At 39.5% G+C, this 56,183-nt stretch overlaps 1 protein-coding gene across 1 annotated transcript; it reads right to left on the reverse strand.

Moving 5' to 3' along the window:
* Positions 1 to 15,045: 15,045 nt before the first annotated feature.
* On the reverse strand, positions 15,046 to 19,527 carry kcna3a (potassium voltage-gated channel, shaker-related subfamily, member 3a). The gene has a single exon (XM_082189628.1). It carries the CDS (start codon positions 19,320 to 19,322, stop codon positions 17,775 to 17,777), a length of 1,548 nt encoding a protein of 515 aa, XP_082045754.1. The 5' UTR covers positions 19,323 to 19,527; the 3' UTR covers positions 15,046 to 17,774.
* Between the last annotated feature and the right edge of the window lie 36,656 nt (positions 19,528 to 56,183).

The following is a 56,183-nucleotide window of genomic DNA, read 5'->3' on the forward strand; positions in this document are numbered from 1 at the left end:
TATGGCCCTAGTAAGGCTTTCTAACAACAACAAAAAAAGCTTTTCAACTTGCAATTAAACAAATATTTTAAGGTACACTTTGGAAAAAGTTGTAAAGACATACTGGAGTATGTTTACAAGAAAATACTATTCAGTTTAATTTGCTTAAAGTCCACCTGTGGTCAATAATTTTATCCCTTAAAACTCATCTTTGATCATCAAAATGACATATTTAAATGTTTTTTTCCTTGAAAAAATAATTCTTCATGCCTTAAAGCCAACGATTTCAAATCTTTTGAGACTGTCTTTGGTTCACTGCAATTTTAAGGAGAAAATACTCTGCAATTGGGTTGACTTATGCATTTGCACATGGTTTGTCTTAAAGCATATTAAAAACACCATGTAGTTATAAAACAACATTAAAAACTTGATTTTCACCACAGGGGAACTTTAAAAGATTTGATTTGAATGTGATAACAGTAATAGTAGCCAATCATCTGAGCAAACTACTAAGTCAGTAACTTGTCAGTTCACACAACTGAGGAAAAATGAAAGATTGCTTTGTTGTACATTTTTTGAAAGATGCTTATGATGCTAAAACACTTTACTTAAGTCTCTGCTTAAAGGGATTGTTCACCCGAAAATGAAAATTCTGTCATCATTTACTCACCCTCAAGTCGTTCAAAACCTGTATGAGTTTATGTCTTCTTCTGAACACAAAAGACGATATTTTGAAGAAGATTGGTAACCAAACAGTTGATGGACCCCATTGACTTCCATAGTATTTTTTTTCTTCTATACTATGGAAGTCAATGGGGTCCATCAACTGTTTGGTTATCCATATTCTTCAAAATATCTTCTTAAGTGTTCAGCAGAAGAAAAGAAATGCATACAGGTTTGAAACAACTTGAGGGTGAGTAAATGATGACAGAATAAAATTTTTTTGGTGAACTATCACTTTAAGTGGATTTGTACAGTGTTTTTTTAATGAATCAATTCAATGACACGTATTATGTAAACTCTGACAACTCTGACAAATGAAAGACTACCTGCTAACGTAAAGGTCTTTAATCTGTAGAAATGGTCCCTGAATCAATGCACAAATCTGAACAATCTTTTGGTAAATTGATTCAAAAGACTCGAGTCACTAGGGTGACACAGCAGGTTTCTTTGTGTTTGTTGCCAAAACAAAAAAATATTCCAGCATGCACATTTAACTTGAGTTTTATAATGAATCATTTCATAAATCTTAAGAGTCTGAGTGATTCTTCTTTGTTTTTCAGCACTGCTTGAGTTTGAGCCAGGAGGTTGCAGATAGTGGCAGGAATCCAGAACCCAGAATCAGCTCAAGGTCACTTTCTCACTGCAGCAGATCCATCCCAACCTGCAGCGACACACCCCCATACAGATACGGACAATGACATTACAACTTGTTTAACTGCGTATAATGGAGAAAACAAACAAATCTTGCATAATTAATAGTTGTTTGTCTTGATCCCATATTACAAACACGATAATATAAAACTATGTGCAGTCACCTTAAAATCACATTAATATTATCAAGACACAATTTTGTGAATAAAACTAGATTATGAAAGCCGACGTATACAGATACAGTCTCATTCTGCCATCATTGGATGGTGGTCCTCTTGTTACTATGGCGACAGGCACCTAGAGCCCCTCCACAGACAGATTGGAGGGGATGAGAGCTGTGATGACATCACACAGACTGAGGAATCACTGGCTTTGGGCCACAGATGTGATATCACGCTTGCAGGGTTTTCTAAGTGATCCACAACTGAGGCGGAAATAAAGAGCCATGACTCAGTATTTTAATGGACATCCTCATGCAGGAAGATGATTGCATTTAAAGGGATAGTTCACCCAGAAATTAAAATTCTGTTATTTATTTCTCACCGCATGTTGTTCCAAACCCGTAAGACTTTTGTTCATCAAATCTTTTTGATGAAATCTGAGAGCTTTCTGTCCCTCCATTGACAGCTACGCAACTACCACTTTGACGCCTTAAAAAGTTCATTAAGAGATCGTAGAACTAATCCATATGAATTGAGTGGTTAAGTCCACATTTTCTGAAGAGACTCGATAGCTTTATATAATGAACAGATTGAATTTAGACTTTTATTCACATTTAAACATTGATCAGCGAACAGAAGCTCAACCGAACCTGCTTGACACACGAGAACAAACCTCATTGGTTCTTGCTGAAGCTCAATCGTGCTGCATAACACGAGAATGAACCTCATTGGTTCTCGCTGAAGCTCTATCGTGCTGCATAACACGAGAATGAACCTCATTGGTTCTTGCTGAAGCTCTATCGTGCTGCATAACACGAGAATGAACCTCATTGGTTCTTGCTGAAGCTCAAACGTGCTGCATAACACGAGAATTAACCTCATTGGTTCTCGCTGAAGCTCTATTGTGCTGCATAACACGAGAATGAACCTCATTGGTTCTTGCTGAAGCTCTATCGTGCTGCATAACAGGAGAATGAACCTCATTGGTTCTTGCTGAAGCTCAATCGTGCTGCATAACACGAGAATTAACCTCATTGGTTCTCGCTGAAGCTCTATTGTGCTGCATAACACGAGAATGAACCTCATTGGTTCTTGCTGAAGCTCTATCGTGCTGCATAACACGAGAATGAACCTCATTGGTTCTTGCTGAAGCTCAATCGTGCTGCATAACATGAGAATGAACCTCATTGGTTCTCGCTGAAGCTCTATCGTGCTGCATAACACGAGAATGAACCTCATTGGTTCTTGCTGAAGCTCAATCGTGCTGCATAACACGAGAATGAACCTCATTGGTTCTCGCTGAAGCTCTATTGTGCTGCATAACACGAGAATGAACCTCATTGGTTCTGGCTGAAGCTCAAACGTGCTGCATAACACGAGAATGAACCTCATTGGTTCTTGCTGAAGCTCAATCGTGCTGCATAACACGAGAATGAACCTCATTGGTTCTTGCTGAAGCTCTATCGTGCTGCATAACACGAGAATGAACCTCATTGGTTCTCGCTGAAGCTCTATCGTGCTGCATAACACGAGAATGAACCTCATTGGTTCTTGCTGAAGCTCTATCGTGCTGCATAACACGAGAATGAACCTCATTGGTTCTTGCTGAAGCTCAAACGTGCTGCATAACACGAGAATGAACCTCATTGGTTCTTGCTGAAGCTCTATCGTGCTGCATAACACGAGAATGAACCTCATTGGTTCTTGCTGAAGCTCAAACGTGCTGCATAACACGAGAATGAACCTCATTGGTTCTTGCTGAAGCTCTATCGTGCTGCATAACAGGAGAATGAACCTCATTGGTTCTTGCTGAAGCTCAATCGTGCTGCATAACACGAGAATGAACCTCATTGGTTCTCGCTGAAGCTCTATCGTGCTGCATAACAGGAGAATGAACCTCATTGGTTCTTGCTGAAGCTCAAACGTGCTGCATAACACGAGAATGAACCTCATTGGTTCTTGCTGAAGCTCTATCGTGCTGCATAACAGGAGAATGAACCTCATTGTTTCTTGCTGAAGCTCAATCGTGCTGCATAACACGAGAATGAACCTCATTGGTTCTTGCTGAAGCTCAAACGTGCTGCATAACACGAGAATGAACCTCATTGGTTCTTGCTGAAGCTCTATCGTGCTGCATAACAGGAGAATGAACCTCATTGGTTCTTGCTGAAGCTCAATCGTGCTGCATAACACGAGAATGAACCTCATTGGTTCTCGCTGAAGCTCTATCGTGCTGCATAACAGGAGAATGAACCTCATTGGTTCTTGCTGAAGCTCAAACGTGCTGCATAACACGAGAATGAACCTCATTGGTTCTTGCTGAAGCTCAAACGTGCTGCATAACACGAGAATGAACCTCATTGGTTCTTGCTGAAGCTCTATCGTGCTGCGTAACACGAGAATGAACCTCATTGGTTCTTGCTGAAGCTCAATCGTGCTGCATAACACGAGAATGAACCTCATTGGTTCTTGCTGAAGCTCAAACGTGCTGCATAACACGAGAATGAACCTCATTGGTTCTTGCTGAAGCTCAAACGTGCTGCATAACACGAGAATGAACCTCATTGGTTCTTGCTGAAGCTCTATCGTGCTGCATAACAGGAGAATGAACCTCATTGGTTCTTGCTGAAGCTCAATCGTGCTGCATAACACGAGAATGAACCTCATTGGTTCTTGCTGAAGCTCTATCGTGCTGCATAACAGGAGAATGAACCTCATTGGTTCTTGCTGAAGCTCTATCGTGCTGCATAACACGAGAATGAACCTCATTGGTTCTTGCTGAAGCTCAAACGTGCTGCATAACACGAGAATGAACCTCATTGGTTCTTGCTGAAGCTCAATCGTGCTGCATAACACGAGAATGAACCTCATTGGTTCTTGCTGAAGCTCTATCGTGCTGCATAACACGAGAATGAACCTCATTGGTTCTTGCTGAAGCTCAATCGTGCTGCATAACACGAGAATGAACCTCATTGGTTCTTGCTGAAGCTCAATCGTGCTGCATAACACGAGAATGAACCTCATTGGTTCTTGCTGAAGCTCTATCGTGCTGCATAACACGAGAATGAACCTCATTGGTTTTCGCACATCAAGCAAACATGCTTGAGCTTCCGTTTACCACAACTGATGTGTGAGTTGATAGTTTATATATGAATAAAATCTGTTCATCATATAAAGCGATCAAGTCTCTTCAGAAGATTTGGACTAAACTGCTCAATTCATATTGATTAGTTCTACGATCTCTTAATGAACTTTTTGAAGCGTCAGTGGTAGTTGCGTAAAGTGTCAATGGAGGGACAGAAAGCTCTCAGATTTCATCAAAAAGATCTTCATTTGTGTTCTGAAGATGAACGAAAGTCTTACGGGTTTGGAACGACATGAGGGTGAGTAATTAATGAGAGAATTTTCATTTTTGGGTGAACTATCCATTTAATAACCAATTATTTACCCTGTTTTCTCATTCTTATGGTTAGTGATTTGAACAAACTTCTAAATCTAAGTGTTAAGCATTGGCATGCAATCTTTTTTTTTTGCTATGGACGTGAATAATACCTCAAATCATCCAATAATAATACCTTGTCCAAGCATTCAGATTGACTTTACCTTATTTTTGCTTGCAAGATAATAAAACAATTGAAGGGTAGACCCGAGCCGCATCTACAGACCATGACATCAGAGACCTGGAGGTGGTAGGTGCCAGTAAGCAACTGCCCAATCAGAAGACTGAACCAGAGCACAAAACTGTTCACTTCTAAAAGACAGGAGTGAGTAAAGGCTCCCTATTAAACCATTTTGAAGAGTTTCCTTTAACTGACCTTTACTTTTCTCATCTTATAAGCTATTTCCCCCTTTATCTGTTATTGTATTGGTCAGTATTGACCTTCTGTTCCTGTGGTATATTATAGGACCACAAACCTTTATTTCAAGTCAAGTTTTTTTTTTTTTTTTAACTTCGGACCTCATGGATTATAAAGTCTTTGCTCTGTTCTCTAAGTGTACAGTATCCTCAAGGGCAGACCTCTAATGTGCTCCTGGAGTCTCCCTTTAATTTCACACTCCATTTCTTGTTCAGCCCACAGCCATAAATACCACTGTCTGTGACACTGTGGAAAATCCAATTCCATGTTAACAATTTTTATTTTATTTTTGATGTAGAGCCATTATAAGGAACTGCCCTTAAAGTTTGTATTAACTTGCAACTGAAAGTCCAATCGCCAGACCAAGATTAGTAGAGGGAATCATTTTAAACCGGGTCATATGTCACCCAAAAATCAATAGAATAAATAGGACAATAGGAAAATTATTATTTTTATTTTTTTTGTGGTTGCATTGACATTATTTTTTCATTATGATTATGCAAATTTTTTCCCCAAATTCTCATTACTGTAATGAAAAATAAAAAAATAAAAAAATAAAAATCGAATTTATGTAATAAGAAATTCATCATTAAACTGCGTTTAAAATTCAATCCACTGCCTTAAATTTATGATGATAAAATCATTGTGTGAATCACCTTTAAAAATAGTGGGAAATACAAAAAACAACAACAACAAAAAAAAAACATGAGAAATTGGGTGGAAAATTTGTCATGAATCATGATATACTTTAATGATCCTTGAAATATTTGTAATGTTAAATGTCTTCAATAATGTGGTGAAATGTGAAGAGACTGTGAAGATTAACCACTATGCTACTTATGAACCATAGCTTAAAGATAACAAAGTGGCATAAAATTAGATAACAGATCAGATTGCTCTTTAGACCAAATGTGATAAGCACAAAACTTTTTTATAAAGTTGAGGGGGTTTAACATCTCCAAGCACTTTTACACTTAAAGTGGTTATCGTACAGTCCAATCTCCACTGGTTTAATAGCCTGTCAGAGGGAGTTACTGCTGAGCTAGAATGACACACTTCTGGGATTGTGCATGGCAGAGCGGGGCAGAGAGAGAGGGGGAAGACCCCAGCCTTTTGCAGGAGAGCTTTAGGAGGACACATATGCTTGTGTGAACAAACACACACATAACATGCATCAGCTGGCCCCCCCGGTGAGATGTGCCGTGGCTCAGCTGTTTCGTTCCAGCAGTGAATGAGTATCTTATTATCACACATCCACAGGCTGAGGCCTCTACACTCATCAAGATCCTCATGTTGCACAGAAATACTTTCTGCTTCCCTAAAGCTATTTTTACTATAGGGTATTGCTAATGCTAAGTTGTTGCTAAATGGTTGCTAGTTTCTGGGGGGTCACTAGGGTATTACTAGGTGTTTGCTAAGGTGTTCTGGGTGAACACTAAGGTGTTGGTAGGGTGTTTTGGGTGGCCATTAGGGTGTTGCTAGGTGGTTGTTTTAAGGGATAGTTCACTTTGAAATTAAATTTTGGTATGTTTTAGCTTACCTCAAGGGCATCCAAGATGTAGGTGTCTTTTTTTCCGCAGTAGTTTCAATTTTGATATTTTTAGGTCAAACCGTTCTTGTCTGTCAGTCATATAATGCAGGTCGATGGTCACTTGTCTCAAACAGCATGCACAGAGTCCAAATTAAAACAATTCCCCATCGTCCAAATTAAACAATTCCCCATCGTAAGTACACATTGATGGCCTAAGACACGAAACGAGCGGTTTGTGTGAGAAAACGAACAGTTTTTATATCGTTTTTACCTCTTGTACACAGCCACGTCCAAGTGATCTGAGAGCGCGGGCGGGTATAGATATATACAATAGATGTCGCCTTGGCTACGGTTTCGCAGTAGCCAAGGCGACATCTATTCTGATTTTGTTCGAAATTACATCACACCAGTTTGTTTTTTTATTTCGCTTTAAAGGGTTAGTTCACCCAAAAATTGAAATTCTGTCAGTAATTACTCACCCTCATGTTGTTCCAACCCCGTAAGACCTTCGTTCATCTTCGGAACACAAATTAAGATATTTTTGATTAAATCTGAGAGCTGTCTCACTCTTCCATAGGCTTCTAAGACACTATAACTTGCTGGCCCAGAAAATGCTTGCAACTTGCAGCACAGAAGCGCTACGCAGTTACACTACGTGAACTAACTCGAGGCCCAGAGAGAAGGAAATGAATAGTGGAATAAAGTCGTTATTTTATTATTTTTTCGCACAAAAAGTATTCTCGTCGCTTTATAAACTTAAGATTGAGCCACTGTAGTCACTTGGACTATATTAACGATGTCTTTAATGCATTTTCTGGGCCAGCAAGTTATAGTGTCTTAGAAGCCTATGGAGGAGTGAGACAGCTCTCAGATTTAATCAAAAATATCTTAATTTGTGTTCCGAAGATGAACGAAGGTCTTACGGGGTTGGAACAACATGAGGGTGAGTAATTACTGACAGAATTTCAATTTTTGGGTGAACTAACCCTTTAAGTATATCAGGACCTTTAGGGTGTTGCTTTGGTATGTGATAGCCAGGGTGTTTTGGGTGGTCACAATAGGGTGTTACTAGGTGATGGCTGGTATGTGTTTGCCTGCATGCTCTGGGTGGTTGCTAGGGTGTTTTTTTTTTACCTTATCAAGTACAAGTAGGAAGTTCAGTTTAGTTGAAGACATCAAATTAATTTACAACATGATGCTGCATAAAGTGATGAGAAATTGTAATGTCGTGTACAAAAATATGTGCTTTCATGTAAAATCCAGAGAGATCATGCAGCTCTGAGGCTCTGTGGGTTGTTCTGGCCAAATCCCAACCATATGGGACCGCTGTAGGTCTGAAACTAGCAGACTAACTCAGTGACTCTTCAGCGGCCAAACACTACTCTGTTGCACTCTAGTATTTCAGAAAAGAAGTATTTAGGGTTCCACATTTCTTATTCTTCTTTTTGAGCTCAGTTGTTCAAATATTGTTTCAGAGGGATGTGGAAAGATGGTTTGCTGTCTGTAATGGAAGACAATGGAAATGGCTTTTGTGACTTTTAAAGTTCAGCTTTGTTGTAAGGATTTGCTGCGCCACCTACGACCTACAGGGCCTGGATCATTATAACTTCAGGTTTGTGATTAATACAAATATATTATTAATGTTTTATGTTTAAAGTTTAAACATAACTTGTTTTCATCTACTTCATCTTTGAGACAGAGCCTGAGTGAAATTGATTCCATTCTTCGGCGTCTCATTTCCCAGAGAGAAAGGAGTGTTTTAGGTTTTGAATACAAAAAGTATTTGGAGACTTAAATCACACTTAAAAAGACTGAATGTCATTGCATTAGATAATAAAACACAAACCTAGAGTCGTCTGCACTCAAATGCAGAATTATCTTCACTTTTCTGAACCTGTCTTTTAATCAACTGTTGCTTTGGTAATTTTTAGTGGATGTATGAAATCAGTTCTCCTAAAGTTCACACGGGTGTCCTGGCAGAGTAACCACAGGAGTAGATCATCACATTTAGGCCTGCTATGAACATGAGGTGAACATGATTTCACCAAGTACAACATGTTCCTGGATCAAAGTCTTTGTTGATCCTGGTACAACATTCCTATCAACCAATCATATTTAAGGGACAAGTTTACAGTTTACTGTATGTCAAGTTAAGGCTTATATACAACCAAGGTTAGATGCTTCTACATCAGTGTCATTCACCTGTCATTTCCCCCTGATTTTAGGGATAACTTATGGGTAGGGTTAGGGATAGAACTACATTTTTCGGACAGTAAACCACGGTGACCATGGTGATACACTAACTTTGATTACCAGAAAGTGTCTAAGACTTTGTCAAGAGCAGGGCAAATTAGAGTCTGGATTAAGACATGCTTTTTTTGTGTGTGCGGTAAATGTTGCAAAAAAACAGTAAATTGACTAGTGCAAACCTTAGTAAACCACCTTGCATGATTCAATTAAATCATCTCCTCCTAAAAATTTTGCGTCTGAAAAGGAAACTCCTGCAAATAAAATTGTTACCGCCAAAAGAGCTGTTAGTAAATCTGGCCCTTTGTCTTTTTGAACAATTCATCAAGTATTTTATCATCTAAAACCTACTAAACATCTTTTTTTGTTAAATGTTTTGCATAAAGTGTGCACGGTTTGATATTTTGTCATCTAATGCAGAGAACTTCACACATTTATGATTTTTAAGTGTGGCTTTTCTAAAGCATTGTATATGGAAGTACTTAAGCATGAAGAATTCATCATATCATTTATGCAATATATGACCAAAAATAAATCAGTCTGACTATTTATATGGTCAAAGAGCAAGAAAGATTTAGTTTTCACACAGTTCTCACATCTGGCACAACAACAGCTAAACTGTAAATACATGATGGACACCATAAAACAGCTTGATTAATATCTGCCAGATAGCAGAGGGCAGTAGTTTCAGATTATCAGCTCATGTCCAACAGTTCAACAGTTCAGTTCTCTTCATATTGCTTTCTCCTTATTAAATGGGAACCTGCAGAATTTACCCCCAAAAAGGCCACTTCTAGAGAGTTGCGGCTCACTGTGATCCAGCCAGATGTAAATGGAAAGTGGCAGCAGAGATATGCGAGCATCTTCCGTGTTGTCTGAAGGTGAGTTCACTTCTGTTTTGGTAGCAGAAAGGTTAACGGTCTCCGTTTCTATTGGTCATTGGTCCTAGGCACTGCGTGGATCTCCCCCGAAGCCTGCAGAAACAACACGCAACGCATTACACACACAAAAGTATAACGCTACTGGAATGTGACAGATGAAATGAGGCAGTTTATTCACACGCTCAAGTGAGAGGGAAACACATCTTTCAGGCTGAGAGACTTTTATTATACCGCCTACTTGAGCACAGCTCTGTATTCTAATGTCTCTCTCTCTGTCAGGATTCTCTCACTCTCTCTTTTAGTCAACCTCTGTCTCTGGCTAATTAATGAACTGAAGCAGACGCGACAATGATAGAACAGTTATATCACTCAAGAGCAAATGCGAAATGACTAGAGGAGATTATTTACATATTGTGAGCGCGAACACATGCACCTAAAATGAATACAGCGACAAATTGCTCCAGTAACCCAACAACGCCATAAGCTTTAAGAATCAAGGCAGAATTACAAGCATTAGTGAAAAGAATCTGCTCTATTTAATAGAACCTTCAGGATTAAGTAAACAAAAACTTTTGTGTACTCGTAAATTATCTGTAAAAGGGTATCAATTTATATTTGTTTTCATATTATAACAGGAAAAATGTCTTGAAATCAAATCATACACCCGAAGGGCGCAATTTGTGCCGGAACAGGTCAGATATGGATCAAGCATCTCTGCTATTTGATCCTCCACTTAATCAGGTCAATTCCTCACAAAGGCATTTATGCTATGACTCATGATTCATGAAAGCTTTAAATAATAATGTTTGCTGTCAATAACTTGCAATAATTATGTATAATTTGTTAATTATGTATAAGCTTACACAAGCACACACGCTTGCAGGCTGAGTTTGATGCACCACGACTCTCCACTGGAGTCTGTTTACTTTTAATTGCTAGCAAAATGAACTTATTAAAACACTAATTTACTCTAATGCAAGATATTGAAGACATCACTGTAGTAATGTTATTTTAATGCACCTGCCATGCTCAACCTAAACTACAAATGAGTATGTGCATCGCAACATCCAGTAACAACATCAGAGCAATTAAACGTATTTGTTATTACTTATATGTAGTACACTGCCAGTCAAAAATGTGGGGTCGGTAAGATTTTTAAAATATTTTTTTGAAAGAAGTCTCTTATGCTCACCAAGGCTGCATTTATTCTATCAAAAAATACAGTAAAAACAGTAGTATTGCTTTGTTTTATTTTTAATTTCAATGACCGTATATTAACCTAATTTTATATTAACCTAATTTATTTTGCTCTGCAGGGAAAAGGGCATTCAATCTGCAAATCAATACCACACATGGTACATTCCATTCACCACAAAACAATCTCATGCCAAATAATCCATTTGTTGTCTTCCAGAACAAAAATCATATGCCCTATAATCAGTTTGCATGTGCTTTATTAGTTCAGTGACCATAGATAAACTAAAACTTTTACTCAGTAAGAATGCATTAAATTGATCAAAAGTGACAGTAAAGACATTTATAAAAGATTTATATTTCAAATAGGCTAAATGCTGTTCTTTTGATCTTTCTATTCAAAAAAAAAAAAAAAAACTGTTTTTAACATTGTTAATAATAATCAGAAATGTTTTTTGAACAGCGAATCAGCATATTAGAATGATTTCTGAAGGCGTAAGTAGTAATAATGCTGAAAATTCTGCTTTGACATCACAGGAATAAACTACATTTAAAAATATATTAAAAAAGAAAACAGTTTTAAATTTTTAATTGTGATAATACTTTCACAATATTACAGTTTTTAAACTGTATTTCTGATCAATAATAAAGAGACTTTCAAAAACCAGAAAAAAATCTGACCCCAATCTTTTGAATAGTGTACATTAAGTGATATAGATGCATTAAATTCTACTGTTTCTGTTTCGCATATTTGAACAATTAGGGTTACACAATTATACTAAGAATCAACTGCATTTTCACGAGTTCACACTTACGTTTAATCAGACAGAATAATGAATATGCATATTTGGCATGCTGTCCGTGAGAAAGGGCTCCGAGCTCGGAATTTGGCCCGAACCCAGAGTAGTCTACTCCAGCCATATCCCTGGGTGGGATAGGAACAATCGAGAGGAAAGAGTTGGGGTGGTGGAGTGATGCTGAAAAACTGTCGTAGGATAGATGTAAAGTCGACTATAAAGGCCTCCTCTCATGCTGATTATGTATATGATCTGAACGTGCTCCTCCTGAACTTTGTTAATAAAACACTGAACACCCAAATAATATTGGACAGCAAAAAATACCAGAATAAAATGCAATCGCTTTACCTTCTGAATCCTGTTGCCTTCATTGTTTTGGAGTACGTCACAAGAGTGTTTCACCCTTTAATATCCGTCATCTGCAAACACTTGAATTCCACTGGACATTCTTCCATGTTGATTCCTTGAGAAAAAAAAACACACACAAGAAGGAAGTTAACTTTATCGAAGAAGGATTAAACATTGTTATCAGCACCTTTTAGGAACGAGTTAATGGACTTCTGAGTCTCAGTGTGAGTTTTGAGAGGTGTAATGCAAGCCACAACACCTCAGACAGCAAGCTTCCATGTTAACGCCTCGAGAATAACAGCTCGCAAATGTGAGAGTCAGTGCAGGCACCAAACTAACACACATACTCTATAATAAGAAATCATCATAGACAAGCCCTTCCATGACACAGGGATGCTTGAAGGTTTCAGAGAGACAGAGGACCGAGTATGGAGGGAACATTAAATCGGGCATGATTTATTTTTGTCATTTTGTCCTCATGCTTGACAGATAAAAGCTTGTGGTGAGGAAAACAAACAAAAAAGTTGCATTCCAAACAGCAAAGTTGCCGGATATTCAATTTTATGTTAAATTCATGTATGTTTTTAATTTATGTCCATGGTCTAGCTGGCAAATTTAAAGTGTTTTTGAAGGTTTGCACATCTGAGCAGTGGTTGTTCTGTTGCATGGACACGTCACTTGATGGCAGCACTAAGCAACAAGTCAGCAAGGACCTATTTGATAGTACCAGTAAAAAAAAAAACATATCAGGTGTTAAAGGGTTAGTTCCCCCCAAAATTTTAATGATCCCATAATTTACTCACTCCATCCTAGGTGTATATGACTTTCTTCTTTCAGCCAAACACAAAGGAGTTATATTAAAAAATATCCTGGCTCTTCCAGCTTTATAATGGGAGTGAATGGTACCTTAGATTTTGAAGCCCAAAAAAGCGCATCCATCCCTCATAAAAGTAATCCATACGACTCCAGGGGGTTAATAAAGGCCTTCTGAAGTGAAACGATGCGGTTTTGTACGAAAACATATCTAATTTTATTATTTTATAAACTATAATCACTGGCTTCGGGTAACGGCCGTACACAAGTCGAGTTCCGGCGTAAGACTGACCTCTGACTCGACGCATGACGCATGATGTAGGAGATGAGAGTAGACGCCTCTCACGGTTCAAACAAATAGGACTCGGCAACAAACTCCCACATTTCTCTTCAAAAATTCTTCTAATTTGTGACGGGTGTTTTGTTTTTCTTGCATTCGTCAATACGCCATACGTCGGGTCAGAGGTCACTCTTCTGCCGGAACTCGACTTGCGTACGGCCGTTACCGGAAGCCAGTGATTAGTGTTTAAAGTTATAAATATTGATATTTTTCTAACAAAAACGCAAAAGGCCATTAATCCATTAACCCCCTGGAGTCGTATGGATTGCTTTTATGATGGATGGATGCGCTTTTTTGGGCATCAAAATCTAAGGTACCATTCATTCCCATTATAAAGCTGGGTGGAGCCAGGATATTTTTTAATATAACTCTGATTGTGTTTGGCTGAAAGAAGACAGTCGTATAAACCTTGGATGGATTGAGAGCGAGTAAATTATGGGATAATTTGACTTTTTGAGTGAACTTACCCTTTAAGAATCATTAAAAATAAATTGAGCAATAAACTAGATGTTTTCTTTATGAATGAGGTTAATAACAGTCATGCTTGTCTTCTGTTTCTGCTCTAATTCTAGGTAGTGTGAAATGACGACTGTGACAGAAGAGCACAGGTTGAGAGTGATTGTCTGTGACTGAGCGTTTGGAACGTGTCTGGCGGACTGTCGTGCGTCCTCTTACACCCGTCAACGGGAGTGTCAGCGTGAAACCTCCGGTAATCAGCTCACGCTGCACCTTGCGTTCTGTTTTCTCCACAGGAGAACGAAATAGGGAACGCCTGAGTGAGTCCATAACCTGAACAATCACGCTTTAACAGCTACAAAGCGAAAGCACCCGAGCCACGGGCGATAACAACAATCCACCACAACCTACTTCGCGCTCTGGAGTCATGCAGGCAATTTGCATGCACAACATTTCGTGCTTTTCTGTCTGTCTGTCTGTCTGTCGGTCCGTTTCGCCAATATCAATCGTTTTCCACATGCAAAAACATTCAGTCATTTGTTAAAGATAAAAAAATGGAAAAATGTGGGAGTGCATCAGCTCTCGATGGTTTGCAAACCCAAGGATATTCAAATTATTTGCAGAATCTGTTTTACATTATTGTATAAAGGATTCAGATAGATCCTTTTCTGATCAGAATTCTCGCTCTCTATTTTGCCAGTCAGGCTTTGTGAACCATCTGGAGCGTTGCTCTGACAACGGGGGAGGATGTCATGGTAACATTAACGGGGGTTACCCAGGAAACCGTAGTCGCCATGGAGACTGCATCACAAGGCGGACTCAAGGCGTGATCTCTCTCAGTCTTTCAGTCTCCGTTCTCGTTGTCTGCCATTCCATTGAGTCCAACAGCTTTTTTTCACCAAACATCCAAACCATCTTTTCAGCTGCTTCTTTTTTTTTCATAATTCAAAACCACTGTGATGTCTCACTTTGAGGGGAAAGCGCCAACACACTATTTTTAGGCTAGATGAGATTTGAATTTTACATAATCTGGAGATGACTATATCTTCTATATATAGATGACTATATAAAATAAAGATCTATTTCCTTTATCAATCAGTACAAACCAATTTCATTTGGTACAGGCAAGTCAAATTCAATAGACACACATAGCTTTGATTACATTATTAATAAAACGTATAGTTTTTTTCACATTCATTGAGTCTGCACTGGGTGATTCTTCAATTAGGGGAACTTTTTGACTATACTTTTTGAAAACTTTTTAATCTATGTTAATCTATGCTATCTATCATGTAATAAAGCTCAGGTGGCCTTGATAACCTTGAGAAAAAGTTAGTCAGTTATGAGCCAATTAACCTAATTTAAAAATACATAATAAATGGATTGTTTCAGAATTAAAACAATATTTACACCTAATAGAAATCCCCTCTAAGGTCATGATTTCTTTAACTCTAAATTCTAACTCTAAAAATGTATGATATTCTGTCACATATTATCATAACCAAGTAGAAACATTTTCTTGGAAAGACTAAAAGAAATTCTGTAGTGACAGCAGTATTGGGGACAGCAATTCTTTGTTATAAAAAAATTCTAATTTTACACATAAATAGCAAATTAATAAAAAATATGGTTTATTTTAAGTTACATTCAATATAGATTTATGGTAGAAGAGAAGTTAAAAAGTTATGGTAGGAGACAATTCTGGCAAATTAAATGAGGAGATCAACAGTGCCCGCCCCCTTTTTCAGCAGCGCTGGTTCCGGAAGTATTTTTTCCATTCATTTTTCCCATAGGAATTTTTAAAAAGACTTTGCTACAGCATTATAAGCCACGAAACAAGCCAATTAGCTACGAGGTGAATCACAACACTACAAACTTTAATTTGAAGCCAAAAAGTTTTTGAAAATCTGACAAAAATACAGAAGTTCAAGACTGTGTACTTAACGGCTTTAGTGATGGAAAGAACTACAATCCCATGAAGCATTGCGAACAGCATAATCACATATTCAGCATAAAAACAATGGAAAAATATAAAACTACACATTTACAAATGTTAATATATCTATATCTATGATTATTTTTCTTTTTTTGTGCAAAGTTTATTGCAAAATATACTTGTACATACAAACATTTAAGTATTTTGAGAGCTTAGAGAGACTGATTCGATTACGTCATTCGCAGTGTTCATGGGAGTGGGCGGAGCTAAAGAGCTATTTTGGTTCATGTTACTTTTTTCGACTCACTGATTGGTGTAATTTTCTGTACAGCATTATGGGTAATGTAGTTTTTCACCAGGAATTCCAGAATTAAACTCGGTTATTTTAAAAGCTGAAATAATGTGGGCTGGCAGTTTCAGCAGAAGCTGAAATGAGTGGATTAACAACCTCGTAGCTCACAGTAGATCAGTCAGTTTCTTGTTCAAAATAAATTTCCATATGGAGAAAATGAATGGGGTTTTTACCTCTGAAACCTGACTGTTTCACCCTATTAAAGAGATCTATTCTTTAAAACAAGGATAGGATTTTTGGTTTGTTGATTTTTTTTTTATATATAAAAGCGTTTTTCTTTAAAATCATCCTAAATTACAGAAAAGTTCCCCTAATTGAATCACCCATATATTCAACAAAATACATATGATCAACACAGCATTATCTTCAGTTTGTTCACATTAATAGCGACACATATTCGGTTGTTTCACTTTGCCACAAAACGTAAGATATTGCGAATACTAATGTATTATGATGACTATATGTTAACACTGATAACAAACGCAGACTTACGAGCACAATATATGCAGTGTGAGTGGTGCTTCTTTTTACTCCCTGACCTGAACCTTACCCTTTGTGCTGTAAACAAATGCAACACGTGAGTCGGAGTTTGGCACCATTCTACCCAAAAAGCGCCCTGATTTACCTCAGTCTAATATGCTGGCTTGTCTAAAACATGTAGGGTACAACGGATCTAAAGGCCATCGGGGGTAAAAGGCCCTTTGATTTACTTACTCCCAAAACTCTGAAAAGCAACAAAAACTACCACAGTACTTTCCTAAACACCTGTTGATCTTAAGTTTTGCTGAAGCTGATTTAATCTATAGTTTTTCAGTACCTGTTGAATAAGTGTAACTTAACCAAAAAAACTCTGTTACAGAAGGTTGATGATGCTACCTGTAGTCCAACCAACTGTGCTCTGTAATTGGGAGGTAATAGTTTTAATTTTGTGAAAAGAGGGCTAATATTACTGTAACTGGTTCAGTCACAATGTGAAATATCACTGTGCTTACATTGTAGCTCCATGAAATGCCAAAAGTGAGTAAATAAACTAAAAAAAGCTACATGGTTCGCTGAAGGGATCATTTTGGAACAAGTATGTACTTAAATGTACACTAAAATAGTGCTGTCAAATCAATACATCTTGATTAATAGCATCTAACATAAAAGTTAGATGCTTTTATGTTCGATTCGATTAATCACGATTAATGGCGATTAATCGATTTGGCAACACTACTCTAAAAATCTCTTGCTATATCAAAAGTATTTGCATATGGTGACAAATTCTTCCCTCTAGTTGCCTTTTAAATCAAAACATACTAATTGTTGCATTGACTTTATACAAATTAAGTTTCTCCAATATTCAGTAAAAAATTATAATAATAATCTTTTCACCTGTCATATACTTTGGGACCAGAACAAAAAAAGGGGGTCTTTTAGTCCCGTCGTACCCTAATAACACGGCACCTTACATTTTCAGTGGTGCCATCATGATGATTGTTGTAAGACTGTCTGGCACTGCACATGATTTACACGTCTGTGAAAATCTTTTTAATATTCACACAGTTTTGATTGTTCTGGTTGGAGTAGTTTGTCTGTTTGAAAGCACTATTTATTCCTTCCTCTACGACCATATATTCCGATTTACTGAGTGAGGATGTGCTCTGTGTCCGTTTCAGATCTTCTGTGGAGTTGAGATGCTGACAGCTGCCGACGTGGAGGTATTGTGCGTGCTCTTCCCCATCGGTTTCCCGGTGATAAAAGTAATTGAAATTGGACACAATGACAGGGACGGGCAGCGCAATGGTCAATACGCCAGCGATGGCGCACAAAGAACCCACAATTTTGCCTCCTATGGTTACTGGATGCATGTCTCCATAGCCGACAGTGGTCATGGTAACCACAGCCCACCAAAAAGCATCAGGGATGCTGCTGAAACTCGAGGAAGGGTCGTCAGCCTCCGCGAAGTAGACGGCGCTGGAAAACAAGATGACCCCGATGAAGAGAAAGAAGATGAGGAGTCCCAGCTCCCTCATGCTGGCTTTTAGGGTCTGGCCGAGAATTTGGAGGCCTTTGGAGTGGCGCGAGAGCTTGAAGATGCGAAAGACCCTCACCAGACGGATCACGCGGAGGATGGCGAGAGACATGGCTTGCTGACCGTTGGCCTGGCTCTCGGCTAACTCCGTCCCCAAAGTGATGAAGTAAGGAATAATAGCCACAATATCAATAATATTCATGATGTTTTTGGAAAAAGTAGCCTTGCTGGGACACGCAAAGAATCGCACGAGCAGTTCGAAAGAGAACCAGATGATGCAAAGGGTCTCGATCACAAAGAAAGGGTCTGTGAAAGTGCTGGACACAAAAGGACCAGTGCCATTTACAATAGGCGAGACAGGAATTGGGTCCTTGTCATCCCTAAACTCGGGCAGGGTCTCCAAACAGAAAATAACAATGGAAATCAAAATGACCAAAACAGACACAATAGCAATGCCCCTCGCAGGACCAGAGCTCTCTGGGTACTCAAACAAAAGCCAAACCTGTCTCTGGAATTCGTGGTCTGGCAAAGGTCGCTCTTCTTCTTTGATAAATCCCTCATCCTCGCGAAATTTCTCCATGGCTTCCTCGCCAAGTTGATAAAAGCGAATTTCCTCCGAGAAGATGTCAATGGGAACATTCACGGGTCTCCGAATACGCCCCCCTGATTGATAGTAGTACAGGATGGCATCGAAGCTCGGTCGGTTCCTGTCAAAGAAATACTCGTTTCTGAGCGGGTCAAAGTAGCGCATCCTCTTTTTCGGGTCCCCGAGCAACGTGTCCGGGAACTGGTTGAAAGTTTTCAGCTGGGTCTCGAAGCGCAGTCCCGAGATGTTGATGACCACTCGCTCGCAGCACTCGTGGTCGGGCTCGTATCGATCCAGCGACAGGTGACTGGGCAGCGCCGCGCTTTCCTCCAACATGTTATCGCACGCGACCACTGTCATGATGTCCTTCTCCGTCTCCGCGTACCCGTGGTTGTCGGCGTTGTTCCCTCTGTGGCTGGCTGAGGGTGAGTCAATGAGGTTGTAGTGGTCATCCATACAGGTGAGGAGACGGAGCGGCAGAGGGCGACCCGCCTCCCCTACCTAACATCGGGTGAATTGAGGGTTTCTCTGTCGCGCGCTCTCTTTTGCTTCTTAACACACTGTCACCGCCCCACGGAGCTTTATAAACACATGTCTACTCCCGCCCACGGCAAACATATGCCTGACACATTTCCAACACTCGCCCAATCGGAGCGCAACAAGAAAAGATAGTCGATTCTCGGCGCGCGCGCGCCACTGTGTTTTGCCTTGCGCGCATTACGCAAATCATTCACATAAAGTATACAAAACACGACTCAAGTTTAAATAATTGACCAATACCAAAGACGTGCTCTCCCACACAGTGTGTGAATTATACAAAGACTTTTTAAAGCAAGGAATGTTCTTTTTTGTTCTAAGGTTCTTTTCTTGCAACCAAAATCTTTTACGCATTTAGGAGTCGACATGTAACAGTCACCTATCTTTACAAAACTAGCCTATAACGTTTTTTGGTGATTATCCTATATAGTGATAAATCTCGTTTTCCCATTCGATATACGTAACTGTTGCAATGTACACTTCCTCAGGCGAGCGCGATTTCCGAGTTTATTTAGTTTGATATGATAGTTTTAACTTCTTATGAGAGTGCAGACCGACAAATCTGTCATTATCACTTGCAAATGACAAATACAATAAATAAAAATGTAAAAAATCTAGAAACTAATTGTCTTAGAATCTCAAATTGGTTTAAAAACAGATCCCGACTTCGTAGGATTCTCATAGCGCAACAAACGTTATGTACGTTGTCACGATAAAATGCCATTTGATGTATTGTTTACAAAAGGAAGAGTGTGTCAAAATGATGTCAAATGATGTCATAATAGGCTGTTTGATTAAACGACGCAGGTGTGCTTGTTTTATCATTTTTGCAAAAATAGCTTAGTGTAAACAATTACTTCCGTTTTACATTATGATGGTTATGACTTAACGCATGAATTATTGTCTTGTGGCTGAACGTTCCAATGAAGACAACGGAGCTCTCCATGGTGCTGAAGATGTGCGCGCGCTTCAGCGAGCACGCGAGGGAGGAAAACATGTAGAGACTGACCTGTATCTGCTGAAGAAAATAGCATCTTCGCAATTAGACGTCTATATCTCGATGTTTTGTCAAATTATCAAGGCGAAAAGAGTCTGGCAATTTTTTTTTTTTTTAATAGAGTAGTTGGTAACACTTTATTTTACAGTGACCCTTACACATTTTACATGTAGTTACTATAGTAATAACAGTCAATTATGCATTACATGCAAGTAAACCGAACCTAACCCTAACCCTACAGTAATTGTATAGGAAGTACATGTAGTTCATTACTATTACTTAGTACTTAATTGTATAATTACACTGTAACAAGGACACACACGCGGGCACGCGGGCACGCACGCACGCACACACACACACACACACACACACACACACACACACACACACACACACACACACACACACACACACACACACACACACACACACACACACACACACACACACACACACACACACACACACACACACACACACGTTGTGTTCTACATTTTCAAAAAACATAATTTAGTCTGATTTATAAGCCGTTTTCCTCATGGGGACAAAAAAATGAGAGAGAAAAAAACTTTCCCACAAATGCTCTTTATTTCTGCTTATATGCTTTTGGTAGTGTTCAGTAAAACAACCTTCGCCAATGCAAAGTCAATAAAAGCACATTTATACAGAAAAATCTTTTTGCAAGGACAGATAAATCCTCTAAACAGCATTGAATTTTCTTTTTCTTCAGATGAAGAATGATGTTATGAGCCTTGATGTGTCCCTTGCACTCAATCTTATCTTCAATGAGTGGTTCGACACGCAGGGAGGAGAGGGTGAGTAATACAGATACTCTCTTCATATTCAGCCTTCACCATCGTCATCACAGAGCTGTTAAGATGGCAGCTCTCTACATTTCACCCTCTCTCTTCATCTCATTCAAGCACATACTGGTCCTCAACTCAAGAGGGAACTTGTTTCCGTGATTATGTTTCTGTCTGTGTGTCCTTGTTCCTGAGCTCGTGTTAAGCAATCCCCATTTCTGATAATGGAATCCGTCTGTCATGATTGCACAAGCAGGGATTGGCTAGCCATTGATTAAACTGGCTATTTGCACAGCATGAGCCATCAAGAGAGCACAGGGGTGATTCATCTTTGTAAAAAAAGAGCTCAGAGTAATTAAATATTTATGAGCATTTTTGGTTTTGCCCTTTGTATGAGCCTGCAAATAGTTATGCATTATTAATCGGAATTTAAAGTGAAACTATTCTTTAAATGACTGGTCGGGTGGCTTTAGAGATGAATTCTTGCAAAGCAAGTGCAGTAGAAAATACCACAGGAGGAGGGAAATAAAATACAGATTAAGTACTATGAGACATTGTGTCTAGACTGTCCAGCAAATATTAGCTTGGTGAAATGTAAGGCCTCTGTGCCACTAATTTGCAACTCGCTGGTGAGCAAAAGCAGAGATCGATGGGGGGTTGGAGTCACTGATCAGGAAGCTAAGCTGGAGATCATTACATGTTCACATTGGTCAAGGTCAGTGCAGGATATAGAAATATTTTCAGGATTGCCAGCAGTCAGAGACAGGCCTAATCACAAAATGATGGCAAAAGCTCTGTGTGGATATCTGTTGAATGTATTTTTTCTTTTCTTTTTAACTATTATGGCTACGATCCTCAAAGGCTGGTCAGTTATCATCTACACTATTAAAAATATAGGTTCCAAAAGTGGGTTTTCGCAGCAATGCCTTGGAAGAAAAGTTTTGGGTTCCCCAATTTAACCTTTCAGTGAGCAGTTCTTAAAATAACCATTTTTCTTTCTGTGAAGAACATTTTAATGATCTAAAGAACCGTTTTTTCCACTATTTTGTGTAATGGAAAGGTTCCATGGATGTTTAAGGATCTTCATGGAACCATTGGTGCCAATAAAGGACCTTTATTTTTAAGAGTATAGGATACTTTGTGCGGTATGGAAATTAAAAAAAGAATGGCATATTGTCTGGAATGATTGTTTTTTATGTATTATTTTTTGGTCAAAGACTTGCCTTTTGGTTAAGTAATGTTTGTGGACCACCAAAAATACTGCATTTATATTGATGAGTCTCACAAAACACAAGTTCACATTTTACCCCAAAATCAAAAGAAAAAATCTAAGAAATTATATTTTGCAGATGAAAGAAAATGTAGCCTATTTTACGGTCATTAATATTATTTTTGCATAGAAACCATATTTGAATGGCAATTAAGCACCCCCCCCCCCCCCCCCCCCACCAATTCTCATTACTGTAATTATTCTCAATTATTCTTATTTAATGAAAAAATATCCTTTTGCAATACAATGAGTTCTTAAATTTAAATCAATTAATTCAATGGCAGAACAGCATGATATTTGAACACTTTAAATAATATATTATGTTTTATTTAAATTGCAGTGTTAAGATTGGGAGTTAGATTTAATGAAAATGTCACAATGCCAATGAAAAGTCTTAATTATCTTAATTATTTCATTTTCTTTTAGCAGATATGATTATTTTTCTCTGATTTTTGCTGGAAATTATTTTGTGAGTCAAACCTAACTCATTTCAAACTCATCTTCTCTTTTTATAAAGAATAAAGCCTCATGTTTTGGCAATATTATTGAATGCATCTTCTTTTCTCACCCCTGCTAATTAGGCAGTGCTACCAATCAGAACATCTGCTGCCATGGTAATTAGAAAAACAAACACACATCAATGACTTGGACACCTATTTCCATGGGAGTATCGCTGACACCTCCTCAACCCTGCCAACCATTTTAACCATAGGGAAATATAACATACACACAGGTATGCTCCCATATAGGTACGTACATGCACACACAAACTTACAGTTGCTTTGAAAACAATGTAACATCTCACGCAGAAAAATTGCAATTAGAAGAGAATGAGCAAGCAAAATGATGCACATTGTTCTTTGTAATAATGGCATTCATTTGTATGTGTTATTCTTGTTAAATGAGAAAAGCAAAACAAATAATTTTACACATCAGCAGTCCGGCATTGATTTGGATAAGCACTTCTAAACCACTTGCACTTGAGTGTGCATGGCCAATTGTGGGGCTTGTTGTAATATATGGGGTAAGTTGTCATAATAGGATCATGAAAATTTAGATAAAGTGTAACATTTTAGCCTACGTAAACATTTAAAAGATATGTGACAACTTGCCTTCCTTATGTATTTCTTAAACATGAACAGGCTTAGAGAGAGAGGATGGAAAATGGTCATAAAAACTGGTCAGTTTTTTTATTTTTTATTACAATTGGTCTTCAGAGGGGGAATTTATTTTATATTGTATTAATATACACTACACTGTGCAGTAAGAATTTTCTTTTTGAAAGAAGTTATTAAAAAAGGATCCATTAAATAAATCAAACGTGACAGTAAAGACATTTATTATGTTACCAAAGATTTCAGTTTCAAATAAATGTTGTTTTGAACTTCCTGTTCATCCTGAATTTTTTTTTATTATAATCATCACAGTTTTCACATATAAAGCAGCACAACTGTTTTCAACATTGATAATAATAAGAAATGTTTCTTCATGTGACACTGAAGACTGCTGAAAATTCAGCTTTGCAATCACAGGAATACATAACATTTTAGAATGTATTAAAATAGAAAACATTTATTTTAATATTTCACAATATTACAGTTTTTACTGTATTTTTGAACAAATAAATGCAGCCTTGGTGAGCATAAGAGACTTCTTTCAAAAACATGAATATAAGAGAGATATGAAGGGTGAAGGTCAAAGGGAAGGAGAAGCCGTGGAGATGAGTGGCCGTAACTCGTCTCTCTTTATTTCTCTCCACACCTCTCCTCTTTAGGGCTCTGTCAGTGTAAAAAATAGACTGAGAATAGACTGGTTAATCTCAACATGCCCTTGGGGGGGCCATGTGTGAATGCACCTCCTGTAACGTTATCCTGACAGCGGGTCTGTTTGAAACACACTCCACAGATTGTCTGCATGTGTCTTTCATCCATTCTTCCACAACGTCAGCGAGAGTTCTCTACATGCTTCTGTTGCCAGAGGACATCGACTGTTTCAGTTCATCCGCTGCAGATGTCTGAAGAATGCTTGATGTGGAGTTCACATCAGTCAACACACACTGAACAAGCAGGGCAGCGGATGAGATTCATTTGAACGTCTGGCATTAGGCATGTCAATGAAAATCATTCTGCGGTTAGTAGTATGAAAACCAACAGAAGGATGACATTTCCTTTATTCTGTGGCTCAAATAAATACTAGTTTCGCTGCTATTTTCTAGAGAGATGTTTTGTGGTGACTCATCATGACTGACACTTATTTTCACTTCCAACAATAAACCTAAGATTCAGTTGAGTAATGTTTTGACTGCTGTGTGATAAACATGCCAATATATAAATTAGAGTAGAACCAAATAAACGCTTTCCATGTTTTTGGCATATTAAACAAATATGTTGCAATGACTCTTGCATACACAATAGAGTTGGAGTAGATGCTGTATTTGGAGGTTAGTGTATTGAACGTGTTATAGTGTTGTGTAGCTGGGTGTTGTTCGTTCAGCCAATTAAATATTGAAAGTATCAATGTCTTTTTACATATTTTCAGTGCACAGTGTTTTTTTTTATAGAAGATTTTACAGATGCTTTTATTCACTGTAGCTTACAATTCATTTTAGATTTGCTCTCTCATACAATGCCATTCAAAAGTTTGGGGTTGGTATGATTTCTCTTATGCTTAACAAAGCTGTATTTATTTGATTAAAAATACAGTAAAAACAGTACAAATATTTTTTAAATGTATTCTTTAATTAAATAAATTAATTCATTCATTATTGTGATGGAAAAACAGATTTTTCAACATTATTACTCGGTTTTCAGAAATCATTCTAATATGCAGATTTGCTGCTCAAGAAATATTAATTAATTTATTATTATCAATGTTGAAAACAGTTGTGCTGCTTAATATTTTTTGTGCAAACCTTTATGCGTTTCAGAAACTACAAAAAAAACCTAAAATCAAAATATTTTATAACAATATAAATGTCTTTAATGTTAACTTTTGAACAACTTAATGTCTTTGCTGAATAAAATTTTAATTTCTTTCAACAACAACAACAAAAAATCTTACTAATCCCAAACTTTTGAAGGATAGTGTAATGGGGACTGAGGCCATCAATCTTTAAAAATGTCCATTATGAAAGTGAGTAAAAGACATGTAAAGATACCTTAAAAGTCAGTGTACTTGTGTGTATTGTCATTGACATCAAACCTAATGCGGAAGGTAGAATTTTTAGAGAAAAAGCTATCCAATGGCTTCAGAATGTTTGCAATACAGTGCACAAGTTGCATTTATCTTGTATCCTTAAAGAGTACTCTGGACATTCTGTAAAATATCTTCTATGTTCCACTGAAGAAAGAAAATCATGCATGTTTGGAACGACACGAGGGTGAGTAAATGATGACAGAATTTCCATTTTTGAATAAGTTATCCCTTTAAAACTGTATTATATGATATAAACAGCCATATAAAGTATATATAAAGCCAACAAGCAAACCTGTTCACTGGTGTAAAACACCTAAAACACTTTAATAAATGTGCAAAGTGCTTCAAAACAACTGGATCGCTGCGCCCCTCCCCCAATACTCCTAATGCTTCCTATAGGAGCTGTCAGACGGGCAAGCCTAGACACACATGCAATCTGCTCTACAGGGGGAAAAAGGTTCCCCTACCCCCGTGTCTCATTTATCACACCAGGTGTTCAATAAACACACACACACATAGACACACAGGTAGACAACTTGCCCTCCATACACTGCAAAACCAATGGAAAAACAAACACTCATGGTGGTTTGCAGTTGGCATACATACATACTACAACATCTAAAGCCATGCACACACACACACACACACACACACACACACACACACACACACACACACACACACACACACATGCACGCTCCTGCATAATACATGCGCGCACGCTCGCACACTTATAACCCATAATCCACCCACACAGAAATTGAGAAGGGTTTTCCCCTGGTGCAGAATTAAAGAGCTCACGCGTTCCCAGCCCCCTCTTCCTCTTACCTCTCCCTTCCTGCACCTCGGAGCTGGGAAACACTGGCAGCTGAGCTCCTCACAGAGCGTATTCATTATGTAGAGTGAGATTACCCTGGACACGCTCTACAGGCTTCCATAACATAACAAATACATGCCCTGTGTTTATATGCGGATGGGTGAGGTTATTGCCAACGTTTTAATACCATAAAAAGAACACATGCCCTACACAACAATTATGGTATAGCACAGTGAATTATGCAAAAAGAGCAGGGCTGGTTTATCATAAAGGAAGCTAAGTGGCAAGCTGAGGAGACCCGATAAGAAAGAGAGTGAAAAAACCATGAAATATTTCCTTATACAAAGCATAATTTTTTTTTTTTTTTTTTCTGAAGGAAATGTGCCGGTTTGCACGTACAAACGTCAGCACCAGGATGCTAGTCTGCTGTTGGTGGGTGCCAGGGCTTTTATTTAATTTTTTTCATTTATTTTAGGCTTTTTACAGTTCAGAATCCTTATGATACATACAACATGGCGTGATCACACCTAAACTGTATGCTAAAAGTGTGTCTGCGTGGGTCTATTGTAATACCCTGCACTAATGAAACCAGAGTGCTCACAGCTGGCATCAGGTAATGTGTTAATATTGGTAATTGAGGTGAGCTGTGTGAAATGTTATCAGAATGGACTTTCTCCATAAAGAACTGATTGCAAGGAAGACATCAGGACTCCCACTGGCTCCAGTTCCTGAACTAACGCACTTAAAAAACAATCTCAAATCACTCTTCAGGTTTCTGGTTATTATAATGACACATTGGAGATATGTTGTGCAACTTGGATTGATCTGTGGATTATTACTGTAGCATATTGAACTGCATTGACTAACAGAGATTCTACTGCATGTTCATAACAGCTGTGTGCACTGTACTATTATATTGATCAAATGTCTTTTTGCATCTCCGTCATCTCGTGTATATATGAATTTCAATGTGATGTTTAAGAGAGAGCGTTAAACTAGCATGCTGTTATCACTGGCTCAGGTAAAAGTAGACTCACCTGATTTTATTTGAAGTGTTTCAGATTACACTGAAGTCAATCAGTATGTGATATTAATAGCAGTGGGAGGAACCAAATTGCCTCTGAAAGGAAGGTAAGGATTGCCATTTAAATGATCCAAGCTTTCATATCCTAACTAGGTCAGGCAGATTACATCAAATGTTCACCACTTCTGTTTGTGTCTGAGGGTGACATGTATCGATGCTCATGCTGTGGTGTTTTCGTGAGCCAGTTGCAAAATGCCATTATGTTAAGACTGTGTCTAAAGAACTAGTATGACCAGCTAGCAGTCAGGCCGCATTTACATTACTCAACCCAATTCCGATTTGTTCCTCCCATGTGGCACAGATCGGATATGACCCACGAACGTGAAACGTGCATTTGCGTATGCCATGTTAGTGGACAGTTCGGAAGTGGACAGCAGCGAACACTGCTACATTCACTCAGGCTTCAACAAGGGCTCTCCTTTTTCCCCCTCTGCCTTAAGAGAACAATGTCTTGCTGACCGTTAAAGATTGTGCAGAAAGCAAAAGCTTGTATTATCATTTCGTCTGCGTCCATTACAAATGGCGCCGTTCTTACTTGCTTTTCGGCCTAAGCTTTTCCGGGTCAGTGCGTCTACCTTGGGTTGTTTCACCAAATGTAAATGCAGATATGGGATATGGGTCACTTTAACAAAAAAGAAGTAAGCTGTTCGTCAAAAAAGAAAAGAAAAACAAGGATATAGTCAAGTATTGGAATTGGGCATCTGGACCTGCAGTGTAAATGTGGCCTTAGTTAGGGGTAATCAGTCTTACTTTTTGGTATTACATTTTTATGTAACTGACTTCAAAAAGTTATGAACAGTATAATGAAAAAAATATGATGACTAACTTGAAAGAATATTCTGAGCAGTTTATGCAACCGGCCCCTGATTAAATGCATAAAAGCCCATTGTGGGAGACCTGTAATCTAGATGCTGTGAAATGTCAAACCTTTCTTTTTTTTCTCTAATAATTAGAGAAAAAAAAAGATAAATATATTTTCACCAATGAAGTTTTTCTCTAATATAAATACACTACAATTAAAAAGTTTGGAGTAGAAACGAGTTTCAAAAGTTTTTGAAAACAATAGCTTATAAATAACATATGTTATTGTCCCGTCACCCGTGGTGTAAACTACAAAAACGAGTCATGCGCATGTACAGTAGGCCTACAGTATGTTATGTGTTCAGTATAGTGTTTCTTTACAAAGTGACATCGCCAACTACTGGCCTGGCAGCATAATACAACATTGTTTAGTCGTTTTCACGGATCCGTGTGAACGGGGATCATTTTGACAGGTGTTGTCTGGACGCGGAAAATGCCGTTTTTAGTACATCGTTGTGGGTTAAACGTACCCTTAGACTTGGTGAGCATAAGAAACTTCTTTCAAAAACATTGCAAAATGTCACCAACTTTTGAAGGGTAAGCCACGGTTTGTGTGTATATTCGCCTGTGTTCCTTCTCTAGTTAAAGGCACAATATGTATTTTTTTTTATTTAAAAATATAAAAAATCACTATATCTATGTTATATATTTTTTAAAGTTGTGTATTTACATTATCCCGACAGTTCCAATTAACTTCTAAATCCAGAGAAATTAATATTTTAATTCGAAGACACGGACCGTGTCTTTATTTCCGTTTTGTCGCCGTCAATGCCGTCATATCCGTGTTGTCTCTGGTTTCCGCTCGTGCTGCCATGGCAACCAGAGCCCTCTGATAGTAACCAAACTGACGTGGACAACTGTGTAGTTCGCAATGTCTATTTGCACGCTGTTGTTGTTTCGTTCAAACATTATGGACCATGGCAAGCAGACTTTGGATAAAAAAGGAGAACTAAACCGAGAATCAATATCAGCGCGGTGTTTTCGAGATGTCGAGAGCTCCCATGGACACTATATAAACGAGAGCTCCACGTCCGAGACTTCGACAACTCCTACATGTTCTTTATTAAACAGGTGAGCACATTTACATAAAACTAATCAAGGTTATATAGTTCAACAATGATAAAATGTTAGAATATGATCTGTATGTTATTCTAATGTTGATCTAGCTAGCTTACTGCTAGTCTCATACAGACAAACTAACGTTAACACATACATTTCAACACATTCAAATGCAGTTTAGAGTGATAGTGTAATGTTAGACCGAGTGAAACAGCGTTGCGTTACCTCTCAAGTTTAATTTGTCTAATAAACTGACCTGTGAGTAGTAATTCTGCGTGTAGTTCGGTAGAATGAAATGTCCATATTCCTTTTATATCCGCGGGACTCGCATCGCGTTTGGAGCTGATAGCTGTCTCTTAGCAATCCCGAACTGCTTCATATCACAGTCATGATAAAAGCATCGATGTATTCAGTCATCCATATACATTATTAGATCGGTCGGCTTGACGTTGACGACAAAATCCATAATTCATAGCAAATGTTGCGTCATCAATCTACGCCTTTGTTATTGTAAATAGGTTAGCGACCCCTAGTGGAGAAAAAATCCCATATTGTGCCTTTAATTTTAAGTGGTTCTGCGGTGTGACCATGTGACCAACTATTTCCAGTAACCTCAATTAGTATAAGGTCATAAAAGCTCCATGTATATTAATAATTATAGAAGAATTTTTTTAAGAACAGCTTTAGTGAATTCTTGCATGTCACACCACAGGATAGGCTACTACAGAAACTGCTTGATTTAACATCAACTATAAAGGAGGCTTTTTGGATTTGGTGGTTTAAGGGCATGAAGAATGAGACAATTAAAATGATATGAGAGATTATGTTGTGTCATTGTCCAACCCATAAAAGCCCTTAGATAATTATTTGAATTGACTGTAGTAAAATGTATAATCCTCCACAAAAAAAGGAATACAAATCCTTGTAAGAAAGGCACAAAGCACCACAAATGATTTTGATTCCATCTTTTTTAATTTGGTTCACATCGGGATCTCTCTCAAGTGGAGGGAAAAGTGGGTTAGATCTCAAGAGTCGACTCCGTGTTCTAGAAGCAACATGGATATTTTTCTCGCACGTGAGTCTTGCGAGATGTTTATCTTCCGGTGAAAATAAAACCGTGATTTAATGAAGTTCTACACTAAAAATAATGAAACCGACATGAAGCATTTGAAGCTACACGCAATTTAAGTAATTCCAGCTTTGTTATTTTATTTGCAATGGAAATGTATCAGTATAATGCATCAAGAAATGTTGTCATGCACACTGAGACCCAGACTCAAGACATAGCAGCAGAAAATCTATACAGAATGAAGCATTCCCTCCAATGTGAGGTGCATTATAAATAGTTTGCAACAAAGGGTTTTATAAACCCACAGCACGATAAGGATCTATGTCACATTACAAATGCATGCGTTATGTCATCAAAATATAACTTAAATAGAAAGTAGTACCAGAATACATGCTTTGTCTTTTCCATTCTAAAGATAAAAACACCTTAATATTTTTATATAAACATGTTTAATTTCTTATTACTGTGGAACAGTGAGATTACTTCAGTGTCCTTAAAACACCAAACAAATACAGCAATTGCATCTGAAGATTAAACAAAAATTCAAAGCAGAAAGGAACTGAAAAATTGAATAACAGTAAGTGACAGCTCGGGCACAGTGACACAAATGCTTGGTTTGTTGCTTTTGAGGTCAGTGCATTTTACCGTAAACCCAAAACATTGAAGTGAACATGAGTTTGGGGAAAGTTGGAAGATCAGATTCTCCATTCGAGTCACAGAAGCCACAGGCCGCTTGGTAATTATTGCAGTCGTCTCACTTTCCACCCATGCTTGAGTTACAGCTAAAGGGTGAACAAACTAACTATAGAGGCCAGTGGGCTTTGGGTTGGATGAGGACGCCTCATTTTTGGGCTGTGTTCAATTCTGTTTCTGCACCCATTAGGCAGCATATGAGGATTTGTTAAATGTTAGAGTAGAGCCATCATCTGACCCCTGGAGTCATCAGGCAACGAAAGGTCACTTCCCTCCGTCTGTTAAATGCCACGGAAATGTCATTAACATAAAAATGGACAGGAAGTAACTGAACGGGTTCTAGAATGCCATTCAGAAATGGACAGTTCAGAATCCTCAAGAAAGGAATCATAAAACCATTTTAAAAGTCTGTTCTTTGGATGGAAATATAACTCCCTCTTCCTCTAGTCTACAGCATTCTCTCTTTGACATCCAATGCACAGTTTTTAATTCTTAAAAGTAAATACATGTAGCTGGCAGTCAACAAAGTGATCTTAGTTTTTTGTGTACGAATCTTCTGATTTATAAAAAAACATGACAAAATTAAATTAATGCACGTCTTAAATGAACACACCTTAAATTTCGATATTAAAATTCATTATGATATTATTCCTTTTTATGAATTTTAATGTAATGAAGAAAAACATCTCATTAAAAGTTTGAAATAATTTTTTTTAAGTTATTTGGTCAAATATTGTATTATTTCTTGAGAATACAAAGTAGTCAAATGGTACTCCCAAAAAATTTTTTAATGAATATTTTTATGAATGAATGAGTAAATAAATATTTTTGCAATGGAAAGTACATTGATAAAATAATGATTAATGCAATTAATTTGTACTCAGTGGTTACCTAGCTTTACATTTATGGCATCAAAACATTTTAAGGTAAGGCTTTCAAAAGCTGATCAAAATTTCCTCAATGGCCCAATAAGATATTTGCTTCTGATACTTTGCTTGTTTTTCTGTATTTCAGGTGCTGATTGGTTTTGAGGAACTGTAATGTTGATCTGCTAGATTTGAGGGTCTGGAATTGCATTGTTAATCTCAAAGGGCTAGAGTGATGAATGGAGGAGAGGAAGGTAGGAAAGCCCAGTCAGGGAATCCTAATGACTTTATTGATTGTGACACAGACATGTATAAGAGCCTGACATCACAGAACGAGTTCATCTCCAAAACAGAGAGGAAAAAATTGCCCACAAATCTCATCTAAACGACCCTGACAAATGATTCTTTACATACAAGTAGGAAGGAGCTCACAGCATGCTACAAGATGCAGTTATCCAAATTACTGAAGGAGACATTAACAATGGGGGCATAAATTACAAGATTAAAAATGTAGTCTGTTCAGTCTGCTCAGTAAACCAAATCTGCAGAACATTCTGGTAGCTGTGAGACGAAACATCAGAGCGCTGCAAATCTGGGATGTTTATAAATGCACATTGGCTAAATGTGTCAAAGCCTAAATTTCCCAGCATGTTAAGATTTGAGAAACGAGTGTCCCCATTTCCGCTCCATCCCCCCATACGATCCCCCTCCCAGCTGTAAAATCCCATTCCAGTGTGCCTGTGTGCAATTGCCTCAACCCAGTGATTTATGAAAAGGAGGAAAAATCTCTGTGCAGATGGGACTGAGAGGTTAGAAAGAGGTATAAATATTCCTGATCACGAGCGGGGACGTATTTAGCTCCCCCCGAGGTCCCTCCGTAATAGACGCTATGTCTTCTACTGCCATTAACTCATAAGAACAGACGTGGCTGCATGGCACAGGGACAAGGAGAGCAAATTAAGTGGAACCGTTCGCGATCACACCTGTGTACTATTCTCTAGCATAACCTGGGTGTCGTTATTGTCACCTTCACTGTTAGAATATTGACACTGGGATTGTTTTCTGAAAGAAAAGCGCTAGTTGAAAGCACAGCTGGCCCTTTGTAGTGCGAATCGAGTCTTTGTTAGTGATTCTGTTTGATGATTTCTAATTGAAAAGAACATATCACAGTGTTTTTTCATTGTGTATGAAAAGTTCATGCTATAAAAATCAATAAAAACAACATGCACGTCCTTTGAAATCCTTCGCGTCCAAATAATAACCGATTTAAATCTAAATCATCTTTGTATTTTTAAACCTAGTGAGCTGGTTTGCTGTCTACTGTCTATAACATCTGCATTTATAGGCATTTTAAAGGGGTGGTTGAATATGATTTCACTTTTCTAACTTTAGTTAGTGTGTAATGTTGCTGTTTGAGAATAAACAACATCTGCAAAGTTACAACGCTCAAAGTTCAAAGCAAAGGGAGATTTTTTTTTTTAAGAAATCGCTTTTTAAGGACTACAACAAACGGCTGGTAGGGACTACACAACATTCCTCCTGGGTTAGTGACATTACTAACCCTAAAATTTACATAAACCCCACCCCCGGAACACGATTTATAGATTATCAAGACAGAATATGCTAATCAATGACTAGAAGATAACTACACATAAGCTACCTTAATTCATCAACTAACCATTCAGAAATGTTGTCTACATGTTGTCACTTCTTCTTGAGTCTCTCCATCTGACTCCGGTTTGAACATAAAAGGCTAAAAGTTTTAGAAATTTTCAATGCATGTATGTGTGAGATAAAAGGACACAAGCTGTTGAAGCTCCGCCCTCTGTGCTGAGAGCAGAAGCTCATTTGCATTTAAAGGAACAGACACAAAAACGGTGCGTTTTTGCTCACCCTCAAAAAGTGACAACTTTAACATGCTGTATAAAAATATCTGTGGGGTATTTTGAACTAAAATTTCACATACACACTCTGGAGTCATCAGAGACTTATTTTACATCTTGTGAAAAGGGCATTATACCACCCCTTTAACGTTATTAAATACTGTATGGCTATCTCACCTCCAGATTTAGCTGATTAGTTCATTGTTTTAGAACTGACACTGATCCATGTCAAAAGTTGAACAATTTTTTAACAAGACACTTCAACAGCATGTTTACATAGACCATCAATTAAAAAATAGGGTAGATGGTAACATAAGTGGAACACTCTTCATAGCCCCTTCTAAATGAGTTTCACAAGTTCACACTTACATACAATTTGAGGGGGTAAAGTTTAATGCGTATTTGGCGTGCTGTCCAGGGGGAGGGCTGCGAGCTCGGAGTTCGGCCCGAACCCAGAGTACTCCCCCCGTATGTAAGTGTTTAGGACTAGAAGCGTGGAGAAGGGGTGGTGGGGGGATGCTGCAAAACTGTTAATGGATTGAGGTGAGACTGCTGAATATATATATATATATATACCTCTTACCATTGATTGCTGAGTGCTCTCCACTTGTGTTAATTATCTGAACGTGCTCCTCCCGAACTTTCATTTAAAGTCACCATGAAATCACAATTGACAATTCTTATTCCTTTACGAAATATTGCAGTGTTTATTATCCATGCACTTCATTTTTTAAATTCATGATCCCTCATAATCTTTAATCAAAAACATTGACTTCATATTCCCTTCGCAACGACATCTGATTGTCCACAAGGGTGGGACAATAATCCCTTCTTTCTAGCAACTTGTCCACTCACACAGCAATTATAGCAAACAATCCAATCAATCCCCAAATGGACAAGATCAAGTCTTATTTATAAATACATGTAAGGGATAATCCATGACTAGCTGTGCATTAAACGATTTTAATATGCGACATGGAGGTAAAGAACCGCCCGACGCTGCAGATTGCAGACAAATTGTTTAATGCACACGATTATCCCGCTTATACCATGGTCATTTACCAGCAATGAAAAGTTAAAGCTGTCACTGATGTTTGCAATGCTAAATTTGACTGGAAGGGTTAAAATTATGGTTATTTTTGTCAGCTACCATTCGTTGGATCTAGCATTCTGCCCACTTTAAATCAGATACAGAGATGAAATGCAGTAATGTGACATTTATTTGACTAAATTATAACGTTTATTTGAATGAATTAGTCTATCGAGAGAGAGAGAGAGAGAGAGAGAGAGAGAGAGAGAGAGATGTGTGTGAATTACCTTTCTGTGCAGTGTCTTTCTACTAGCAATGAAGCTGTGAGTTTAATTACTTCAAAAACAGTGACGTTACAACCTTTTTTCAGTGTAATATAATGTAGTGATTCAGAAGCGAAGTTAAGAGCTCCGATCAACACAAAGCTGTATATTAAACGGTTTTATTATACACTTTCCAGCCAATTACAATTATATATACAGTATATTAGAATGATTTCTGAAGGATCATGTGACACTGAAGACTGGAGTAATGATGCTGAAAATTCAGCTTTGCATCACAGAAATAAATTATATTTTAAAGTATATTAAAATAGAAAATTGTTATTTTAAATTGTAATAATAATTCACAATATTACAGTTTTTTTCTGTATTTTTGATCAAATAAATGCAGGCTTGATGAGCATAAGAGACTTCTTTAAAAAACGGTACTGTGTGTGTATGTATATACAGTACCGCTTAACGGTACCATTTAACTGCATTATATATACTCCACTTTTTTTGGAAATAGGTTTATTTTACAACTCCCCCAGAGTTAAACAGTTGAGTCTTACCGTTTTTGAATCCATTCAGCCGATCTCCGGGTCTGGCGGTACCACTTTTAGCATAGCTTAGCATAGATCATTGAATCGGACAGGACCATTAGCATCTCTCAAAAATGACCAAAGAGTTTCGAGCCTGCTGGACTCATGGTACGGCAGCAAAGTTTCTTGATTATTACGCAGGAATGAGAGTATAGTTCCTAGTCATATCAACCTAGAAAATCGCAACTTTTCATTTTCGGTCGGTCTTAGTACACAATGTAACTACAGAAGAGTCAAGTTTTAAATAGGTAAAATATCAAAACTCTTTGGTCATTTTTTTTAGAGAGATGCTAATGGTCTTGTCCGATTCAATGATCTATGCTAAGCTATGCTAAAATTGGTACCGCCAGACACGGAGTTCAGCTGAATGGATTCAAAAACGGTAAGACTCAACTGTTTAACTCTGGGGGAGTTGTAAAATGAGCCTATTTCCCAAAAAAGTGGAGTATCCCTTTAAATTTATAATTTCAAGCTTGATAGCTCGCTAGGTTTTGGAACGATTAATTATAACTATTTCTGAACTGACTTTGCAGCTTTCACGGTAATTTCACTCAAATTATATCTCCTCTTTGCTTTAGTTATTTGAAATCTACAGCAACACCTTTATGATATCTTGCTTTCTCTCATATAACTGACTGTCTCAGCATGTATAAGTGGACATGGGTTTACCATATTACATTATACACTGACCTGTAGATGGGCTGCAAGTGGAAGTCAAGCTTAATTAACTAATTAATTGAAACTTCCAGCTGCTGGTTTGCAGCATCTGTTGCATCTGTTGCAGTCTCCGGTGAGAATTAATGAAGGCCTACTCTCTCTGCTAACAAGCCTTTGGTGGGTCAAATCCGCTCCCTTTAGAGGACTTCAAAAACATTATACATGCATATGCAATTTGCAAAGTATGTTTGGAAATACAGTCATCTGTTAAAATGAAATGTTCATCAGGCTGGTTGTGTTAATAGCTTTATCTAATTTATGTATGTGTTGCTGCCCTGGTAAACACTGAAATGGGGGCAGTCCAGTCAGTGTCCAAAAAGTTATCAATGCCCTCTTGTGGTTAAACATGGAGCCAGCGATGAAGATAAATGTTTGGGGAGGATTGGCTGCAACACAACTATTAGATTGGGATATTCATTTTTTTGACTTTTATTTATTGTGAAACACTCCAGCTGGGCAGTTTAGAGATAACAGTTGTTCTTGTATAAACCTCTTCACACCACCCAGGAATGTATTTCTACAAGTACATTTGTTGCAGACTTTAAGAAACAACAATGAATATGTTTGATGGACACCACAAGGAGGCAGCAAATATATATAACCATTGAGTTTGCCATCCATCAGTGTTCTCTGTCTTGGTTGTGTGGTTTATATATAGTTATATTTTAGTAGTGTTTGCTAAAGCGAGAATCACTTATCTCTCTCTTTGTTTTTGTTTTTTTACTCAAGCTTTATGTTTGGGATTTGAACAAACCATCCAGCAACCACCTAGCAATGCCATAGCAACGTGTGAACAACCACTCAGAACACCTTAGCAATAGCATTGCAACACCTTGGCAACCACATACAATCAAATTGAATTAGTTAAGTGCAATTAACATGCTTATGTTTAAGAAAGTCAAAATATATAGTTCTAATAATAACTTAAAAATATCAGTTTATTAACCGTAAGGTATATGCTATGTACTTCTTTTTTTTCTCAAAATGAACTAAATTAACAAAACAAGTAATGAGACAATACATTATCAATCATTCTTCCAAAACATGTTTTTGTTTTACCTTGATTCACTATAAGACTATTATAAGTGTTTATAATTTAGACCAAGCGGGATGGTTTTCGCGGGAAATTGTGTACAAATTGTGCACTCACCCGTGCGTTCTCTTACGAGAGGTACTCTCGTACTGCGTAAATCTTACGCTAGGGGAAAATCTCTTTTCCGCGAGATACTGAAGCCAAAAAATTATCCTTAATTTTGAAATAATGTAAAACGCGTTGCGGCAGCATGCAGACATAGGCGAGACAGCTCGCGCGCCTATTGGCTGCCCTGCGGCAACTGCAGCAGCCTATCGATAAGGCCCTATCGTGACGTCATCACCAATGGGGGCGCTTCGCGCCCAATACGTCACGTCCCGCCGAAACGGGCGTGGCCTGGGGCTATAAATATAGCATCGAAAGGCTAGCTTACCGATTTTTCATCTCTTCAGCGGAGCTCACGCATCGCTGGATCCAGAGAGAAGAAGCCGCGCCGTGGAAAAAGCATTTCAGCGGGACGAGTTCGGTACCTGGAGTCGCTGGCCGCGCCGCCTTCAACCGCCGTTCCTGCTACGCTATCCGGCGTCATATCCTTTCATTGCATAGTGTGTGTTCGCCGCCGCGACTCACACTCCTTCTCTAAAAGAGCAGAGCGTCTTTTTCAAGATGTCTCGTCCATCCTGTGGCTCGTGCCGAGCCCCACTCAGCGACGGGGACCGCCATGTCATCTGCGTTTCCTGCCTGGGTGAAGGACATGCAGCTCTAGCGCTCGCCGACGGCGGATGCCCTCACTGCGAGCTGATGCCTATGGCGACTCTGAGGACTCGCATGGCAACTTTCCACGAGCCTGCACTTCCCGCTGCGACGCCGCGCCGTAAAAAGCGCCGTGCTCAGCGGATCCCTGAGCCTCCCACCGAGAAAAGCTCGCCGGTGCGCCTGCCAGCTTCGCCGTCTGCTTCTCTCGAGTCTCTCACTCCCGGACAGTGGCCGCCGCTGGCCGCCGCTTCCGCCGGAGATGACAAGGAAGAAGCGGCAGTTTTCGAGGAGGACAACTGCTCTATCCTGGCTTCGGACAGCGAGGATTGGGCGAGCTCTGTGGACCTCGCCCCTTCTTCTGCCCGCGAGTCGTCAGGAAAACGGGCCAGTATTGAAGCTGAGCTGATGCGTCTGCTCACACAGGCCACAGAGAGCCTCGGCCTCGAGTGGTCCGCGCCCGCCGAGCCTACACGCAACCGTCTGGACGGTTGTTTCTTACAAGGGGACCGCGTTTCCACGCCCTCAAGACCCGCCCCGTTTCTTCCTGAGCTTCATGAAGAACTGGCAAAGTCTTGGAGCGCCCCTTTCTCAGCCAGGCTGCGCTCCTCTGCTTCAGCGGCATTCTCCGTGGTGGACGGTGCCAAAGACAGAGGATACCTCGCTCTCCCTCTGGTGGAGGAGGCAGTAGCAGCCCATCTTTGCCCGCCCTCTGCTGGACGGCGGACTAAGACGGCGCTACCTTCAAAAGCCTGCCGCGCTACTTCTACCCTGCACAGTCGCGCTTACACCGCCGCTGGGCAGGCTGCATCAGCGCTACACACTATGGCCACTCTCCAGATCTTCCAAGCTAACCTTCTCCGAAAGCTGGACGAGGAAGGCACGGAAGCAGTCAACGTGGCGGATTTAAGGAGCGCTACGGACCTCGCTCTCCGCGCTACAAAATCCGCTGCACAGGCCATAGGGCGGAACATGGCCTCTCTCACCGTTGCTGAGAGACACCTCTGGCTGACGCTTTCAGAAATGCCGGACTCGGAGCGCTCTGTGTTCCTCGACGCCCCCGTTTCTGCTACTGGCCTCTTTGGATCGTCCGTCAAAGATTTCGCGGACAGATTCGCTGAGGTACAAAAGACGTCGCAGGCCATGAAGCACTTCTTGCCAAAGCGCTCTAGCTCCGCATCAGGCCGCTCTAAACAGCCGTCTGCTCGCAGCTCGCAGCCGCCGCCCCCCGCCGCCGCTTCACAGCGTCGACAGGCCCGGGACCAGAGACCACGCTCTCGCTCTGCCGGCCGCCGCCCCCCACAGCGTGGGACTCGGCCGAAGATTGAGATGAAGCCCGAGGCCTCAAAGTCTTCCTAGCCAGCTTAGGAAAACGACGGTGTTCAAGCCCCGCTGCGGCCGGGTTTCCACCAAAACTTCTCGCTCGTCCAGTTCCATTACATGCGACTGTTCCAGTGTACTCTACAGTAAACAAGTCGGTTACATTACCCGCTTGCCTGTACACAAACGCCGTTTTCACGGCGACCCAGATAAATCCTGTAAAGAGCGTATTTTCTGGTATTCCGGCCACGGCCGACGGTGTTATGAGTGTAGTAAAAATGCCCACTGCCCAGTGCCCATTCCTACACACAGACACAGCCCGCCCCACAGGGCTCGCGCACATAAAATCGACTCATGTCGATTGCGCACAGAATGTAGTGAGCGTGCCCACGTCCCAGTGCCCACAAACACTACACGCTGCATGTCTCTCGGTTTCTGTAAAAACGAAACCAACACACATACAGCCGACTCAGGTCGATGGTGTTTTCAGTGCAAATGTGCCCGCTGTCCTGCGCCCACATTCACTCACAGACATGACGAATCCCTCGGTTTCCCCCACGCTCGCCGTCTCTCAGCTACCTGCCGTGAGAGAGCCGAGCGCGGGCGAACCGCCCGCTGTGATCAAAACACTCCCCGCCTCGAGCGCTGCAAATGCGGTGTCTATAATACAGCATACCGAAGCTCCCCGGTCGCCACTATGTCACGACCAGAGCTCCGATCTCATTCAACCCTTAGCTATGCATGCACATGCGTGGGCAAAGCTTCCCGGTGTATCAGAATGGGTGCTGAACATTATAGAAAGAGGCTATTCGCTACAGTTCGCTCGACGTCCCCGCCGTTGTGCGGTGCGAGTCGAAACCACGGTAGAAAAGGAAGTAGCAAGTGTACTTCGTACCGAAATTGCGAAACTGTTGAGCAAAGGGGCAATAGAGCCTTTATCTCAAGCTCAGAGCGAAGGGGGGCTATACAGCAGATATTTTCTGGTTCCGAAAAAAGACGGGGCTCTCAGACCCATTCTAGATCTAAGACAACTGAACGAAGCGCTTTCAAAACGCCGGTTCAGAATGCTCACAACCAAGAAAATCCTCGCGCAAATTCGCCACGGGGACTGGTTTGTGTCAATAGATCTGAAAGACGCGTATTTCCAAATACAAATAGCGTCACGTGACAGGCGATTTTTGAGATTCGCCTTCGAGGGCCAGGCTTATCAATACACAGTCCTACCGTTTGGCCTGTCCCTAGCACCCCGTACATTCACGAAGTGCATGGACGCAGCCCTCGCTCCCCTGAAACTTCGGGGAATGCGAGTTTTGAACTACTTGGACGATTGGCTGGTTCTAGCTCAGTCACATACGGAGCTCATAGAACACAGAACCATTTTACTCGAACATCTCGAGAATCTGGGTCTCAAAGTCAACTGGGCGAAAAGTTCACTGTCTCCCAGTCAGAGAATATCTTTTCTGGGCACAGAACTGGACTCGCTGTCAATGACAGCTCAAATATCGCTACAGCGCAGATTGACTATTCAGCGCATGACAGAAACCTTCCGCCGCGGCACTATAGTCCCGCTAAAGAAGTTTCAAAGGATGCTCGGTCTCATGGCAGCAGCATCCACAGTTCTCCAGCTGGGTCTGCTTCGCATGCGCCCACTGCAGTTCTGGCTACAAGCGTGAGTACCGCGTCGAGCGTGGACTTCAGGTCTCTTTCGCCTCAAGGTCGATCAAAAATGCGTCTCAGCACTGATACCCTGGAGAGCGACCGACTGGTACCAGTCAGGTGTAAGCCTGGGGACTTCCTCGAGTGTGAAGGTGGTGTCCACGAACGCCTCCACCTCGGGATGGGGAGCACTGCTCGAGGGCAGACCGTTTTTCGGCCAGTGGTCAGAACGGGAAAAGCTTCTGCACATAAACTGCCTGGAAATGATGGCAGTCGACAACGCGCTGAGGCGCTTTCGTCCCCAAATAGCAGGACACCACGTCTTGGTCCGCTCGGACAACATGTCAGTGGTAGCCTACATAAATCGCCAGGGAGGCATCACATCCCGAAACCTGTACAGGTTAGCGAAACGCCTCCTGGTATGGGCTCAGCACAATTTGCGCTCGCTCAGAGCAGCGCATGTGCCTGGCCACCTGAATGTGGGACCAGACAGACTGTCCAGGAACAATGTTCCAGCAGAAGAATGGTCACTGCATCCGCAGACAGTCCAACTGCTGTGGCAGACATTCGGCAGAGCAAAGATAGACCTGTTTGCGTCTCAAGAAAACGCTCACTGCCCGGAATTTTTCTCCAAGAGCAGGGATGCGCTGGCCCACGTCTGGCCCCGCTGCCCGCTCTATATTCTTTTCCCCCCATCACGCTCCTACCTCAGGTATTAGAGCGGATCAGGGAAAGCAGATGCTCAGTGTTACTGGTTGCTCCGTTCTGGAAGAACCAGGCTTGGTTCCCAGTTCTTATGCAGCTGACGAGCACTGCCCCATGGCCAATACCAGTGAGGAGGGACCTCCTCTTTCAAGCCAGGGGCTCGATCTGGCATCCTCGCCCGGAGCTTTGGTCCCTACATGCGTGGGCCATCAACGGGTACCCTCTGATATCCCAGAGGGAGTGTTAAACACGATCATGCAGGCTAGAGCTCCCTCTACGAGACGGCTCTATTCCTCAAAATGGTCAGTGTTCTCCAGCTGGTGCACAGCACGCGGCTTTTCACCCCTGGACTGTGGAGTGACGGAGGTTCTCTCCTTCCTACAAGAGCTACTGGATGAAGGCAGAGCCCCATCCACGCTCAAAGTCTATGTGGCGGCTATAGCAGCGTTTTCCAAACCAACGCTTGGTCAGTCACTGGGAAGGAACGATCTGGTCATTCGGTTCCTTAGAGGAGCTAAGAGGTTAAATCCTCCCAGACCTCCCTCAGTCCCCATATGGGACCTTTCTACGGTCTTGGAGGCCATGAAGGGTGCCCCATTTGAGCCAATCCAGTCAATAGATATCAAACACTTGTCTTTCAAAACGGTGTTTCTTCTGGCTCTCGCTTCAGTGAAGCGCATAGGGGACTTACAAGCGCTCTCAGTGAGCGCGACGTGTATGGAGTTTGGGCCAAATGACTCGAAAGTCATACTCAAACCAAGGCACGGGTACGTCCCTAAATCCCTCAACACACCGTTCAGGGCCCAGGTAATTTCCCTGTCTGCCCTGCCGGTCTCTAACGAGGAGAAGGACGCCAGCTTCCTTTGCCCAGTCAGGGCGTTAAGGGCTTATGTGTCCCGCACGTCTGTTTTCAGACAGACGGAGCAGCTCTTTGTTTCACTCTACGGACGTTCTAAGGGACTCGCCGTGTCGAAACAGAGTCTATCTAGATGGATAGTCGATGCTATAGCGCTGGCTTACACCTCTAAGGGCTTGCAGTGCCCATTAGGTGTCAGAGCGCACTCCACGAGAGGCGTGGCCTCGTCGTGGGCTTGGTCTAGTGGGATTGCCTTGCAAGATATCTGTATGGCGGCAGGCTGGGCCTCCCCGTCTACATTTATAAGGTTTTATAACCTAGAGGTTCCCGCTCTGCAAGCTAAGCTGCTTTCAGTCTAAAAATCGGTACTGTCTGCCCCGAGTGCGTCTGGCCCAGAATACCGAAATGGCTCGAGCAACGCTCGTTTAGATCGCGCAGCTCTATGGGCAGTGTGTAAGACCCACTATATTCATCAGTCCAGGCCGGGGTCGCCCTGACTGAATAAAATACCATCACTATAACTGTTTCTTATAGGATGCTGCATTATAGGAATGATGCTATTCTAGCCACTCTTCCTGGGCTCTCTGTGAGTCACTTATGATCATGTACTACATGAGCCCGGGCACTTGCCCTTGGGACTTTGGTGCTGGATCATAGCATGCACGGCGTTTTACACTGTTTCCCCTAGCGTAAGATTTACGCAGTACGAGAGTACCTCTCGTAAGAGAACGTACTCGGTTACTAACGTAACCTCGGTTCTCTCTAGAGAGGAAACGAGTACTGCGTATCTTGCCGTGCCTGCGCACGCTCCGGTTCGCTCCGGCGATGAAAAACCGGTAAGCTAGCCTTTCGATGCTATATTTATAGCCCCAGGCCACGCCCGTTTCGGCGGGACGTGACGTATTGGGCGCGAAGCGCCCCCATTGGTGATGACGTCACGATAGGGCCTTATCGATAGGCTGCTGCAGTTGCCGCAGGGAAGCCAATAGGCGCGCGAGCTGTCTCGCCTATGTCTGCATGCTGCCGCAACGCGTTTTACATTATTTCAAAATTAAGGATAATTTTTTGGCTTCAGTATCTCGCGGAAAAGAGATTTTCCCCTAGCGTAAGATTTACGCAGTACTCGTTTCCTCTCTAGAGAGAACCGAGGTTACGTTAGTAACCGAGTACGTTTTCGTCATATCCATAAATAAAAAAAAGTTGCTCAGGCTACTTTGACTATTGATGGTAGAAACAAAGCTTTTCGAAAGCAATTGGTTCAATTGCTTCGCAATGTGATTCAATTGACCTTTCGCCGAGCCCCGCCCCCCTTAGTTACTGTTGCTACGTCCGACAAACAAATGGTCAAACACGACCAGCGCGACAGATTGCCATGACGGGAAGAGGTATACCCGTGCGTGTCAGTGACCTTTTTTTGGAGTAATACCTCCGCGATATCCTCCAGATCGAGGCAAAAGGGGTTACAGTATGCCGTGGAGGGATATATTCGAAATATAAAAATACACAATGAAGGAGACACGACTACTATCGAGGCTAATGCTTACCGGTCTCAAGCGAAATCTAAGAAACCCCGTGACAATCGCAGAAAAATCTCTAATACCCACGCAATCGACATAAACACACTTGCATCTTGGAAGTTTGTGATCAACCAGCATCCGTAGGCATCGTAGACCTCTTCTTCTGTCTTGAGTTTCTCCGATTTGTTGCAGACAATCGCAGTTATCTGAGCTGTTAGCTATATTTTGCTCATTTTTATTAGCAAATTAGATTTTTATCGTTTTGTTCCAGTTCAGCCCTGCTAACGTTATGTGCTTTGTTCTTGGGGAAGGGAAACAACTAACGTTAGGGTTGCCAAATGTCCCGTATTTTGGGCATCATTTATTTGTCATAATTAATAATGCATAATTTATATCTCCCTTGTCCTGTTTTTTTTTTTACTGCAAAGCTGATCCAACCACTGACTGATACAGCAGCAGTGCTGATCACGACACCTGTTATCATCCTATCAATAATAATAATATATAATATATTATGATTTAATATATCATTATTTAGAGACAAATCATTGTTTGGTATACCGCTCCGAGCGGGACTTTCAATGTCAGCATTTTGATTTCGGCAAATCATAGGCGAATGCAAACAACGTGATCATTGATTCCAACATCCACCCACGCAAGAAAACGTGCAACCTACCTGAGGGAATAATACGCTGATTTACTGCTCAATAAATATTTCTGATTGTTATCAATGTAGAAAACTGTTTTTTGTTTTGTTTTGTTTTTCAGGATTCTTTGATTAATAGAAAGTTTCAGAGTTTTCTGAAATAGAAAGCTTTTCTAACGTTATAAATGTCTATACTGTCACTTTTGATAAATTGAATTGCCTATTACTTTTCTTAATTTCTTAAAAAATCTTACTGACCCCAAATTACTTTTACTGGTTCTTTGTGGCAAGCTTTATGCGCGCGATCGTGCGCTTGAGTGCGGCTATATTACGTAAACGCTCATTATCCTGTAGTAGGCTATATTTAAGTAATTCAATCAATATAAAGGGGCGATTTGTCCACTAATGGCTTAAATGAATAACTATAGTCGATTAGAAAATGTTTTTTGTCGGAGGCAGCCCTTATTCCACATATTTACAAACGCCGTGGGCGCACCGCTTCACCATCTTGCTTGGAGAATGTTTGTCGGACATGCTCACATAGTAACGGTTGCTATGATGTGTGATTGGACAATGGCCGTTTTGGGGGAGGGGCCGGCGAAAGGTCAATTGCTTCGCAATGTGATTCAGTGTTTCGAAGCGCTCGAAACTCCACACGCTAGTGACTTCTGCTGGTCAGAACATTGTAAATGCAACAAAAACTTAGCTCAAACATAGCCTACGTAAAAACACCTTTTACAAAACAATTGTAAATGTTTTGTTGAAGGTTTAATCTATTAGATGCAATTAAAAAAAAAGTCTTTATGGGTTATTTTATTAAATTGTAGGGCTTGTTTAGTTTGTTTTGTGTAGAGCTCAGTTAATCATACCAATAAGAGACTTTTAACTACAACTCTTCCTTTTTATTATACAAATGTGCACAATATCCGATCTTATTATGGCTTGGTTGAATTCCAATGTAGAATGTGCTATTTCTTGATAACAGACCGCTGCGAACTATAACACACAGTTGCCATGAAAAACAGCGCGTTGCTATGGACGCGGAACGGACTATTTTCTTTGGCGGAAGCAATACAATCGTTTTTAAATCAATAAACTCCTTTTTAAATCAATAATTTGTGTCAAATCATGTAATGTCATGTAATAAGCAGTGGTGCCGAGTGTAGAAACACAGTGGTGCCCCTTACACAGTGGTGCCGAGTTTTTTTTTTATAAGAAAATGGCACTTTTGTTTTGTTTGCACAAATTTGTTTTGTGGTTTGATCTCTTGAAGTTATTTACTTTTACACTATAAGTCTGATGTTGGAATACGTTTATTGATGGAGTAGATTCAAAATGAAAAAATATATGCTTTTAGTGTCATAATTATTATAGTTAAGCTAAAACTAAAACCTTGAAAAATTTGAAATAAAATAAACGTTAACTGAAATAAAATAAATAGATATAAACTTACAATGCTTGATGTGCTAAAATAACTGAAATAAAAATGTATTAAAAAAGACAGGGACTAATAAAAATGACAAAAGCAACTAAATTAAAACTAACTAAAATGAAAATAAAAAAGAAAATATAAAAAGAAAAATGAAAACTAATTCAAAATATTAAGAAAAAATATAATTCCTCAAAATAGCACTGTAGGTAAAACATCAAATGCCAAGACTAACAATGCTTAAGTCTTATAATCTAGAAATTATGTTTATCATATGATTAAGAACGAGTATTAGAGCAAAAGACAAAACCTATTGCCTCATTTATCCAGCCAAGCAACCTTACTCCAAAATCCCTGGCTTGTGTTGTAAGATTAATTACAATGGAATTTTCCCCTCCTTTTCCCACAGTGACAGAGGAGAACAATGAACAGTTGAATGAAGGTTGGATGGACAGATTGGAGAGGAGTGTAAATGACAGTGGGAGGTAAACCCAAGAGATGACACGGGTCACCACATGTGCGAAAGAAACCTGATGGATTTCCTATTGTCTAGTTCTCAAAATAAATTGACAAACAATCGCCTGACTGTGTATTTGTGACCTAAATAACAATCATTTGTTTATTTTTATTATTATTTGTGCACTATAATTGTCATAAAGCTGTTATAGCATCATATTTTTAGTCAGTATATTATTAGCTGAATAAATTGAGGCAGTGCCTGAGGGTCGTTTAACTCTTCGGGAACCATGCACATTCATATGGAGAGGGTCTTTGTGCTAATTCTTTGAGAGATGGTAGATTTTTGGATCTCTTCTTAGATTTCAAAGGTGAGAGGGGTCACTTGATCTGCTGGTGCTTGTTAGGAGGGGCTTCATGACATGCAATAGCTTAGGAGCTCTTCTATAATGATGTCAGTATAGTGTTTGTGTGTGCGCACATATAGTGTGGGTGGGAATAGTAGCTTGGCAAACCTAATCCCCTAACTGGTAATTCATCTTCCAAGCTGGACTTCCTGTTGATTTCCAAGTGATAAGCTTTAGACAAATTGGTGTGTTTTTAATTTGCCAGAGAATTCTAGAACATTAGTTGACATTGCTTATTAGTCAGTCTGATTGAAGAGATCATTATGAGCACTGTTAGGTGTCAGGCTTATTTATTCCTTGAACATTCCTATTAATCTTCCCTGAGGGATATATTTTGGATTCAAATGTTTTGGCAAATTCTTTTTTTTTGTCCGAATGCTCCTGACATTTTAAAAACCATATAATCTTCATTAGTGTTTATCCATTAAGTCAAAGGAGTTTTTCACTTGATCTGCAGCATTGAGGTCAAATCAATTATAGTTCATATCATGAACGAAAACCTGGAGTCTTGTTTAGTTTCTAGATCCTATAGATCCTACTACTCTAGATTAAATCCTAAAGTAAACCAGACTTTAACCCCTGGTTTCACAGACCTAGTCCCAGACTAAAATGTAAGTTTGAGCTGGTTTAACTTAAAGCAACTTCACAGACATATCTTAAAATATGTCAGTGCCATTGTTTTGTCTCAAGATGCACACAGTAATGTTTTTTTTCTAAGGCATGTTTATAAAAGCTACTCAAATGTCCTAATTGAACTAATAATCCTGGCTCAATCTAAGCCCTGTCTGTGAAACCAGGCCTATATACATAACGCTTTTGTCAAAGTTCATAGCCAATTATGTACAGTAAGCATTCTTTCTTTTTTTTTTGCCTATTGGGGAAATTGTACACAAATATTTTCTGTTCCTTTTCTTTTACTGCTCAAAACGTACTTAATTGCAACAGGCCGGCAGAGAGGATTGTTCACCGCTGTTCAAATCAGATTTGTTTTATGCTCTTCCGTCATGTTTACTTATCACATTGTGTTGACAACTCTTAAGTACTGAGCGATATAAGCCGTGATGCGTGCAGACAGGCCTCTTCATAGTGTTTCCTGTACATGCCGATGATGTGTGTGGGCAGATGTTTGTAACGTGGCAGTGTTTTGTGTCACTGGAAATATCTAGAACATCTGGAAAAAAACTGATGAAACAGGTGGAGTATTGTCTTTCTATTCTCTAGAAACATCTCCCATACAATAGTTTTTTTATCGACCACTTTAGTTTTCTTTCTCCAATTTTTGGAGAGGAGATATTCCTTTATAAAAACATCCAAAAGGGAACTGTGTTACCATTCCTTTAATTTATGTTGGTGAAAAATGTCCGTCTTTGTGGGTATACAGGAGGTACTGTATGGATGCACTGTATGAGTGATTCATTGAATCATTCAGCTGACTTGCGAAATCAAGAGAAAGAATCAAGTCGCTATGTGAGTTCAACTTGGGCTGCGTTTAAGTAAAATTTTTCTATGCCATTCCCTTGCCAACTTCTCTCTGTCTTGCGTTGCACGAGTGCCCATCACTGACGGACCATTTAAAAAGTATGTTCTAAGTAGTATGAATGTGTGTAGTGTGAATGTATTTCAGACTACATTCGCCATGTTGTCATTGTCATGTTTCCTTCCAGCGTCAGTTGCGTCGTTTCACTGCCATTCACAAATCCTCTCCTGTGTCCTCACGGGATAGTAAAGTGTCCAATGTATTATTCACACTTCAGAATCTCGTCGAATGAAGTAGGTCATCCAGGTACTTTTTACCTACTCTTTTATGAGTACAGTGAATTCGGACATTCTACTTTTGTCACATTATATTTTTCGCCTACTACTGTATATAGTAGGGAAGTATGGGATTTCGGATGAAGCCATTGAGTAGACACGCTCCCTCTGTCAAAATCCAGGGGTCGAGGGTCTGTCCAAATTAACTTCCCTCGCTCACTTGACAAAGTTAAACGCACTTCATTCCCCTGAGGGAAGATTGCGAGTATATGTCTTAAAGTGGAGTTAAAGGAATAGTTCACCAAAAGAAAATTTACTCAACATCAAGTTGTTCAAAACCTTCTTCAGAATATCTTCTTTAAAAAAAACAAAAAACAGTTGACTTACATAGTTATGTTGTCAACTAGTGATATCATCACAAGAACTTTTGAGGAATTTGAAACATAATTTAGACAATTGTTTTTGTCATATGTATTATAATAACTGACAGACACTATCATTTCAACCGCTCTGTGCAGCTCGCATTAACATAGGAGCTCAGCTTCGCGGCTGAGACACGAATAGACTATTAACTTAAAGCTTTTACTCTTAAACACAAAAGACATGTCCACTTTAATAAAAAAATAATATTTATTAAACAAACCAGATCAAGATCAGAAACGAAATAAAGTGCATAACTGAAAAATAAAGCAATTCAGCAAACCTTCTAGTAGCCTACTTTCTTCAATCTGTCTCTCTTCTCCAGTGGGTTGGGATAATGCAAAAGAAGTGAAAACAAGGGGGGTGTTCTGAAGACAGACTGTTACCTGTGAAACAGGGGTTTTCTGAAAACACCCCCATTAGCAATTAGTGCTTTCCACCTGATGAAATGAACGCGGCAAAAAATCAGAATTTTGGTCGAGCCAGAACGTATCGACCAATAATCGACTAATCGACTGGGAGATTACAGCCCTACTTCTTTTGTGTTCAGCAGAGGAAAGAAATTCATACAGGTTTGGAACAACTTGAGGTTGAGTACATGACAACAGAATTTGAAAGATGACTGAGCGATTAGAGCTCAGTATGCTTTCGAACGACTTTCGCATCATTTTGATGTCATACACCTATAGTCTTTATGAATGAGTAACTGAATCGGTCATTCAATCAGTTCATTCAAAAGTGCTGATTCATTTGGGAACGATGAGTCAATAAATCACTCAGTCAAATCCTTCAAAACAAAAGCACTGATTCATTTAGGTAAGGAATCAAGTGGCAGATTTTTATGAATGAGTCATTGAATCATTCATTCAGCTGATTAATTCAGAAACACTAAATCATTCAGGATTGAAACACCACAAAGTGCTGTATTCGTGCTTACGACCAAAACCATTCACACAGAATGTCCTTTTTGTATTCCACTGCGGTGTTTTTCCATTGTTTTTCTTTGTAAATGTGGGCTAGATGGATGTGTTTGACCGTTGCACGCGTCTTGCATCTTTTGCAACTTCGCAAAACTTTTTTAAAAAATGTTTTAAACCCTGTGTCTCACGCAAAACTCAAAACAATGGTCTGTGTAATTGCTTAAATATACAGTATGCTCATATGTCAACACTCCATATGGTATGACCTTCCCTTTAAATAAACAGGAACAACAGCTTCAGAAAACGTGAGTGATGATAACCCTCATTCAGACTAGTTAAAAAATGGGACAAAATACAGATAAAACAATCAACAACACTTAACTTTTAGTTGTTAAAATGTCTTTCAGATTCTCATATAATAAAGGATACAGCTTGACCCATATAACTAGTGTAACACCAGAAACTGAAACACTTATATTTTATTCTTTTAAAACCTCTCAAGGATTTGTAAGCCATTCATATAAAAGAGAAAGACATTTCTGTCTGAGAAGAACTGAACTCGACAGGAAATAATGCCTACATTGAAGAAAACGAACAAAGGGTGCCATGTTCAGACTGTCAATTCAAAATTCTATTATTGTGGCATAAAAAAACTATTCCCCCTCAGGACAAAAATGCAAATTCTGTTCAAACTATGCTACATATTCATATAGAGCAACAGTATAGCTGCCGGTTTTGTTCATATTAAAGGCACTATTCATATTAAAGGTCATTGAGCACTTAATGTGATGAAAATGTGATGTATTTTTCATCCAGAGAACAGAGATTGCAGAGAACATCCCTTAAATATCTAAAAGCTTTGGAAGATAGAGTCAATTGATAGAGTATACAGTCTATTAAATAGTGTAATATGTCCACAGTCTTCAAAATAGTTTCTTCTCTGTTCCACAGATGAAAAACAGTCATACAGATTTCGAGCAACATGAAGGTGAGTAAATGACAGAATTTACATTTTTGAGTGAATTAACCATTTAAATTTTACGTGTGTGTGTAAACACTACAAACATCCCTCTGTCTTCCATTGTTCAACTAACAGCCCAAAATAGGTTCATCGGGCTCAAACAAATATATCAATTTACAGACTTCAGCTTTAATTGTCATATGCTGAGATGAATTGAAAAACTCTTTCGGCTTAATGGCTAAACACTAATTCTTCAACATTCTCCAGAGGATTATGGTTTTTAAAAAGATTCTGTGTGCAGGCCATAACTAGAGTTTAAGGTAAAAAGGTCAAGAGCATTCGGACAAAAATAATAATAAAATCATATAGAACATAGATGAAATAAGTGTGCTCTGTTGCTCTGTTTTGTGGTCTGTTAATTATATATCTCAATGTGAAGAGTTTTCTTTCTACCAAGTAGTTCACATAGATTTCCAGTCATTATCGCAATCACAGCACTAAAGCCTGGTTTTTGGCAGTTTCTCATTGACGTAATCAACCGAACACATTCAAAGTCAATATTTTCAAAGAGGCTGTTGTCTGCTCCAAAGAACATAAAATGGCGGGATTTGGCGAATTCCTCATAGCTATCCATGTTGTTTTCAGGGAACTGAAATCCAGCATGGAAATCGACCTTTACATCTGACACAACACAGATACTGTCTTTCCATGTGTCAGAAGCGAAATGATGTCCGTCCTGATGGCTCAAGGAGAAGGTCAAAGGGTCATTTGGCAGCAGATTCAGTCTTCAGAGTCTGAATTCCTTCACTCTGACTGTATGGCAGAGTCTTGAGAAGCTGCAGAGCTGATGAGACTTTCTTCTCATCTTATGAACAACAGTTGGCTCATACTCGCGTCAAGAGGAAATGACTTTTCTAGCCACTCTTCATCTCAAGTGGGGGGGGGGGGGGGGTGCATAAGTTCAGTATTGTTCACACTGCTGTGTGTTTGAGTTACATAAATAGTATTGTTGAGATCATTATGCTGCTGCAGTACATCTGTATCATTTTCCAACTATGGATCCTGTTTCTGTGTTGTCACACTGAGTGCATTTGCATGTATAAAAGAAAGCTGATAGCCATAAGAAAGGCATTTACATGAGACTTTGAAATCATTGTATTTTTGTCTCCAGTTTTGACGTCAAAACTTAGACTTTGAATAAGCTGACAGAAAGTGTGTTTATGCAAAGCTAGATTAGGGTATTGTGAAAACCTAGGCATGCTGATCAGGTTTATGAACAGGGTTAGTTAGTTAGGTAAGTACAATATTGTATAATACATGCTTAATAACAATAATAGTATTTATGTATTATTAATAAATAATAATTATATAGAAAATAATTAAGTAATTAAAGTATTAGTGGCTGAAAAACCTCCATTTCCAGGTCTGAAAGTCTCTGATTTTTCCTGGAGCAGGATTGTGGAAATCACACAGTGGCATGTTTCCCCATAGCGTTTATGATTTCAGTAAGTGTGTGAATTATAATCAATCCTAGCTTTACCTGAATTTTCTGAAACCGAACTGTCGGCTCTATTTGTTAAGATTAGAATTAAAGTCTTAAGTAGTTCTCTCATCTACATTGCCGTTTCCATTGTGATCTGGCCTGCGGTTTTACATTATTTTTACTCCTTCTCCCTTTTTCTTTGCCTCATGCGCTACTGTACTGCCTTTGAAGTCTTTTGAAGATATTAATCCTTCTTTCATGCTTGATTCAAAATCCTCACTGATTAGTTTCATGAAAGAATTTCAAACAACCAAGGAATTTATTTTTCATCCATTCTGGGTGTTTTTTTGAGGGGGAAATTAATAGGAAATGATCTTGTAATTCTTTTCATCTGACTGCGATTCAGAGGTGGACGGTAAATGCCAACAGATTTCATCCATCCAAAAGGTCTGTTTGCACTTATTCTAGAAAACTGTGAAAGTTGAGCTGCTTCCTACATATCACATAATATGTGTAGAAAAAAAAAAAAAGGAGATGTGGCTGTTGAGATCCGTATATGTGACGCAAAACAATTTGCCTTTGTTAGAGATACAGTATGTTCAGTATGTTCCTATCCAGTTACTTTTTTCACACATACAAGTTCAGGATTAGTGTTGATTCTTGATTAGAATGAAGAGGAACCTGCAACCAATTGTTGTGTTTTTTTTATAGTTCCATTTAATTATGAAGAAAATAATTGTTTGTTTTTTCTTCTTCTGCATAACACAAAATAAGAAATTTGGAAGATTTTTTTTTGTCCATACAGTAAAAGTCAATGGGATCCAAAACTTTAAAATAAAGGTTCCAACAATGCCATGGAATAATAACCATTCTGGGTTCCCCAAAGAACCTTTCAGTGAACTTTTTTTACACTATAAAGAACCATTTGAACAATGCAAAGGTTCCATGGATATTTATAGGTTATTTGTGGAACCATCAATGCCAATAAAGGACCTTTATTTTTAAGAGTGTATTGGCTTTCATTGTGTAGACAAAAAAATACCAAAACACCATGAGAGTGTGTTTTGGTTTGCTTTCTTGGTCGGGCTGGTCCATTGGCTTTGGAGCTCTACTACTTTGGATTGTTGTTTTACATGTCATTCCGATATGGATGGTTCTTGGCCAGAATAAGCTGTTATTGCAGGTGCACACTGCACGAGTTTAGTCCAGATTTTCACTCATTTTGTGGAAATCGCTAGCCTGGGAAAACCCAGACAACTTCCAGCAAATTTAGATTTGCTCTGCAAGTAATCTGGCAAAGAGCTCATTCAAGCCCATTTCTAATCCGTAAATGAAATTAGATTTAATAGAGGATTTTAACTGTGACAAGATGATTGACAGGGCAGTTTACGTGACAGGATGCACGCGACAGATCCGTCCGATAAAGATGACGAAGTAGTATGTCCCAAAGCTTGCCTACTTTTTTGCTACACATTCAAAAGTAAATACCTTTTCTACACAAAAAGAGTACATACTTTTATGGCGTAGTGTAACTTAGGCGAATTGGGACGCAGCATATGGCTTTTCACGATGACAATCGCTCTGATTGGTTTTAGGTCTATCCAATTGCGCCCAGAGGCATTTGAGCGACATCCGTTGGTGACGCCCCTTTGGAAATGAGTTATTAATGAAGCTTTGCCAGACCATAACTCAGTTACTACTGAGAATGGTCTGGTTTTAACCAGGCTAGGAAATCGGCAACAAATGCCTGAAATCATAGGCAAATTGGTGCTTATTCACGTGAGTGTCAATAACGTAGTGTGTATGATCAAAGATGAGATCATAGACCTGTCATAGAGTCATAGACCTGCAACAGAACATCAGCAAGCATGGCTTCTGCAAGCAACCACGTATACTCTCCTTCATATTCTTCTTTTTTTCTTCTTTTTTGGTGCAAATCAGCTGACAGGCAATTTGGATCACAAGCTTTTTGCGTTCATCATTTTAACAAGAAGAAATCCAGTCTTGCGCGAGAACTCTTGTCTATTGCGTGATCTTATGTTATTTCCTGTATCAATTCTCACCTGTGTTTGGTTGTGAAACATTGTCTGCGATTCTTCCTATTGAAATGCTGTGTAACGTGTAACCCCCAGTCGCCGAGCCGTCGTGTAATGTGCACACAACAGCTACTACATATTACCCCAGTTAGATATGTAGAGTGAGAAGAACAGCGATCTGGCGACTTTGAAAATCGTGCAGTGTTTACCCGGCATTCGATTTTATCTAAGAGACCAGCTCAGGAGTAAATCGTTAGATAAAAAAAAAAACTCAACACAATTTCCTTGTGGTCTCTTCAGTTTTGTCATATTAGTCAGCACAAGTTTTTGTACCACTGTCTGTTTTCAGGCTTATTAAAACTATGCAAATCAATCAATAGCTTCTTTTTCCCTGTTGTTTTTTGTTGAGAACAGCAGAAAAACAAGAGTCCTGCTTCCCACGCCAACATCAACAAGAAACAATACTGTTTGGAATGTCACGGGCTGCAAACCTCAAAATTACATTTACACAGTTACACATGGTCTGAAGACTTTTACTTGATTGTCTGTCTGCAAACATGACAAATTCCTATCACATATTCCCTTAAATCCTTTTCATGCAGCAAGCAACATCATCAACCATTGAGGGAGTTTTATAGATTGTGATGGGCTTTGATTTTGACATCATTATGCATCACTACATACGACTTTGTGCAGTTGTGAGAATCTATCACTCCGTCTCAGTGAAAGGCAAGACCTTTGTATAACACCCTGAAGAAAAAACATTGAGGAACTGAGTTGGATATCTGCAAACAATCCAGAAGTTATTTTTATTAGCGGTGCATGCCAAGATGAGTATCATTATTATTTCTGATGAATAATAGTTAAATTTATTGTTGCATTTTATGGATTTCTTTTAATTAACAAAATATTTTCTATCTCCATTCCTTTTGCCTTGAAATGCAGTGTTTTAGAGAGTGTTGCAATTCAGTCTTCAGATGGAAAAACACATGTTTATGAGTCTTTGATTGGCCCCAAAATGTAAACAAACGTGTGTTGCTGGGAAGCTTCATCACTGTGCAAATGAGCCTTGACGAATCTGGACATTGCAAAATGTCATAGAACTAACAAGGACTGACTTGCATTGGAATGTTTCGGTTAATGTGCATTTGTTAAAGAAACCTCATTATAAATATGTTTCATTTTTGGAATTACCTCATGATGTAGCAAAGACTTTGGAAATCC

The sequence above is a fragment of the Leuciscus leuciscus genome (genome assembly GCF_965113295.1).
Source record: "Leuciscus leuciscus genome assembly, chromosome: 14".
Taxonomy (NCBI): Eukaryota; Metazoa; Chordata; class Actinopteri; order Cypriniformes; family Leuciscidae; genus Leuciscus; species Leuciscus leuciscus.

Excerpts from the sequence above, each read along its gene's own strand:
- kcna3a (XM_082189628.1), bottom strand. The coding sequence starts at position 19,322 with ATGGATGACCACTACAACCTCATTGACTCACCCTCAGCCAGCCACAGA.